General features: G+C 38.1%; 2 protein-coding genes and 1 pseudogene across 3 annotated transcripts; 1 reads left to right on the plus strand and 2 right to left on the minus strand.

Moving 5' to 3' along the window:
• Positions 1-4,904: 4,904 nt before the first annotated feature.
• LOC149817404 (transcription factor MTB1 pseudogene) lies at positions 4,905-7,979 on the plus strand (annotated as a pseudogene). The gene is made up of 2 exons (XR_016427668.1): positions 4,905-5,129; positions 5,349-7,979. The product of XR_016427668.1 is annotated as a transcription factor MTB1 pseudogene (transcript).
• Positions 7,980-13,057: 5,078 nt separating this feature from the next.
• LOC149817405 (B2 protein-like) lies at positions 13,058-15,236 on the minus strand. The gene is made up of 5 exons (XM_089987554.1): positions 14,822-15,236; positions 14,411-14,511; positions 13,619-13,702; positions 13,435-13,545; positions 13,058-13,329 (listed from the first exon to the last, which is right to left on the minus strand). The coding sequence occupies exons 1-5, from the start codon at positions 15,225-15,227 to the stop codon at positions 13,294-13,296; spliced, it is 738 nt and encodes a 245-aa protein (XP_089843680.1). The 5' UTR covers positions 15,228-15,236; the 3' UTR covers positions 13,058-13,293.
• A 2,658-nt stretch (positions 15,237-17,894) lies between these two features.
• Positions 17,895-39,453, minus strand: LOC149817406 (cullin-associated NEDD8-dissociated protein 1-like). Its single transcript, XM_089987311.1, has 29 exons — positions 39,326-39,453; positions 38,279-38,452; positions 37,896-38,065; positions 36,345-36,555; positions 34,926-35,091; positions 34,621-34,750; positions 34,142-34,256; positions 33,850-34,007; positions 33,613-33,736; positions 33,394-33,444; positions 33,224-33,306; positions 27,927-28,011; positions 27,757-27,858; positions 27,541-27,639; positions 26,694-26,804; positions 26,531-26,614; positions 26,314-26,454; positions 24,781-24,873; positions 24,566-24,687; positions 24,333-24,495; positions 24,009-24,248; positions 22,163-22,411; positions 21,892-22,077; positions 21,560-21,706; positions 21,067-21,183; positions 20,818-20,986; positions 19,246-19,323; positions 19,019-19,157; positions 17,895-18,340 (listed from the first exon to the last, which is right to left on the minus strand). Exons 2-29 carry the CDS (start codon positions 38,312-38,314, stop codon positions 18,244-18,246), a joined length of 3,666 nt encoding a protein of 1,221 aa, XP_089843437.1. The 5' UTR covers positions 38,315-38,452; positions 39,326-39,453; the 3' UTR covers positions 17,895-18,243.
• Between the last annotated feature and the right edge of the window lie 32,636 nt (positions 39,454-72,089).

Here is a 72,089-nt window from a genome sequence, read left to right on the forward strand (position 1 = left end):
CCTTCCTACGGACCTCAACTACATTATCTATAAATTGACGACTCATAACAATCCCTACTGCATTCCTATTCCTATTTATTCCTGTATACCAAATCTTATATCCCCAAGGTTCTATTCATAAATTCTACGTAAAGAGGTTTCATATTTTTTTTAACATGCATGTATGACGACATGTTTTCAGTTCATTCATGCATGCATAATTCTACACGAATCATATCAAAGAATATATCAGTTCTACGAACCGTGTGGTTGGTAGGAGCTGTCAGTTCACGTCTCTTTCTCTCTCTCTTTGTGTGGTGGGACATTGCAGGTTCAAAACGACAGTGGTACGTTGAATAATAATCGGTGGGGTCTGCCTAACCCCAGCTTGCCTGATAATATATATGATCAGTTCGCCACTCTTGTTAGTTTACCAAAATAACTAATTGCATGTTAATATTGATATTTGACTTTGTTCAACTCAAAATAAGTTTGCATATCTAACGATTACAATAGTGTTCAGAAACCTAGGAGTGCTCTTTCTTGATCCATGTAATATATAGCCTGGGTACGTTTGGTTGCTTGTGGGGTGCCCTGCAACTTTCTAAGGGTACGTTCGGCTGCTCTTTCAAAACATGTGATTCAGAGTCTCAAGCAAATTAGAAAGTGACTCTCCTTGCAAAAGGCAAATGCATGAGATTCACTTTCTCACAGCTTAATTTTTATGTTGGGCTGCTTACACAAATGAGATTCACTATTTCTTGTTCAAATGAGAAATTAAGTGAATCTCATGTAATCCAACCGAACATGCCCTAATTAAACTGACGAGATACACAAATGCGAACTCGAATCGATCTCATGAGGTCTCATGTGATGGAACCAAATGTGTGTGCATCTTTTGGATGTATGTGTATAGTACCCGAGTTAGATCCATCCATGTGCCCAGGATTTGGTTGAACATGAAAACATAAAAATGGATTAACCAATTGAAAGAATTATTCGTAAAGGTACCATTTGGATGACACTCAAAACCCAGTTTAAATTTAAAACTGAATTTTTGGTTCAAACCAGGTTTTGATTGAAAAACCAAGTTTTTGGTGTCGTTTGGGTGATATCAGAACCTGGTTGCTAACCAGTTTTTTCGTGAAAACCTGGGTAACTGGAACACCCCCTTCTCCCAAGTTTCCAACCCTGGTTTATGAGGGGAGGGTTCTCCAACCCTGCCCTTTTTAACATATGGGCAGGCCTTAGTCTGGCCATTTCTCGGCTGGAGGCCGGCCGAAAATAGCCAAAAACATGGTTTTTTTTTTAATCGATGGTAAATGCCCGGGATGGTGTCACCCTTGTCTGGCTCGGCAAACTGAAACTAAAAAATCAACGGCTGGCACAAAACGAAACAGAGTGGTGTTCTGGCATGGATGGATGAATGGCAGCCAAGACAATTTACCGTCAGAGCTGAATACTACCTGATGCGTTCTCGTTTTTTATCAAAGCAGGTTATATGTTCCCCCCCCGAACAGGGCAGTTAGCTACATCTCATGATCGGGGGTCCCAAAGAGCACCACGTATGTAAGCATGTGCGTCTCGTATCCCCATGTTTGTCAGCATTAATTAGCGTTGGAGTTTGATGCGATTGCAAAGACTTAAGTACCCTCTCCTCCATTGGTGCAAAAAAAATGACGGTTCTTGAAAAGGAGTGGTTGTAAAGACTTAAGTGCCCCGAAGATGATTATTTAAGACCCAGTCTCTGCACTGCAGGATTATCCGAGAAAGAAATCTCCCCTGGAGGAGGCCATGAACATCAACCCTCTTACTCTCTCTCTCTCCCTTCTATTTCTGCTTCTATACACATCCATTAGAAGATCATACATTGCTCCATCAAGCACCGACTGACCTGCACAGGAAGAGGGTCTGGGGGCTCCTCCCAGCGTGGGTAGCATCACCAGTGTGGGTAGCATCATTCAACTTGAAGAGTTATGGAGTCTGATTCAGAGCTTTTACCCTTACAGAAGGGGGGTCTGAGGGCTCCTCCCAGCGTGTTCATGGCCTTTTGCCCTTACAGGAGGGGGGATTTACATTTCGTAGAACACCCATCACCGGAACGAGATGAACACCCATCACCGGAACGACGGCTCCGCTGAGACCTCCTCGCTAGGGAGAGGAAGACGACGTGGTGGAGCTTCTGCTGGCCATCCTCAGCGCGACTGCACCGACTGGGTTGCCGTCGAGGAGGAGGGCGAGAACGGTGACTCTTAGCTTGGGCAATCTTTCTTTTGATGATTGTGGTTGTAATGTATCGTTGAAGTTAAAATGGGGAATGAAATGACAATAAAATTTGCTGAAAATTTACAGAAATAAACTAGACTCAATAACGAAGACCCCATTTTTTACGGATTTGGAACATGACCTCTGGTTAGGGAGATATGGCCCTGACAAGTTGGTCCTAATTCGGGTAGCGATTTACAACGATTTGCTTACTGAATAACATTACAAATCGCTATAGCGATTTGCGGAAACACTACAAATCGCTATAGCGATTTGCGAAAGAATCTACAAATCGCTATAGCGATTCACGGAAGACACTACAAATCGCTATAGCGATTTGCGAAAGAATCTACAAATCGCTATAGCGATTCACGGAAGACACTACAAATCGCTATAGCGATTTGCGATTTATAGTGTCTTCTGCAAATCACTATAGCGTTTCGTTGGAAACCCGAAAATACTACAAATTGCTGTAGGAAAGCCCGATAATACTACAAATCATTGTTGGAAGGCCCAAAAAAAAATTGGTCCGGAGGGGGAGCCCCCGGACCCCCCTCCTGTAAGGGCAAAAACTCTAAATCAAACACATAAGTAAAGAGAGAAGGGAGAGAGAGTGAGAGGGTTGGTGTTCATGGCTTTCTCCAGGAGGAACCCTTTACCTCCCTTGATTTCTTCTCTAGAGAAAGAGAGGGTTTTACAGTGTTTTACGAAGAAGGAAGAAGAAGAAGATGACGATGGAGCAATGTAGGATCGTCTGTTGGATGTGCACAGAAGTAGAGAGAGAAGGGAGAAAGAGTGAGAGGGTTGATGTTCATGGCCTTATCCAGGAAGAACTCTTTGTTTCTCTTGATTTCTTCTCTAGAGAGAGAGGGTTTTACATTGTTTTACCGAGAAAGAAGAAGACATGTTTGTCCTTTTTTTGAACAGAAAAAGAAGAAGACTTTGAAGAGTCAACATCATCCTCGACTTTCTGGATGGAGGACATGTTTGTCCTTTTTTTGAACTGTTTGTTTTTCTTTTTTGAATGAAGGGCATTTTTGTCATTTTCTCAAACCATCACTTTATGAGAAGAATAGCAAGAAAGGGTACTTAAGTCTTTGCAACAACACCAGAGTCCGATGCAAAGTTATGTCAACATACACGGGAATACGAGCCCCATGTGCTTGTATACGTGGTGCTCATTCAAAGCCCCGAACACAGACGTGGGATTCAGTGAATCATCGGGGGCGAACATACACAACCCTCTCATTTTTTATCGTAGCCAAGAGTAAAAGTGAGTGTACCACCGAGGTGGTATCCCATGTGGTAAGCGGGGTCCTGTGCCAAGATGAAAGGCTCAGGTTCTAATCCCTCTGCCACATGGGGCTTAAGAGATATCCGGTAGGGATCTGCCTAACCCAGCTTGCCTTTCAAAAAAAAAAAAAAGAAACGCATGATCAGGTTTAGACCCATTGTCGAAATAACGTGAGCGCAACATAATTTGAAAATTGATGTTATTATACATTATCATAGTCCACACTGATCAAGCCCTAATAGAGTACTAATTAAATAGATCATGTTTGATGTAAGTAATTTGCTCGAGAAGGGAGACAAAGTTGACTAATATTTGTGCTTTGAATGTAGAGCCCTCTTACAAAAATTTTCTGTTATTTATTTATTTATTTATTTATTGCACTGATAAACCCACCCCGGTAGCAGGTAGATCTTAGATCGACCCTCCAAGGGTAAAACTTTGTGGTTAGGACCCTTGCCCCCAAGGTCTATGCTGGGCTTTGGCGGGGTAGGTAGTGCCCATGAGAATCGAACTCTGACTGTCCGTCAAACAGCTGAGCCCCCCCCCCCCCTCCTCCAATTAGGCTGACCCTTTTGGGGCTCCCTATCTGATTTCATATGGAAATCATGTGTGTGAACATAGTAATGTTGATATATAGATATTGTAATTTGTAATGGTATGTTAAGAAAATAATGATTTTGCAAAATATTTAAATATTTGAGGTCTTAATTTGGAACCTGTGTTTTGAAAAAAGGGTTTTAAAGAAAAAAAGTCTTGCATGTGTCTGTCTTTCGAAAAAAGAAAAAAGCAAGTGTTCAATTAAAAAAAAAGAATTTTTTTTTTCTGGCATTACACGTATACATTTTTATTGTTGCAGGTATACATTCTTATTTTGCATAATACTAGCCACCAAATAGTAAATCTAAACAGTACAAGGACACCAAATAGTAAATCTCAACAGTACAAGTGTTCACGATTCATTCAGTAGTAGTTAGAAGGGTTTATCATGTTTAGAACATGGTAAGATCCAATTTGTGAGGCAGTGAGTGAAAATCAACTGCTCACCTTTCTTGCAAGGGAAGGTGGTTTAAAAATCGTATAAACCATCTTATCTGAGTTAGCTTTTTATCCCATGACAATAATAAATGGATGATCGATCGAATGGTTAGATTTTCGCAGGGCAAAAGCCAAAAGATGAAGGGTATCATGGTCATTTCTCAGGGGCGGGACGCGGGGTGTCCTTTTGTCATTTGGGAAGAGACGACCACGTGACTCGTGATTGATTCCACGAACTCGAGGATGCGATTAGAAGGGTCCCGACCTTGGTTACAATATCTAACCATGGTTAATGACGGCCTAAAACTAAAAGGAAAACTGAAAAGAAATTGTAGAGCACATGAAAGCCGCGTTTTTCATTCTCTCTCTCTTTCTCTCTGAGAATGGAAAGATCTCTTCTGTGAGGGACGATAAAAAGTGGAAAAGAAAAAATCCTGAAAGGAACAAAAAATGGGGAAAAAACCCTAACCCTAGCGAGGGGTTTTGATCGAGAGGGGGGAGGTGAAGACGTGAAGCCCCAATTTTGCTGCATGGTTCAACGGAGCAAAGAAGCAAGGTAGTTTCCTCATCTCTCTCTCTCTCTCTCTCTCTCTTCTGTTTTTAACTTCGTTCTTTCTCTCTTGGGTTTCGTTTTCTCCTCTGTGTGCGTTCGTTTCCGGGATTGGGTTTTTTGAAACGAGGTAGAAGAACGGACGGAGTTTCTCGGTGTTTGATTTTTCTGGCGTCGCGAGTCTTTGTTTTATCGGATCGTTAATGGTGTTCTTTTTGCTTTTAGGAGAATGGTGGGTCGATCTCTGAGGGGATTTGGGATCTGAAGGCCAGGTTTTTTTTCGCGAGGGTCGATGGGGTTTTGGAGAGCGATTCGAAGAGTGGAAGTTTGTGAATTGGGCGTCGAAGCTCGAATGTGGTGAGTAAGAGCTTTGCCCTTTGTGGGTGTTTGTTAGATCGACCGTATGTGGGGGTTTCTGCTGTAAGTTTGTGAGTAGGTGCTCTCGTAGCGTGTAGAAATTGAAGATTTGGATCTGCTGATGCGTTTGGATTCCGTCTAAAAGAGCTGTGGGGGTTGAATTTTGGAAGGCTAGGGGCTCAAGGGGCGATTGAAAGTTGGGATCTTTTCTTGTGAGGGTACGCGTTGGACGGAGCCAGGGAGGTATAAAGATGGGTTGATTCTGGAATGATGCGGTGAATGATATTTAACTCAAATTGATTGTTTCCATCTTGTTTTAGATCGTTGTTGACTACTACCGGTAGAATTTGGTAGTTTTGAAGTGCTCTTCTTCTTCTTTTTGCAAGAGAGTTTTGCTTCTACTTGGTTTTGGGTTTTATGAGTTTCCGGTTAGCTTGATTTTGATAGCTAAATGGAGACAGCGGGGAAGTTTTGGAGTGGTGAAGATAAGGCCATGTTGGAGGTTGTTTTGGGCGGCCAAGCATGCGAGTATTTGATGACCGGCAATTCGTCGTCCGAAGGATTGTCTACAGCCGTTGGGGGTGGAGCGTTGCAGTCTAAGCTATGTGAACTGGTTGAAGGGTCTGCCATGACAAACTGGACTTACGCCATCTTCTGGCAGATCTCTAGGTCGAAGTCCGGGGATCTTGTTTTGGGGTGGGGAGATGGGCATATCAGAGAACCAAAGGAAGGGGAAGTAGTCGTTTCCGAGGTCCGGCAAGGCGCCGAAACTCATGAGCAGAAGATGAGGAAGAGGGTGTTGCAGAAGCTTCATACATTCTTCGGCGGTTCTGACGAGGATAACATTGCCATAAGGTTGGACACTGTTTCCAACACTGAGATGTTTTACTTGACTTCAATGTACTATTCATTTCCTCGGGGCATTGGAGCGCCTGGTAAGAGCTTTGCTTCCGGCAAACCTGTATGGATTGTGAACCCAAACAACTCTATCGACCAGTATTACTCGAGATCACATCTCGCCAAGTCGGCTGGGTTTCGCACCTTAGTTTGCGTCCCCACTGAGACAGGAGTGCTGGAGCTTGGTTCAGTTAATTTGATACTAGAGGACCAGAATGTCCTTCAGCCTATCAAGTCTATATTTTCAATCTCCCATTCGCATGGATCTGAAACATTTTTCAAGTTGCATGAACGGCTGGAGGAATTCCCTAAAATTTTCGGCCAAGATCTTAGACTTGGTAAAACTAGTTCTCATCTTACAACTCAGCACTTAACTGCAAAGCTAGAGGATGCAAGTTCTCCTGTTTGGAGCCCGGTGCACGAGAAGCAAGATGGTGCTGCAGCCTTAGTGAGCGCGAAGAAGGAAGTAGCGGCTTTGAATTGGAGTTCCGATGCGGTGGATGCTTATAAATCACAGATTCAGCAGAAACATGGAAACAACATACTGATAACAAACTGCGAGCCTGGCATCAAGTATGGAAATTATTCTAATGGTGGCATTGAGGATAGCCGATTGAAATTGTTCCCGCCACAGAGGCAGATAGACTTCTCGGGAACATCGAGAGCCGCTTTAGTCGTTCCCACTAATTCCCGGACATCAATCAATGAAATAGAGCTCTCTGACATGGATTCTTCATGTAAAGAGGACAGGCTTCCTCAACCTGATGAGAGGAGGCCAAGGAAAAGGGGACGAAAGCCTGCCAATGGAAGGGAAGAGCCTCTGAACCATGTGGAAGCAGAGAGGCAGAGACGAGAGAAGCTCAATCAACGTTTCTATGCATTGAGGGCCGTCGTCCCAAACATCTCAAAGATGGACAAGGCCTCTTTGCTCGGAGACGCAATCACATACATCACAGAGCTTCAGAAGAAACTCAGGGAGATGGAAGCTGATAAGGAGAAACGCGGTGCTTCTGCTGCAGATGTAGCTTTTAATGCAGATGACTGTAAGAAGACATGTAATCCAGAGATTGAGATCCGAACGGCGCATGGGGATCTCGTAGTCCAGGTAAGCTGCCCACTGGATGCCCACCCAATTGCGAAAGTAGTGGGAGTTTTGCGTGAAATGCAAGTCGCGATTGAGGAGTCCAGGATCTCCACAGAAAGCGACTCGGTTCTTCATACTTTTGTGATCAGGCCCCAAAGTGGGGGCGAGCAGCTAATGAGGGACAAATTAGTCGCTGCTCTTTCAGGATGACCGCATGGTTTGCGCCAACAGCTTTTTGTTTCCTTGGTGATGGTGCTACCGAATGCAGGACCCTCCTAATGTGGATCTATTATAATCACAGCTGTTTCCTTTAGTTCACCGCTTACAGTGAAGATAAAGTATTATTATGTTAAGTTGGGACTTGTGCTTATGATTCCTAATGTGCAGAATGCTCGCAAATTTTGTAAAGGAGTCTAAAGTTTTGGTCTAAAACATGTGTGAAAGATGTAAATTTTAAAATATCTTGCTACTCTTTTTTTTTACAGAATGAAAAACTCACGGAAGGGGGAACTTAGCTACTTGGTTGCATCATCAATTCCTTTTTTCACTTCTCTCTAGGAGCTGTAGAAAGGAAATTCCTATGGCCTTTGCTGTAAATTCAAAGCTCTTATTCCAATGTTATTATTTTAATTGGTGATGAACAGTTTTAACAGATGATGCATTTTTTTCATCATCTTGTCACAAGTTGTAGGGAAAACGCTGTTAATTTCTCGATCTTTTTCTTCGTTGGCTTTCTTTGAGACCTAGAAGTGTTCACAAACTGTATCTTGTAATGGCCCAGCAATTGGGAAAAATGCTGTAGCTTGGAAACTAATGTTCGGTTGGATCACATGAAATGAGAAAGTGAATCTCATTTGTACAAACAGCCGAACATAAAAAGGTAAGCTGTGAAAAAGTGAATCTCGTTTGCCTTTGCAAACGTGAGTCACTTCCTAATTTGCTTGAGATTCAAAATCACATGAGACCCCATGTGATTCTGTGAAAGAGCAGCCCAACGTGCCCAAAGATTCTCTGAAAATATTTCATGTGTTTTGCAGATAAGAGCAAGGCATAGAACTGGCCGATCTCAATTTTGGCCTTATTCAATCATTAGTCCAGGGTGTTAAACTTCACATGTAACCATGATAAATTCATGAAATGTCTGAGCTTTCAATCATTAGTCCAGGGTTTGAGTGTGCGTTTGATGCTCCTATCGTTTTGTTAAATTACCAATCTAAATTAATCCTATGGGAGAATTCGCAACCTTGATAAATTCAATTCATGGCTGTGATGTGCCTGTCTGCCGTTGCCTTAATTCGAGTGTGTACTCAACGTTTCCACCATCTTGTAGAATCACCAATTTACCTAGCAAGTCAATCCTATTAGCGGTTGTGGGCACCTATTGGTGTCAACTGATCGGACCCCTACTAAGATGGGTGGAGTTCAAACCTGGATCGGTTTAAGTGATGCGGGTATCAGATCCAGATTCAGGTCCAACCAGGGTTTTCACAAGTAAAATCATATCCAGATCCGATAAGAATTACATGAATCAGGCCCGATCCATACCCAGTAAAATAATATTTTTTAAGTTTTCTACATTGAAAAATTGTGAATCTTTTTTTTTTTAGAAAGGCAAGCTGGGGATAGGCAGACAGTTATACAACTATATCATTGCTGCAATGTCCCAACTCACGGTGACGTGCACTAGCTACTCCTACCAAACAAGTGGAGTAATATTTGTTACTTTTTGTACATTGAAAAATTGTGAACCTTAATCGGAACTCCGGTCGAACCTAGGTTTGGTATAAATTTTCATAAACCATACTCGAATCATTTAATAATTGGACCGCATGGACCTGACCCGAATAGTTAATCGGACCCCTTCTTTGTAACCAAACCCTGACCTTATAAGGATCTGATAGAGATCAGGATCGGGCCATACCACATTGACACCCTTATAGGCATCCTGTGATCTGAGTCAATTAGTAATTTTTTTTGTTTAGCCTAAGAAAACTGCACCTGACACGAAGGTCTGGTCGGCCCGTCTGAGCCTGGCAGGCTAGGACCTCCTGCCCCAGTGCCTGTGCTTGCCAGAGGAATGACGCCCATGAGAATTGAAAGCCCCTCCCCCATTATGCCGCCCATCCTATGGATGGCTAGAGCCGTAGGTTTCATGTGTCTACTTGGACAAAAAACAACGTTCCCTTTCAAAACTCGGACAAAAAACAATGTTCCCTTGTACAGAGCATAGAGATGGTTCCTTTGGAAAACATTTCCAAACTCCAGGATCAAACCCATTTTCCAACAGCCATTTATAGGTTTTCTTCCTACCACCCCCCCCAGGAAAACCAACTACTCACGCATGAGCGCGCATCTTGTACACCATAGAGAAATAGAAGGTAATACAACAACAAACAACAATAACAACTACGCTTTCATCCCAAAACAATTGGAGTCGGTGATATGAACCAAAAAAGAAAATCATTATGGGTCTTCCACATGAATCCTTCTCCAATCATTTCTATCCAATGTCATGTCCTCGATGAGGTTCAAAGCATTCATATCCTTTCCTATCACCTTCATCCATGTCTTCCTAGGCCTACCCCGACCTCTTTTAACTAATATATTTTCCCATTTCTCCATCCTTCTAACTTGAGCATCATTAGGCCTCTGCCGAATATGTCCAAACCACCGTAAACGATTATCTCTCATCTTATTTTCAATGGGTGAAACGCCTACCTTCTTACGTATCTCCTCGTTCTGAATCTTATCTTTTATTGTATTTTCACACATCCATCTCAACATACGCATCTCAGCTACACTCATTTTTTGAATATGATGTCTCTTGGCAGCCCAACATTCCGTACCATATAGTAAAGCGGGCTTAATAGTCGTCCTATAAAACTTTCCCTTCAACCTCAATGGCATTCTATGATTGCACAACACTCCAGTTACACTCTTCCATTTCATCCACCCAACCTTTATCGTATGATTTACATCTCCATCAATTTCTCCATACTTTTGAATGATAGATCTCAAATATTTGAAACAATCATCCGCCGATATTTCTTTCTCACCAAGCTTCACTACACTCCCATCACTACTTCGTTGCTTACTAAATCGACATTCCATGTATTATGTCTTACTCTTACTCAACTTAAACCATCTTGCTTTCAATGTCTGTCTCCATAATTCTAACTTAGCATTAACCCCAGCTTTAGACTCATCAATCAAAACAATATCATCAGCAAACAACATACACCACGTCACACTTTCTTGAATTGGTCTCGTAAGTTCATCCATCACTATAGCAAATAGGAAAGGGCTTAAAACAGATCCTTGATGTAACCCAACCATTATAGAAAAATTGGTTGTCACCCCTCCACAAGTGCGGACATTGGTTACTACTCCTTCATACATATATTTAATTATACTAATGTACTTGAGAGAAACACCTTTCTTCATCATTGTCCACCAGAGAACGTCCCTAGGTACTCTATCGTATGCCTTCTGCAAATCAATAAAAACCATATGCAAATCTTTGTTCCTCTTTCTATTTCTCTCAATAAGTTGTCTAAGAAGATGCATAGATTTCATAGTTGATCTTCCAGGCATAAAACCAAATTGATTCTCCGATATCATGACAACCTTCCTCAACCTAGACTCAATCACCCTCTCCCAAAGTTACTCATGAGTTTTATACCATGATAGTTTGTGCAATCTTGTATATCACCCTTATTCTTATAGAGAGGCACCAAAGTACTCTTCCTCCACTCATTAGGCATCTTATTTGTCCGCCAAATCTTGTTAAAAAGATTTGCCAACCATACTAAATCTTTCTCACCCAAGCATTTTCAAGCCTCGATAGGTATACCATCCGGGCCAACTGCCTTTCTGGATTTCATTTTCTTCAAAGCCTCTGCAATTTCTTTCTTTTGAATCTTGCGCATGAAATCACGATTCATCTCATGAAAAGGAATGGAAAAGTCTCCAAGATCCTGGGCATGACTTCCATTAAATAGCTTATCAAAATAATATTTCCATCTCTCATTAATCTCATATTTAACTAAAACCCTTTGCATTTCATCCTTGTTACATCTAACCATACCCAGATCCCTCGATTTCATATATCTCATCTTTGCAAGCCTATAAATATCCTTTTCGTCCTCCTTGGTATCCAACTTGTCATAGACCTCCTTATATACCTTATTCCTCGCGTTTCGAACTACTTTTTTAGCTTCCTTCTTTGCTACCATATACCTCTCCAAATTCTCATTATCCTGACTCTCACTTAGATTTTTATAACACTCTCTTTTAACCTTAATAGCTAATTTGACATCCTCGTTCCACCACGATGTATCCTTACCTAGCGGTGCACCGCCTTTAGACTCATCCAATACCTCCTTAGCGACCTTTCTCATGCCACCCGCTATCTTATTCCACATTGATTCTGAATCATCCTCAAGACACGAATCAACTTCCTTAACTACCCGCTCTACAAACATTCCTTGTTTAGCTCCTTTCAATGCCCACCACTTAATTCTAGGATCTATCCCTTTTGCGGCATTGTCTAATTCTAAGATCTAAAATTAAGACTCTATGTTGTATAGCTACACTTTCTCTCGGTATAACCTTACAATCGATGCAACAACCTCTATCTCTCTTTCTAAGTTGAAAAAAATCTATCTGACTCGTATTAACTTCACTTTTAAATGTTACTAGGTGAGACTCCCTCTTCCTAAACCAAGTGTTTGCTAAAATCATATCATAGGACAAACCAAAATCTAAAATTTTTTCTCCACTTTCGTTTATTTCTCCTGTACCATAGCCTCTATAGATACTCTCAAATCCATCTCTACTAATGCCTACATGCCCATTAAGGTCACCGTCGATGAAAAGTCTTTCTCCATAAGATATCCCTTGTACTACTCCATCTAAATCTTTCCAAAATTGACGCTTAATAGAATCATCTAAACCTACTTGAGGTGCATAAACACTAATAATATTAATAATATCCTTACCTAATACTAATTTAATAAGTAAAATCCTATCACCCTTCCTACGGACCTCAACTACATTATCTATAAACTTACGACTCATAACAATCCCTACTCCATTCTTATTCCTATTTATTCCTGTATATCAAATCTTATATCCCCAAGGTTCTATCACTTTGAATTTCTCACCTACCCATTTAATCTCTTGTAGACATAAAATATCAATCTTTCTCCTACACATAACATCTACTAACTCTACCAACTTACCAGTTAAAGACCCTATGTTCCAAGTGGCTAACCTAATTTTATAGTCTTGGACTAACTTCTTTATCCCCACCCATCCAACAAAGTGAGGGAACCCTTGCCTATTTGACACCACACCCAGGCGCCGGTGTGACGCATCGCTTCCGAGCGACTACCTAGCAACCCTTTCCCATTTATCACTGCCTCCGGGCCTATAGAGTACAACGCGTCGCTTAGTAGGGAACGCCCCCAACAAAATTCTCATATTGGTTCATATTCATAGGGTATGACTAAGTTTTTATGCTGGCTGTCACACTAAATAGAAGGTAATATTGAAGGTTATTTCCTATTGTAGATCGAGCACTCAAATTCTCATATTTTTGTTAATGTTTGTAAATTTATATTATATTGCCAGTTCTACTAATCAGAACTACATAATTCCTCATTCATATTACATTTCTTTCAGTTGGAACGAACAATATTCATATAGAACTCTACCAATCATGACTCCCGCAATTTCTTTTCTAGCGATTCCCGTATGGCAGTGAAAGCTGGCTTCTTTCAATTCCGGTGTGCTGATTTCTGCTACCGATTAAGTTCTGCTTTCTATTTATTAACCCTCTGTAAACAAGTCCAACAATGCGATTGCCTGCAAGACAACAGAAAGGCCCAGCAACTGCAGCAATTAGCATGTATGGATGAAATGTGAGATCATTTCAGAGAATCAAAAAGATGAGTAGAAGAAGATGAGAACCTCTGGAACTGAAAGCTGCAACCGGAATTTTGGGCCATCGTAATGGTACAATATTGGCCTGAAAGCGTCCTCATCAAGTGGTTTGCATCGCTTCTTGATGCGAATTCTCACCTGATTACAAATGTTCGGATTCATCACAGTTATGTGATGTGGAAACTCTATATCACTTGTTCATTCGACTTACTTGGGCTGGAAATCTGGATTCTCCTTTGCATTTCTTGTCCTCCCAAGCAGTTGGGTCGATATTTGAACCACCAAAACTTGCTGCCTGGAATTTCAAAGTTCATTAGAGATGCATTGGTGACCAAAAATCAGGAACTAAGCAAACGTTCCTTTTCTCCTACTTATTTTCCTTCAAAAAGCAAAGCCAAAATTTCCTTGAAACGTTCCTTATTTCAAGAGCACATTTACTTGAGAAATCCAAGATAGTCCTAACCCAGAAATTAGGCTCCTTTCTGGAGACCGGCTTGGTAGTGTTTTGAAGGGTTGGGTGCATTGTTTGCACTTTGGTAGAAGGGTGTGGGAGGAGCACTAGGGGATTAACTTTTTATTTGCACTGAAAATGGTTCTTCCTTTTTAAAAGGATAGAGGCAATCTGGCGCTAAAGTAGCTGATTCCCAGAATCGTTTAGACTCGGTCCATGGGACAACTTTGACACAACTACCACCCTAACACCTTTGAAATATCTGAGTTGAGAGAAAAAGACGGCAGAACACCCACAGAGAATATTGCCAGAAAAATAAACTTTAATGGTCGACTGGCTGTTGGGTGTGCATGTCCCCCGAAGGCTCAAACAAGATTGCCACAAATTTATTACAGATCTGAGATCACACCTGCCCTGGTGCTGACCCCTTTATCCTGGGTTCGACTCTCACGGTCACACCGAGTATGCAGGTGGCTATAATTGGCGGGCCACCTGGTTCTTTTCAAGGGAAAAGAGAGAGAGAAAGAGAGAATTTATTACATATCAACAAACCTCATAGATGCCATGTAATTGGTGTGATGTGTAGTTGTAGAGGAAAAGGGGCAGCCCTGGAGTAATTGCCCTCACAGAATCCCTGTACCTCTGCGGCAGACCTGCACCAAAATAATACAAAACTCATGTGCCACACCCAATTTGCAGAACCCCTTGGTGAATGTCATGAATATGCATGATGCCTATTCAACTACACTCTTTAAAAGTTTTAACTCTATTTTTAAGAACATTTCCAAAAAGAAAATCTACATTTGCATAAGTTGAGATGCCAATAACATACATGTATCCAACTGCTCTGGTCAAAACCAAGTCACACCCACAAGTGAAACACAAACTAGAGAATAATTCTGATCAATTTAGGTTGAAGCTGCAGCATTGCAGCCATAAACTGAAGAGTTTTGATGAAATTACCAAAGAGTTGCCTCTTGAGGTCTTCTTGCATGGTGTCATTGTTGCAGACAAAGATATAGCCACCGAGAATTTCGTTTCTTGGCAGCACCTCTGCTGATGGCAGCGTCTTAAACCACTTCTCCGTGGCAGGAGAGGCAGGATTGTCAGAGAGGACCACCGGATTCTTGCAGAAATTCCTCCAGTCCAAGTTGTGGAGTTCGGGCGACCGGAGGATCATCTTCTCGGGGTTCAGGACCTCCGCGAACGAAGGCCGCCGATGAAGCTCATCAGCATTCTTCTCCTTCCTTCTCAATTGGTTATCGAGAGCGAGTTTAGAAGCTGCGATCCGCCAATTCAGATCATCGATCGCCTCCGCCGAGTTCTGGAATTCCGGGTCTGGTATCCACGCCGAATATGCTGTCGACATCTCCACCTCTCCCTGCAAAAGGAAAGAATTTACTCTTACCTCCTGTAGAACGATTATAAACAGTATCAATCCAAAATTTTCAGCAAGGAACTGGGTTTCTGCGGGAAACTCGTGAAACGGAAGGGGAAATTCAAAGTTGTGCAAACTCGGCGGATTTCAGCAAGTTAATGCTGAAATCTGCTGAACGACCGACCAACTATCCACTAAATTCCCAGCTAAAAGCAAACAGTGGAAATCCGGGATCCGGTGAACTGCAACGCGGATCATTCCACCAATGCCTCCGAAACCATGAGAAATGCACATGCATGCAAAATGGAAACCCGAATCCCGCATACGGAATGTGCGGCAAACAAGGTGAATGGGAATTTCCTTTTCCCACGGCAGAGAGAAAACCCTGAAGGCATGGGAAACGAACTACAAAAAATGTTCGGCATCACAAAAAGTAAAGAGTCCGTGATTTCACGAGGGAAGGGAGAGAGAAGAAGGGAAACCTGAGGAGGTGGAACTTTGCTAGTTTTCCCTCCTCCTTGAGACTTGAGAGCAGTGTTTGGGTGGTTGAGTTGAGGCCTACTCTCCTCCCCCCCTTTCTTATAGAGGGAGGAGAAAAGTCAGGAGGGGTTTCGAAATTTGTGGTCTTGGCCGTTCTTCCTCGCCTTTCACTGTACGTACAGCCGCAAGATGCGTCATCGTTTTCACAGGATTCAATTTTCCCAGGGGCTCACGTCGCGGCCTACAGATCTGGCTCTAATTACGGGAAAGCCACCACTGATGTTCTCGGGGAGAGAGGCTGGGGGGCTTATGGGAATATCCTCGTTCAACGTAAAACCCATCAATTTGAAATTCAAAATTCGAATAAGGGAGGGTTTTTGCTTTCTGTTGGGGTGGGGCCCCCCGCGTCAGTGATGACGTGCCGGGCCACCGACAACCCCGGTTTCGGATTCGGATAGAGAACCGTTTGAGGAGGATGAGACGATTCGGGTTAAGGGAGCGCAATGCAAAGGCCCAATTGGCTGAAGATTAGGGCCCGCTGAATATCCCCATACTGCCTCAGCATTGATACTTTTGAGAATAACATTGATCTTCGTCGCGGTAATTACCAAAGCTGATAAAACACCATGCACTGAGATATTGTTAAAGCGTTGTATACATTTAAAATATCATGATCTTATCACAATATGGATTTTTGTATTTTTCTTTCTATCGATGAGAAATTATCATTTTACCCTCGAGATCATATTTTCAAAAAAATTCACCTAAAAAAGAAAGGAGTCATTGAGGGTTTAACTACTAAATTAACTCTCTTTAACTCATCTTAGGTTAGTGATAACCTAGGTTAAATGGATGAAAGTTTGTTGGAAAAATTTTAGGTGCCTTTTAAAATTATCAAAAAACTTGGGTGCATTTTTTATTAATGCCTAAACATTAGGTGATTTTTTTGAGAATTTTTCTATTAATTAATAGAACCTTTTTTTTTCCTTGTGGCCCTCGTGGGCACTTAGTAGGACTTATTTTAACTAGTACAGTCCCGTCAAAATTCGGTAAAACTGCATAATTTGTGAAGTCGGCCTGAATCAGCAGAAACAGAGATGCAACCAATCACATTAGTGTAAATCTAACCAGGTCCAAGTATAGGACAGAACTGTCGTAGACTCGTAGTCAATCTACGCTGTTGGAGGTTTATCTGCATAACATTCTCAGCCCCTTGGCTCAAACAGAACCAACGTCCTTCACCATTTCAAACTCAAAAGTTGGACGTGGCCTGCCCCTAGGCTCCAACAAAATTAGCTACCAGCCGACACTTCACAGGATCCCCAACACAGTTAGGATCAGGTGCATATCACAAATGCAATGTGCCGCTGCAGCAGATCACCATATCCATCGGATATAGAGTTTGGGCCCCAATCTGACAGGCTGCACAACAGAAGAGGGTGATCAGGCGCAGCGGCACATTGTATTTGCACAATGTGACACCTGATCCTGCCTCGAGCAAACATGAGACCATGATTATAAGAAGCACCACCTCTTCACCACACTGGATCCACCTTCTTGGCTTCTAATTTGTGGATGTTAGATAACAAGTTTCTAATATTCCGATGGAAAGATTACGAGGGACATTTAAAGTTTCAAACATTATTTTTAGATACAAGGGAATGGAGAGGCAAAAACATGGAATCTACCCCCCACCACTTTTTTCATTTTCCCAGTTCTGGATTCCCTCACAAAAAGGAGGTAATTGTCAATTCCTTCAGATAAAATTTAGATTCTCCACCAAAGCTCTAAGCAGCCAATTTTAAATCTTTACATCTTTACATCACTTCATTATTCATTCTCTCACAAGTCTTCTCTAAAAGAATTTGTAAGTGAAATTTTAACACAGGAAAAGAAAAAGGGAACTTCGTCTTTACATCACCTCATTCATTTTCTCTCACAAGTCTTCTCCAAATGGATTTGTAAGCTAAATTTTTGGAACACAGTAAAAGAACAAGGGAACTCCATTCTCTCCAAATCACGTCTTCGCTGCATCCAAATCATTCCCACCAATTCCCTTTAAATGCCTCTTTTCCAAACATAATCTCTCTCTCACACACACACACACACACACACACAGATTTCAGGATCTCCACAAAGCAGCAGAAAGCAAGCAAACGATCAACAACTAAAACGGGGTGAAAACAAAAAGGCTCATTTACAAAAATACCAGCAATTTTCATGCCAACTATTTCTTTTGATCATTACCAATTGCTATCTGCAGTCACCCAAAGTTTTTATGGGACAGCAAATAAACTAAATGCCAAGAAAAATCAGAAAACAAACTCAGGTGTGCACTAACCTGCAATGAGGCGCACAAGAAAAACAAAAACAAAACCTTTGCGTTTGTGGCGGTTGCGTGGCATTGGGAACTTCATGTACCGGTTAGAATTCTCCCTTCATGACTGAAGTAATGCTTACCACAGCTCCACAAATGGTCAATTAACAACGCCACTGTCTCCAAGACGATTGCTGCATCAAGGGAGCCTCACTCATGCCGAACTGCATTATACTTCTCTGTAAGGATCGGACTTTTCGTAATTGAGATCATCAGCATTTTGAATTTCAGACTGCACTCGCCACCACTGCACAAAATCAAATTAGATTTTATTAGAAAATTGGTTGACAGACAAATAAAACAATCTTGCCAACAGTCATCTCCTGAAACCAAAACACAATCCATCAAGGAACTAAAAAAAAAGTTGTTGGCATGATGATTTAATTTTCTGACTGATTTATAGGTTGTAGAAGTAGAGATGAAGCATAACCCTAGTGTTTCCAAGGCCTTGAGCTATGATCACACACACAAGAGCAAATGTTACAGAACCCCTTTAGGCAAAAAAAGCCAGCAAAGTCTAACTTGCTCCTTGTTTGTACTCATTTTGGTGCAAAGTCTAGCCTCCAAACTCAAACATCACCAAGAGTTCAAAAGTAAAGAAGAAATTCCAGTAAATCATGGCCTTGAAATGAGATTGTTATAATAACTGGGATCACAAGATAGCAAAATGTAATAGTAACTTTATGGCGCAGTACCCTTAAGTGCCTGAATAAAAAAATGTGATAGCCACCATATCTTTCATGCAATAGAACAGGTTCTATCATAAGCAACAAAAACTGTCAAAATGTCACACTTACAAATAAAAAGATGTTAAATTTCCAACAAGCATGAAAGCTATAAATGACCAAATGATCATTACAATTAGACTGAGGGAGATAAAGTAGACGCAAAGCAGAGTATCTTAATTAAGACCATATAACATGACCTTGTGTGATTCAAAGAGGCAATAGTTCGAAGAGCACTCCTGATCATGTCCTCATTGCGATCCACTTCCTGTTTAACAGCATCTTGCTTCTGCTTGTGATTTATTGTTTTCTCTAATTGATCCACCAATGAGTCCATAACTACAAAAGCAAAGAAAACGAATCGTGAGGGGAGAGTATGCATGCATCAGACAAGAAATAGAATGACCCCGGATATAGTGCATGTTACCTGCCAAGACAGCAGATGGACATTTCTCAGCAAGCTTTGAGAGGATAAGATGGCAGGGCATTTTGACATCATAATGATCTGAAGGCAATATAAATCATGTGTCAATGGACATGGTACTTTGAAAACAACAGGCAAAATGCATAGAGATTGCACAGCATCAGCAAGTTAGTCCATAAGATGAACACAATTTATAAATTCAGGGATCGCCCTTTTCCGAAATAAAAAGAGAAGAAAATTTTCAGAGATCATGAAGCAACATGACATCAGAACAGGATATAGCACAGTAATATACTGAAAATTATAAAACATACAAACTAATCGAGACTTCTTCATGTTGAAGTGACAGAAACAATTCAGAGTAGATTGTCAGTACCGAGTCTACCAATTGGCTCATACAGTAGTTATTTGCTGTTGTCTAAGCTAAATTGTAGGTCCTGCACCACTCAGAGTTAGAGTCTGGAAGTAAATCACACAAATCCATGACACTGACAGAAAATTAGTATGTGTCACAAAACTGACACAAATATGATTACTCCAAAAGTAAAAGGACAGATGTAGACAATCATATTGTCAGAAGTTGGCATAAAACATGTTACATGTTATAAGAGCATTCATTCTTGTTCTGTTGAAAAAGAAAAATCAAATGCAGCTTGAGAATATGACAGATCATATCAACCCGTGTGAGTTTTCAGAAAAAATACATTTAACTATTTAGTGCTTTACACATGCATAGTAGATATGTTAAGACTGTCAATCAACTAACAGATGAATGACATTTGACATTTCATGAACCTAACCATGCACCACAAGAACAAAAAACTATTAGCAGAACAAGATAGCCACTGGGCTTCCTGTTCAACGTTCTTCAAGCCTTTTCACTGCCATCCAACTGACCATCAATAATCTAAGTTTTCTTTTATCTGTAAGTTGGGAAGATTTATTAATGAAAAAAACTCCCTAAATAATGAATTTCTGTTTTTCTTTTTATCTTGGAGAAAAAAGAAAGAGAACTACTCTAACGACATTTTAAGTATTGCAGTGACAAAGTTACGAATTGGATGTTGTAAAGAGGATCTTGTTTAATGAGTTCCAATTCAATTCTTCAAGGATTAATCTCTTGCCTCGTCAATCAGGAAAGGAGAATAGGCTTATGCCTGGGGTTAAAACAGGATTGTCACAATGACAATGATAACTGCAATGATAAGATGCAAAAAAATGGACGATCATGATGAACATCACTCAAGGGTAAAGCATGTATCAGCCTGTGAAAGCAACAAGGGAACAATATCATCCATCCCATAACTAATCCATCTGGGTGTATGAACATATCATATACTTGTATCTCTTTTAGAATCTGAACCCTGAACCCTACTCTTTGATTCTGAGAAGTAAATCACCATATTACCAAGACATCCATTTATACAAACCATCAAGTTCATACTGGAATAGGCAAAACTTCACACAAGTGACACCTTCAACAAAGTACAGCAAGATAAGCTAAACAGGTCAGTGTGGACAAAACAAGGATGGCACATGGACTGATAGCAAGAAGATTGAGCATCAAATACACACCGTCCAAACCGGATTTGAGGTATGGAACTATGAAAGATGATGGATTAACTTGATCAAGACAACTGTCAAGCAATGTGTCAACGCATTCAAAGGCTGCCTTTCTCAGCTCAAGACCATCATCAACAACATGCTTAAAAGGACCAAGATCGACTGTTCTGATCATTTCTTTCTGCATCAGGAAAAAGAAAAATACTAACACTTTATCGCTGAAGAAAACATGAGAAATTCAACCTTACAATATGTTCATACCTTAACCACAGTCTGATCATAAAGAAGCGGAAGTAATTCTGGAAGAAGACCCTTGATAAGGTTTGGCTTATTATGAGCTGCTGTACTCAGAGCTAAAACAGCTGCACGTCTAACATGCTGCAGAGGAATGGCAAAGAAAAGAAAAATAATGCTGTTTAATCTTTGCAAATCAAAGATCAAGCATAAAAGCCCACCAATGGTACAGTCAACTGAAACGTAACGCAGTAAGGCTGACAAATATCACAAAGGAAGATGCATAAGAATTGAAGCAACAGAAGACCAGGACACATTCGACCCAGTTGCACCAGCTTGGGACCATCCAGATCCATATCCAGATCTGCTTATGCTGGATCCAGATAATTAAGGATCTGCAAGTGCTGACCTAACAGGATCTGACTCCGGTTGGAACTATTTGTAGAATGGGGCAAGGTGTAAGATACAGTATCCAGAGAGCAATGATATATTTTTTCAAGAGAATAAATTGCATGCATACCCTGTCATCATCCTTTATAAGCATCAGAAAAGAAGAGATGGATGGGTATAGAAATTCATCAATTTTCTCTGGACGTTCAACAATAGAATATTTTACAGCAATCACAACTGTAGCTCTAGTAAAGGCGGTTGGGCTGGTTGTTCGCATCTGGACGGATAAAGAAGTATCAGAAAGATGAATATTAGCATTAAAACCTGAAAGCAATTGACAAACTCAAAACAGGGACATCTTCAAATTAAAACAATATCGCAGAAACCTGGAAACAAACAAGCTAAACAATGACAAGTATGACACACTCCCACTCAAGATTTAGACAAGCGAAGATACAGGACCTTGAGTGCAGGTATGAGCTTCTTAGGCTCGATAAGAGCAATTTTCCCAAGACATTCAGCCACAACATTGCGAACTCCTTCCTCCTCACTTTCACAGTGAGTAAAGAGCAATTTAAGAATTTTCTCAACATTTCTATCCTCCAGTTCTGCCTGGCCAGTTATATCTACTGTCTGTCTTGCAATAACCTGCAAAAGGATAATAAGATTTTCAACTTCAGACTGCCAAGTTCACTACATGCATCAAAGTTGTTCATACCACAATGACAACTACCTCTTTCAAGGAATGGAGCAAAAGGTACTGTTTCTTCTGTTGGTTATCAATTTGATCCAGAATAAATGGTAGGTACTTCGACAGATTCCCTACAGCAATGTTCCCCAATGCATAAGAAGCTGCAGATTTAATCTCTTCAAAAGGCGACTGAAATGACTCTATAACAATATTCTCAATGTTTGCATGTGAGCTAAGATCTCTCCTCCTCCCAATTTCTCCTAGACACAGTAACGAAAGGTGCTGTTTTGCCTGAAAGCCAGATAGAAAGAATATAATCCAATATATAAAGATCAGAAGTAATTTGAGAGAGGGAGAGAGATGGATGGGTTTGTGGCTCTAAATACTCTTATTTTGGTTACAAATATGAGCACCTATGAAACCACAGATGGACATAACTAAACTTCATCATATAAATTTTCTAGTCTAAATAAATGCTTTGAACTAGTAACTAAGCATTCCATAGAATGATAGAAATTAGTGAACTACAATAATATATATTTAAGCAATTAAGCATGGGATAAAATTGCTAAATAAGTCATGAAAAGAATAACTGAACTTTCAACCTGCATTTTTCAATCATAATGACAAATATTACAGATATATTGAAAATCTCATGATAATATTGCAATACGTTAAAAAAGCATACTAATCCCAATAATATTGTGAGATTTCCAAAATCTCAGATTTTTAAATATACCGTGATACTACCGCAGGTATTAAAGCGAATGGATGGAGCAAAGCTTCCTTCTTTTTAAGACTCTTTACCTAAATTGGAACGAAGCAGTTAACAATTTATTGCAACTATTAAATGTCATTAAAAATATTATAAGTAGCAGTTTCCTACCTTTGCCCCATTAAAATCCCCCCAACCAACATTAAAGAGTTAGAAAGAAATAATGATACGCAATCCTTGTGTGTTACAGGCACCTCACTCAAACACACCGATCTGGGTTGAGATAATGCAATACTGATACTCATATTGCATATGCCAGGAAACCTAAGGACATTGCCAAACATGTAAGAAACATGGTCAAAACCATGCCTATTAATTCATCCATCATTTTAAGACTTTTAAACCTTCATTATGTTGTCAATGGTTGTCTCTCTTTTTATAAGATGTCATGGGCATGACTTAATTTGTATTTCTTAATGATCCTTAACCTTGACTTAGTGGTTTATGAATGTGTGGTAGGAACTTAAGAGTCTTAGACAATTGTGGCCATATGTGAAGTGCATACGCAAACCAGCCCCTCCCCTCAGCAACCCAACCCATGCATGAGCACACATGCACACTTTTCCTATTTTTGATAAAAAATACCTTGTCCCTATCTCATGTTTATCTCGCATGCATGTCTGCATCCTGTCCATGCAACATGAGGCCAAAAACATAACAAGGGTACAGCCTTAAGAGTGGCACTCATGTTCCTCTTGAGACAATCATGCGCCTACATAGCAATGCTGATGCAAGGTAAAATTAAGCATGAGCATCAACAATGCTCACAGTTAGTTCACCCTAGCTTCTTTTTGATAGTTTGTTATACTTGACAGATACATCTTTCCACAATATCAGACACACCTTCCACATGTTAACTGTGCTGAATGCCAAATAGTATCTCTGTTGATGCTAGTTTATCTACAATTACAAATTTGTCCACATTTTTCGATTCTCAGGCAACATAATTTTCCTGTGGCAAGTCTGCCTCGAGTAACACTGGATCTAGTTCCTAGATCACTATCTAAATATTCCTAGAACCGAAATTATCAAGGTCCATGTATTAAAATCGTCATGCATGGATTTGAAGTTAGCATTTTTTGAGACAAGGGAATGGTTTTAGGGGCATCTTACTGAGTTGGTGCTGCTGTCATCCTTAAGGATGTTCATCAGCATGTCCACTGTTAAGTCACATTTTCTATCACCTGCTGCAAGACAGAGAACAGCAACACATCGAGCCACTGAACAGAGAGCCTGTTTTGCAAGACCACCAGACTGAGGAGAAGGTTTGGCACTTGAAATAAGAGAATCCAACAATGTATCAAAGTTTGTATTTGCTGAACAGACTAATGCTTCAAAAAAGTACTGCAAAGCCTGCAAAGAAAGTGGAGATGCTGTAATTCGTAGTGCAGCATGCACAAGGATTAACTACCTATTACAAGTGAAAAAGGACAGAACCTGAAGAGCTTGACCCTGCAACAAGGAACTTCTCACTAGGATGAGAGCTTGAGGAAGAACTTTTGTTCTAACAGTAAAACCCACATTTTGGTTGGATTTCCTATTAGCCATTATTGTGCAGCAAAGCTCCAAAGCTAAAGCTGTCATATGCAAGTCAGAGATGCTGCAACAGAATAAACCTAGTAAGAATAGATCCACACAATAACCAATGAATGCATACAGAAAAAACAAACCTGATCAGAGCTGAAAGTTCTACAATGATAACTTCATAAATTGAAGAACTGAGTATATCACCATAAGCAACAACTAACGAATTAAGAGTACCCAAGGATGCCTGCCTCAAAGCTCGATTAGCCTGTATTACAACGAGAAGACACCATTTTTTGCACATTTAGCTGTATGATAACTCAACAAGATTAATAAACAAAGACGGGTCAAAAACCAGTACCTTGCGAAGGAATGCAGTTAGCTCTGCAAAAACATGCTCCAAAACACATGACAGATCAATCTTAAGCGGTGAGCATGCAATAACAGCAAATGTCTGGACAAGTAAAATACAAGAATAAGAACAAGTTCACACTCTTCAAGGGATGAAAGGCAACTAGTAAAAATCAGTGGATCACAAAAAGACAACTTTCAATTTCAGAGAAAAATCCGTATGAAACAAAGCAGATGAAAAATTAACCAATGTTAGATCATAATAAAAATGTTCCATTTCTAAGACCATGTTCGAATGCATTTATGTTTTCCATTATAAACAACAAATACAAAGTGTTTATAAATATTCATAGCAATAAACAGGAGTTACAGGAAGCGCGCGCGCGTGTGTGTGTGTGTGTGTGTGTGTGTATATATATATATATATCATAGTCACCTATATCGTTAAAGGTAATTTCTCGGTGAGGGTATTTCCCGGAGAGATTTTCAAAAGTTGATAAATCTCAGGAATATATCGGAAATATCTCGGCAATATATAAAAAAATTAAATACAATTTCTAAAAAATAAGTAAAAATACAGAAAATAGAAAAATAAAAGAAAACTAACATAAAGACCTTAAAATAGACAAGATAAATTGATAAATGAGCAACTAAGTTAGCAGCTAACAACTAACAAACAATAAATTAGTAACTACATAACAAGTAACGACAAACTACATAACTAACAAGTAACAAAAAATCACAAAATGTGCAAAACTCATGAATTTGATTTGGTTTCTTAACCAAATTTTGAGGTAAAGGTCGCTTTTTTTTAAAAAAAAATTATAGTGATTTTTTAAAATGTTTATCTTTAATAAATTTTGGGTCTTTTTTAAAAAGCAAAATCTGAAAACAGACACAATTTTCTGTAGTGATATTTATCGCGATCTTATTGCGAGATATATAATTTGCCGATATATTGAAAATATTGCCATATTTTCAATTTATCGGTGATATCAATGACTCTGATATATATATATATATATATATATATATATATATATATATATATATATATATATATATATATATATATATATATATATATATATATATACATACATATATATATATAGAGAGAGAGAGAGTTTTCAAGCTTTGACATGTCCAACAACAATGCCATATAACTAAAGATTTATTGTGTTTGGGTAATCTGTGCTGCTCCTTCCCAATAAACACTTGTCAAAATGAAACTACCTCCACAATCAAGCTTAATACAACTGTATATGCCTGCTATTTTCATAAGGCACAACGATCTAAAGATCCACAAGTGCTGAAGAAAACAAAATTTACATGAGTTTTTCCTGACCAATGCCCACAAAAAACTAATTACTGACACTCCTGAAGCTCCCATATAATACCACAAGGAGAAACATAAAATCCACATTGAAAGTAAGACCTCAGGTATAATGAATCTTAAAAGGAGAGAACATTGCACTAGGATATCACAGATATAAGATAGGCTGTCTAATTGGACCAACAGGAACCTGTGAATAACAGATACCTTGACTGCTGTGAGTCGCGTTATCTCATTGCCCATACGATCTACAAGGACTGGAAGGCAAGTTGGTAGCTCTGTTTGAAGGTTATCACCAAAAGTTGAAACAACCAGACCCATGCAAGAAATAGCACATTCTTTAACCTCCTGAAAATGGATTTTTTTCATAAGAAAACAACAAAAGAAAACAAAGGACAAAACAAAAGTTGATATTTTTACAAACCTGGTCCTGGTCTTGGTTTGCCAGACGCCCTAATATGGCACCATAGATCGGATGAACATATGGCTTAAAATCAAATGCACAAACCTGTACCATACAACAGCATATATCAGAAGTGGCAAGGTAAATACTCCTACACAAACCAAAGAACAAAAAAGTTTGTTACCTCAAAATTTGGACGAATAACACGAACAAGTTCTCCACATACTCTTAGTGCCTCAGCAGTGACCTTATAGTACCGCTCACTCACAGCAGCCAATACAGGACCAGAGAGAGCCTACAACAAGAATCAAAAGGTTACAATTATCATCATGGGCTCAACCTATCATTCCAAGAGAAAATGTCAAAAGGATGGTAAGGAAAAAATATGAAAAGATAATATTAATTATAAACTGAAATAGATATGGAATTATAAGCACCACTAGCAACTATTATTCCTTTTCCTTCTTTGTCTTTTACTCCATTTTATATTTTGTATCTCTTTTCTTTCCTTTTCATTTTTTTCTTCTCCTTTTTCAATTCTGCCTCTTCCTCTTTTCTCCTTCCCTATTCCCTTTTTCCTTTTTCTTCTTCCCTCTTCCTTTTGTGTTATTGGTACAAAAAGATTATCACATCATCTGGTAAGAATTTCCCTTTGAGAATGTACCAGTGGTAGTCTTTGATGAAATTTCATACACATACACATACACATACAGACAGACGCACTGACCCAGCATGAATACAGACAAACACATGAATAAATGTGGACACGTGCATGTATGCATGCACACATACAAAACAAAGACAAACATGCAAGTTAGATAGTCAACTCTTAGGTTCCCCCATGCACCATCCAGTCATCACAAACCTAGTCCTGAATGGATAGCATTTTAATCAGATTGCTGGCTCAGCTCTGGGCAGTCTACTTAAGAGTGGAAAGATAAAGTATTTAATGAAAAACAAGTCAACCTACAAGCATCTAAAAAAGAGAATCAAATAAAAAATTTCTCAACAACCAATGCAATTGCAGTCACCTTAATGTAAGGGTGGAAAATGGAAGGTGAATGTGAAGCCATAACTAATCGAGTAAATGTCAGGGCTTCGATCTTAAGATTTGATGTAGAAGACTTATCCTGGAAAATTTAAAAAGCAGAAGTGCAGCTTGATGGAAATGAATGTGCCTTGAAAGAATAATGAGGAAAAGCCAAAATAAACATCAATTGCATTCTGTGAGAACAATATTAACTTACATTTAGTGCTTTTTCAATACCAGGGACCAATGATCCAATATGTTCATCCAAACAGTTTGGTAAGACAACCACAAGTTCTTTCAAGACTGAAAATGCACCAACCTGCAGACAGAACTTTAGGAAAATTCCAGCTATAAACCTGTAGATGACATCATGTTTATGATTTTCACCTTTGTTTTAATGGACTTCTCTCGCAGCTGCCTGTTCAGAGATCGCACAATTCTAGGTACTTCATGTTCCAACAACCATAAGGGGCTACAAATATGAAACTTGATTAATGGTTTCCACATAAATTCTTTGTTTCAGGATAGTCCAAAAAGTTAGATCACGAAAAAGCAACACAAATAGAATAATTCCTGAGAACCTGAATCTAACCTGTGTAACATAACCTATGCAGCAAATCATTTTCCATAAATTTATATAAATGAATATAAAAGAAGTTCCATCACCTAGATCAGTTTACAACTTTACATTCAACCATTAAAAAGAAACAAACTACGCAGATGCCTTAGGCCAATGAGTGGGACTGTGGGACATGTCACAATATTTGGTAAGATGTTTGGTAAGGGATTTGAAGTGTACACAAGGGGACTGACATCCATGCCACGCAAACACATATACACTAATATGTGCTCAATAAGGTGCAGATTATTTATCTATATTTATATGTGAATAGTAAAATCTTGCAACCTTAAACTAATTTATTTGCAGAAATCCAAGAATAAAATTCTTCAGATTTCATCCCATTAATCTGACTAAAAAAAGGCTGTGCCTGAGTTAGAATACCCAGAGCTACATCCCAACTGAAAGAGGAATCTTAGTTGATAGGTGGCATAATGCTGCTGCTGCCCTAAATACTTCAATTAAGAATATTGGCATTACGTCACAGTTGTAACCACAGTTACCATAAGCTTCTTATACAGGTGGAAAGCATGCTTTCCAGAAACACGCTTTAGAAGTGTGATACTCCTTTGCTTCCAAAACTGGATGGGAATCTCGATTTTCCCACATTTCTCTCATGCTTTCCCACATACTTTCTATATGTTTCTCTCATGCTTCTTCTTTTCATATTTTCCATTTGCTTTCTCTCATGCTTCCTGCTCAATTTCCATGTGCTTTCTCTAAATTGGTAACTATCAAAAATTAATTTCAGATTGACATAAATTTAATTCTTACAAAAGAAAAATGAAATTCAAGAATAGTCATTTTATTTTATTTGTTATTTGCTTCTCATTTGATTCCCATTTCATTTCTCATTTGATTCCCATATAGCTTTCTTTTTTATTCCCAGTTTGTTGTTAAATAGTTGCAACCGGAATATGAATTATGATTTTTTCTTGATGTATTATTTATTAAATACTTGCAACATGATGCATTTGTTAAAGGGTTGCAACATGAATATGAATTATGAGTTTTTCTTTATGTATTATTTATTAAATGCTTGCAACAGGATGCATTTGTTAAATGGTTGCACTTGCATATATGATTCAGTTTTGAGATTAATAGATTATCATTAATGTTATCTACTCATATTTTATTTTGTCAATGATAACATAAATCTTATATTTTGGTAAATTAGAAAAAATATAATTACATTTTCGCTTCTCTTTCGATTCCTATTTGTTTCCCTTTCGCTTCCCACTCGAATCCTAGGTTGTTTCCTTCTTTGTTTCCCTTTTGAATCCTGTTTCGCTTCCGGTTCACTTCCTAGGTCGCGTCCGGTTTGCTTCTCTTCTTGCTTCCGAGACGATTCCTGGTTTGTTTCTAAGTCGTTCTGCGCTTTACGCTTCCTAAAATTTTAGAGGTGGCTCGTTTCTCACTTCCCGCTTTCACTTCTCGCTCCCGCTTCCTCGACTGGCAACTCTGTAATGATCCCACCTACTGACAGCAAAGTAGCAAATCATGTGATGGACAATCTAGGTTCGGTCTCTTCTCTTATTGCATATAAAGATAATGGTTCCATAGTAACTGAAAATGATACCATTCATCCTATTTCTCACGTTGGTCATTTTATTTTATACTTTCCCAAATTCTTATTGTCATTAAGAATGCCTTCTTGGTACTGAGTTTCCATAGAAACCTCATAGATGATAGCGAGAAAAGAAAACTAGATCCTAAGTTTGAGCCACATATATATGCAGAGTATCTTGAAACCTATCTGCTATACTAGGGTCAAAAGAATACCAATCATGAGGCACGTTACATTTGATGAATATGAATTTTGCTTTGCATAACATATTTACTGCAGAGAAAGAGCAGATCTAAAATCATGAAGGTTCACATTAAAAAGTATATATTTTGATCTTCAGCAAGTTCATAGCAACCATGGAGAAGAGATTTAACCATTTAGTGTCTCGGTAAATTGCTCAATAAGAGAAAAATAAAATTTGTGGATATAGTACAGCTGATACCTAAAGATCAGCAAAAAATCATTTTAGTAAAAAGATCAGGTTGTTAAAGACCTCCTACAGAGAGATGAGTGTCTTATGAAACACTAAAGTATTTTGCTAAATGAACATGAGCCTGCTTCCTATAATGAAGGTTCTTATAAATGGTAGATACAAGGCTACAAGCAATGAATAAAGACGCAGGTGATGCATTATAATAAGACTTGAGAGATTGTGCCAAGGCCAAGAAGTAAAAACATAGTTGGGTATAAGTTAGTTTAGAATATTAAATAAATGTCAGTTGGAAGCAAATAGGTAGAGGGGAAGGCTGATTACTAGGGTCACAATCAACAAAGTGATTTTGATAATGAAGAAACATTCAGTTCAGTGGTCAATATTACATCGCATTATGTGATCATTAGCATTATGACATGGTTAGATTCTGCTTCAACTGAATTTAAAAGAACACATTCTTACATGGATAACTGAACAATGAAGCATATATGAAGCAGCTGGTTGGGTTCTATAAGCCAAGCCAAACAAGTGCAACACAAGTAAAGATCCATATATTGATTGAAGCAAGCATCTCGCACGTAGTTCGAAAGTTTTCATCAAGGACTAAAAGAGGGAAGGTACACAAGTGCAGTGACAGATCTATTGTATGTCACTGTAATAGAAGTAGTGATTGCATTATTGTATGTGGATGATATTGTTATAAAAGCAAGTTCTTCATCTCTTATGCATGAAATCAAAGTGTTTCTGCATAACAGGTTTCATGAAAAAATTTGGAGAACTGCGATATTAGAAAGATTGATAGAATAAAAAATGAAATTAAACTCCACAGTAGATTTATTCAAGAATTTAGTATGCAACTTGCAAGCTGATATAAACACCTTGTACAATGTACACAAAGTTGTCAGAGAGTGAGTTACTTCAAGAACCAGAAAATTATATAAGCACGGCCACCATCCTTCAATATCTCAAAATCACATAGGACATAACCAAACAAATCTTATGCAGTTGATCAGATATGCAAATTTATGCATTTCCCTAAGATAGTTCACATGAAGGCTCTCTAAGGGACATTGAAGGAATTATTGAACATGGCTTGGTTTATGCCAAAGAACAATGCAAAAGGATACACAATGGAAACCACTATTGGATATTCTACATGCAGATTGGGCTGGTGACCCTAACATGCAAAAGTCAGGCACTTTCAGATCAACTATCATTTTGTAAGAAAAGAATCATGTCGAAAGAAATGCAATTAAAGCTCAAGAAGACAAAATCAAGTACCACCCGTATTCACAGGCTTACTGGTGGTACATTGTAATACATGAATATATTTACAATGGTTTGTTGTGTGCAGTTTCCTCTTTCTTCTGTGATACCAGGCTGGATTTTCATATTCAGCATGAAACCATGTCATAGGGATTCGGCCAGACAGGTGCCGCACCCGCGTCGACGCGACGCGATGCAATGAAGGTGCGCGTGCGGGTGTGGTCAACACGACCTTGGGTGCATTGACCGCACCCAGGGTCATTTTGGTCCAATTTTTTTATTTTTTCATTTTTTTAAAAAAAATTGCCCTGTGAAATGAGTTGCGGAATTTTAAAAAAAAATCGGTTGACCGCGCAGCGGGACCCGTCCCTTGCTGGATTTTGATTTTGGCCTTGATAGCTTCGGTCTCTTTAGAGTTGCCTATTCCCTGACGAGGACTTCCAGATTCTTCACCTCTCCCCACCCCTTGCTGGATCCCTGCAGGTAGTGATGAGAGAATGAAAGGACGGAACAGCCTGCTGCTGCTCTTGTTTTATAAAGGGGGCACTTGTGTCCACAACATCTGACGAGCTTTGTTGGCATCCCATGCTATTCCTGCCTCCAAACAATGAATTCGCAGCGTTGGAAAACATACTGTTAACTTGGAAATGATGATCCATCTTCCTCAAAAATTAAAACCAAAATTCAAGAGCCTTTTGAAGTCTTTATCCTTCAACCATCCAGATCTTTCTTCGTCAAGGATTTTCTCTCTCCATAATAAATGATAATGGTGGTGGTAGCCTTGGTGGCTATTAGTATTCACTTTTCTCCTGACGAGATGGGTGCTCTAGCTGTAGCCTGGTGTAGACCTCTCTTTTCCACATGTCAAATCCAATAAATTTCTTTTAGCTTTCATCCAGAGTCCAGACTGGAGATCTGTGTGCAACTGTATATAAAATGAAATTTGAAGAACCCTAGGCAGTGGCGTGGCAGTAGCGGTGGAGCCGTAGGCCTCGTGAAGACTCTCTCTCCAACAAACCATCAAACCTTTCGCTCATATTTTTTTCGTGAAGACCAGGGAGTTTCAGACATGATTGAATCATGACAGTCAGCAGAACGCAGCAGGCTGGGTCGATCAGATTGCCAATCCTTTCGGTTCATCAATTTTGTCCCGTTGCGCCAAAGTACACAACAAGCAGAACGTGGGTAATAAGTCTTCAAACAAACACACCAGCAAAAAAAACTGGTTATAAGTCCGATATATATATATATATATATATATATATATATATATATATATATATATATATATATTGCCGCACCCCGCACCTGGGTTTTTTGGAAGTGCCGCATCCCCGCACCCATGTGACATAGGCATGAAACTACCAAGAGGAAACACAGACTGTTTGTTATCCTATTCCCACCAGTCCTATAACCTTAAATGTAAGCCCTGATGTATCTTGGCCACGTTGTCACCGGGCATGGTGTATGCGGCAACCCGGAAAAGAGAAAATGTACAAAAATTATGCTTTTACTTTCAACATCTACACTTCAATCATTAATTGAAAAATAAAAGGGAGAATAACAAATCTAGAATCACTTAACTATGCATGTAAAATTATACAAGAAGAAAAGAAGGAAAATAAACAATAGAAATGAACATCACACCAACAACATATAGCTCCTTCATAAAGAAACACTCAAGTAAACACACCATTTATGATGAAACATAATCAGGTTCAATTGCACATGCCAAGCAGACAATATGAAAAACATATATTAACTATTAAGGTGACATAACAAACAGTCCCTCCACTTGCCTGGATTCCTTTATGTCACTTTGACCCTTTGTAACATTTCCCGTTTGACGTAACAACTCAATGAATGCATTAAATACATCCATCTGCAGCACAATATAACCAAAAGAACATGTGGAAGTGACAATGATTGATAAGCTCAAAGAGTTACCCATAGTCTATGCATAGCTCACCTTAACATTTTCTTCTCGTTCCTTGAACCTTTCTATCAACTTTGGGCATGCCTGGACAACAAGAGACAAAGAAAGAAAGAAAGAAACACAGAATTTTAATGTACCACTTAGAAGATCAATTCTCAGAAAAGAGAAAAATCATAGTAGCAATTAAATGTATGAGCATATTATTGGATGTTCAACGAATAGACAGAGTTTAACACATTTGTAAATACATGCCTCTGTATACAGTTTCGACAGCATCTCTGGACGGGAAACTATTATGGCAGATAGGCACTTTGATGCTGCTCTTCTTACTTTCCAGCTGATATCTTCATCATCACTATACTCGTTTGCACTATCCCTAAGAAATAACAACAATACCACATATCAATCAGATACATAATCCACACATGTTGCATGAAGGGGGGAAAAAGGATCATGTCTCGATCTGCTTGCATAAAAAATATTACATACTCATCTTCGTCTTCCCCCTGGCATTCGTAATCAGTGTCTTCCTCCATATTGTCAGTAAAATTAGGGTCATAACTCAGATATTTGAGACTAAGATTCAGAATCACGTCACAATAAATGGTTATGTCCCTGGGACATCTTAAAATAAAGCTTTCTAAGGCCTGGGTAAACAAAGAAAACCAAGCACAGCATTAAGAGAAGAAAAGCTACATGTTTCGACGATGATAGCAAATTCAAGGACATTTGAGTTGGTATTTCTAACAGAATCTAAAAAACATGTATATGCACCACATACCTGTAGGCTGTATTCACGAAGTTCTTCATCAACTTCTGATGCATTTTTACAGTAACCAATCAGCAAGGGGACACAGTCACCAAGATGAGGCCCAAATCGATATCCAACAGCTCGACTGTAACACCATAAGATTCTCGATTGTAACATACAATTTTCACTTTCATTAGAAGATTATAAGAAAGTTCACTCCAACCAAACAAAAATAAGTATTCCATTAACCCCACAAACAGAGGTACGCCAAACAGTTGAAATCTTAATAAAAGATATTAAAAGCAACATCAACATCAGACGCAACAAAAACTCACTTAACACTAAGGCTGCAACAAGACCACATTAGGATTGAAATAAATAAATACGCCTCAAAAGCAACACTAAATGTAACAGTTTCAAAAAGGAACATACAAATCTGCAGTAAGAATGTTCACTATCAACATCAAATTATGCTAATAACATTGAACACATTATGGTCATGGAGTTACCTCAGAGCACCAATCATCTGAATGTTTGTACGGGTCATTTCAGGTTTTAGTCCCTTATTTTGCAATAGATGAACAACTTCTGCAGTAGCCTTTGCCAATAGATCATCCGACAAACTTGAACCAAGAGAGGCTGCATGGCAAAGAGAATGACCAGTGTCCTTCCATTTGTGTGGCTAGAAGTTTATTGTAGCAAATATGCAATTGAAACTTTTCATAATAGGACCAAATTTTAAAGAAAACAAAATAAAGAAAAAGAAGACCATAGAAGTTATTTGATCATTGCTGCAGTTTTAAAATTCAATTACCAAGACAGGAAACAGATTTCTTTCTGACACTGGCTTGATTAGCACCCAGCTGCGACAGTAGGGAAGTTAACAATGTCTGGTGATCTGCTGCCATCAGATTACCAAACCTATGAAGAACATCACATAATATATCGAGACACTCGCATTTAATCTCCGTGCTCATTCCCTGCCCACATTCAAGGGAAAAAGAAAAATAAATAGCCATAAAGGAGATTATATATATATATATATACATAGAATCAAAATATCCAGTCATTTTCAATTCAAGTTCTAATCTTTGTTTTCACAATTGCCGACAAGCATCTCATGCACCTCAAGTGCCATGAGAAATGCAATCCACCAAAACCTTCCGCCCCTTAATATTTGTACTTTGATTGGAAGATGAATAACATCCTAAATTTATCTGCAATACTCTTTTATTACCTTGTAGAGCCCTCCCTTCAGGGAGGAAGATGAATACAGTTCCTTCAACCTCAGTCTAGTGTACAAGCGGCTTAAACACCTTACTAAAATGCAGCTTCTAAACTAAGAGAATAGAGTAGCAATCACCTTTCAGAGCATCAAAAAATCAAAACTTTCAGGCCATATTCATTATCGAGATAAGACAAAAAAGCAACCTCTTTATCTCCTCATCAGTGTACAAGTTTCCTGACCAAGTTCTACCTTCCTTTAGAAGAGGTGAAAACAAGGAGCTTCTACAGTCCCCAAGAAGGACTGACATATTCTCATAATATGATGTAACTGCAAGGGTGGCACCTTACCTTCCTTTTAAAACACAGTTAATTATAACTTCGATGTCATCAACACAACTTGACCAAACTCCACAGAGTTCAAGCCAATAACTGAACCTACATTAAACAATTCAAGACAGCTGCATCAATTGTGGCACTAGGAAATACCTTCATTCCATATGACAAGCCAAACCTCGACTCTTTTATGGTGAGCCAAATAGTTCACTGAGATTGAAAGCTAGCTTATAACTCATCTCTCTATTGGCCAGTCTAGAATACATTTCATTGTATTCCATCTAGATGGTAAAAGTAGTGTTCAGATTGAGAAAAAAAACATAAATACATGTAGCTCCATCTATGGAGGCATCCTGAATACTTACACATTACATGCATGGAGACTCAAATACTGAGTAGTGAGTAGTACTGGCAAATATGTAGTGAATCTTTCTTTATGTTAGAATGAAAAAGTGAAAAAGAATAAACTTACAGCAAAGAAAGGGCCCCTTCAACTCAAAACAAGCATCAAGAATTCAAGATATATATTGCAGAACATAATAGACATGACATGAGTATTGAAAAAATTCAAATAAAAAGAATTCTCCAATTCTTCATATTCTCCTCCCAAAAAACAGAAAAAGGAAACTTAGCACTGCCTTTCAACGAGGATGAAGATAAAGATAAGACTTACGGGACTTGTAATTCCTTTTATTAGTTGAGGAGACAGCGTCACAATAACACGTTGGACAACACCCATATTGCTGACCTCAGCCACAATTGTTTTCAGTGCAATACTGGCAACATCACGATGCTGATCTTTCCCATGCAGCAATCGGGTACATAATTTGTCTATCATTTCCAGAACTCTCTCTTCGCTTACCTTCTTCACCAATGGTGCCAAGCTGCAAGATATGGAGGAGGGTGAGAAAGTGGAGAGAGGAGAGGAGGAGGAGGGGGGGTGTTAGGAATCACACTGCAAAAACTAGAGAACAAATTACTGTTTTTATATTCTCCAGAAAGGAGGAAAAAACTTGTCAGACCAATATTGGTAATATATAGTCGTAAAGAGCTCTTTACTAGGACATATATTCAGGGCTCTACTGCATGGAGATCACTCAACTCAAGTCAAGCCTCAAGCCAAGAGAAGACTAGCCAAGACTTAAAGAAGAATAAGATTACAAATTGATTACGACTAAAACCAAGAACTGTAACTCCTAGGCAATTCAACTGATTTCATAACACAACTCAATCTTCCCATAAATCCGACAATATGAATGGGAATGACTTTTTTTCCCTCTTTTTAGAGCAAAGAAAAGAATAGGATCTGAATTCTACACCTAGTGCTTGCAAGCCAAAGTCTTCAACTATTTATTCTACACTAGACTAGGAATGGCTCAGTTTTTCTTTTCTTTTTTTTTTAACCTTTCTTTCTTTTTGGATAGCCAAGCTAAGAACAGCCTCCAGTATGAACTTCCACCATGTTACACATGGAGCTCCTAAAAGCCACATAGGAACAGAAGTATGGTTTATGTCAATAGGAGATGTGAGAGCCTTCAAAATAAAAATTAAGTCTGTCAGAATGTCTTTTGTCCTTGTTAAGTTTTATAGGGATCATTTGAGCTCTGAAATATTCATTACCCATTCATGATATTTGACCAAGACTAACTCTGAGCCTTGGAAAATGCCTTAAGTCAGCCAGCTCTTAAGCCAAGTCAATAATCCTGGGTTACCGGAATGAGTCTTGGTACAGTTGCTTTATGTATCAAGCTGACAGGGAATACATGCTCTAGCAGCCTAGCTGCCACCATAGCATCAAGTGTTTCTATAGTTGATCATCACTCTTCTAGGGAAAAAGGCTCCAATAATTGATACTATGCACTTCCATGAAGGCTTCAACTACCAATCTAAAGTTTATCCATTACCAAACCCATCAAAGTACAGCCCCTCTGTCATGTGCTGCTTGTCATAATAATATTTCCCATTAAAATAAAAGTGAAGATATCATGTTCGATTTTGATGCAGACCTAAATCCTTCCCATCATATCCCACTCAGAACAAGGAAATAAGATTTTTTTGTGAGATTGAAAGCTATGGAGGGAGTTAATAACAGAAAGAAAAGCAATGTTGAAGGGAACCAAGAGATTATTTAAAAGAGGGTGTTGCACAAATGTAGTGAAGTAACTATGTGAAGCTGATGCAGTTTAAGATGCATTAAGAAAAAAGGGCAGCATAGGAAACAAACCATTTCACTGCTAATCCAGAAACATCACCAGCAGCATCATCAAGCTGTTGGAGCACAGTATTGGACAACTTGATCTCCATGTCACTTTCAACTTTAAAGCATTCCTTGCTTAGCTCATTTAGCAGATCAGATGTTGCCATATATCTATAATCTTTGTCCTTTCCAGTCATCTGCAAATAAACAAGAAAGCCAAATTTTGACACTGTGATGACAAATTCAGTCTGCAACAAGGACAAGGAAAATCAACACAAACATTAAGCATCTGAAAGAACCAATATACAATTTTCAAAGGTAGAATTGCAGAATATGGATTCACCCATTATAAGATAATAATATAAGACGATGTGAAAATAATCCAAGGTGCATATAAAGTTATGGAACACCTTTTCCAAAATATTTGTAATGGCCACGTTCGCCATATTAGGCTCCTTGCTGATCTGTGAAGGATCACCACGAAGGACTGTTTAATAAATCTTTTTATGGGTGCTAAAAGGGGCAAAAGAGTTCCAAGTTTACACCCTTAAAGAGAATTGTGGAAGCACGGGCTCAATCTACAACTGCAATTCAAACAGCAAACAAATTCAAAGTTAGAAGCGGTGACAAGATGCAAAATAGCAGTTATAAATATAGAGCGCATTTTAGTGCAAAAACATAAGAACCCTGCGACTAATCCCCCAACCCCACCCCAAAACTTGTCTTCCTCTCTTCCTGCTTGATTTTCATTGTCTTTCCCGATGAGCATGGACTAGGACCAGCAACCTTCTTTTCCAAATAGAGACACCACCATCCCAATCGGTGCCTGGCCTTGCTTAAACTTAGTTCCATTGCAGCAAGCTATCGATCATGGTCGTTTAATCGCCGTTTGGGCAAAAAAGGATGAAACTTGGAACTAGAAATCCAATAGCTGACAATGCATCGTAAAGCTAGTTAGGGGCTCATAGGAAACATCACGGACAACCAAGATGCTGACTGACATCCCACCTCGTGGATAAAAAGAAGAGATAGAGCCAAAAAAAAAAGAAAAGATAAAGGTTATAACTTAACGCAAGCTTCTCCGACAGATGGATTCAATCGAAACGCTCAAGAATGCCCTACGAACTAAACAAATCATCAGCACCGTAATTTCGAATAAAGGTTGGGATTTCTGCCGTGCCAATAGAAAACCTTAATACCACCACACAGATTCTAAACTTATTTTTTTATAATCAACGAAACAGATACAACAAGGTCTTCGAAAGATTCGGCAGGCAACAAATTCATCTCGATGAAACACTCAAATCAAGAAAAAGAAAAATCAATAAACCAAATGCAGAGAATCTCTCTACTGCAAAATAACCCACCATGAAAGGAAAAACGAAGCGGCTGATTCACAATGTAATTGGGGAAAAAATGGTGGGCCAAAGAACTCTGCGGCAGAAAAGGATGCTTACCTCTCAAAGCTCGTACGGTGGAAGCACGACGAAACCCTAGCTTGGAAAAAGGAGGATGGGAAGGGAGGAAGGAAAGCCAGAGAGAGAGAGAGAGTGCGTTCGTGAGGAGGATACTGCGAGCAGGCTTAAAGCCTTAAAACCCAAATGGGGGGGGTATAAATTAGGGTGTCAACGGGCCTGGTTTATCCGGACCCGACCCGAACCAAACTTTATAGAGTCCGGGTATGGTGATAAATAAGAATACCCGATTAAGACTCGGGTTCGAACAGAAGGTCCGATTAATACATGGATCAGGGTATAGTTTGTAAATTTTTAAACCAGACCTCGTCCCGACCCGAGTTCCGATTAAGACTCACAATTTTTCAATGTAAAAATAATAAAAAATATGATTTAATAGATATAATCCAAGTTTGGTTCACGTAGTTTTTATTGGGTTCGGGTATGGTTTTCTTATAATTAACCCAATTAAATCCGAGTCTAGATCTGATACCATACACAACAAAATCTGGTCCAAGTCTGATTTCACCTGAGTTCGAACTAAACCCTACCCGTTGAGACCCCTAGTATTAAATGCCCCACCCCCGAACTAGGGTGATGTACTTGGGCCAAATAGCACACGGCTTCTTCTCTTAATTACAGGAATACTGATCTGGTTCTATTTGTCGATGATCAGGTTTTAAGCCACAAACTCGGAGAGAAAATAAAATAAAAACTTGAAAGTTTGATGAATTCAGGTTTTATAAGATCTTGTTTGGTTCAAGGGGATTATTGAATCTGGCACTACGCAAGGGCTCCACTCGTGTGGTAGGAGCAGTCTCAGAACGTCATCTTGTGTTGGGGATGTTGCAAGTTCAAAACCCAATGGTAACTGGTGGGGTCTGCCTAAAACATCATCGGGTCCCTCTCAACAGAGAGGGCGGGCATCCCCTTTACGATCAAGATGAGGGCATCTTTAAGAGGTGGGTCATGGTGGGCACCAGTTCACAAAGAATCTAAGGGAGTTGGGCCCGTTTTGAGAGTCAAAGGATATTCCTTTTCCCACAAGTCACATTTGGTTGTTTGGCACAAGATCCACACTCTAGTCCTTTACTCTTACTCTTGTTTTTTTTTTTGCAAATAAAGACTTATGGATATGATTTATAGATTTTGTTAATTAAACATGCTTTAGATTTGTTAGGTTTTCAAGAGCTCAAAAAATTACAAGTCGATAATTCACCAAAGCTTCATGGTTGAAAAAATAATTTGTTAACTCGATCCAAAGTGATGAGGTTTATAATAATCAATGTCACAGCAATAGGTCCAGTAGGGGCTCCACTTGTTTGGTAGGAGAAGTGAGTGCACGTCACCTTGTGTTGAGGCTTTGCAAGTTTAAAACCCAATGGTTGGTGAGGGGTCTCACTAATCCCAGCTTGCCTATCTAAAAAAAATGTCACATCAATATGATATGCAGCATGGATTCAACTTGCAAGTTCAATTTTTTTTTAGAAAATAGGGCACGATCACGCCGATTTTTTATTAAACTTATTTTTATATTATAATGTTAAAACGCATTTTACTGAAATCAAATTTAAAAAGTATTAATGACTATTCAAAATATTAAATAGTGGTCGTACATGTAAGTGTTTGTTTCAATGTGTCCCCACCGTGTCCAGGACACTCGACCGAAATTGCATGTCCCTCTGACACAGCTAATACATGAACCTAAGTTTGGCATAGCAAACAAATAAAACTTACGCATGCTAGATAGTACGGTGCTATCAAGATTGGCCAATATTCCCCCCCCCCCCCCCCAAGATAATTAGTAGAAATTATGAGTCGAATTTGCCCCCCCACAAATTCGTTATTTGTTTCCCTCCTTCTGGATTCCCTCACGAGTAGGGATGGCAGTGGACCGGGGGACAATGGGGCTCCACCCCGCCTTGCCTTGTTTGGATCGGGGATGAAGGGCATGAAATGGGGATGAAGGTTAAAATCTATTCCCGTGCAGGGATGAAGGCGAGGATGGACTTACGCTTTTCCCCGTCCTGCCCCGTCCCAATCCCCACCTAGTTCCACCCCGCCCTGTCCCCAATCCTTTAAGGGATGACTATAAAATAAGGGAAAATGGGGCCCCGCCCTGCCTCGCCCCCGTTTGAACCGGGGATGGAGGACATAAAACGGGGATGGAGGCGGGGGTGGAGGTTAAAATCCATCCCCATGCGGGGATGGAGGTTCGGATTTTGAAATGAGGCGGGGGTGGAGACCTTGTCCCCCACCCCCGCCTCGGTCCACTGCCATCCCTACTCACGAGGATGAGATAATTTGTCAATTATTTTTTTGATTTTGACCCTCAAATTGTTCATCTCTCTCTCTCTCTCTCTGGTCCCTAAACAATATAGAGAATCCAAATGTTTTTTTTTATAGGCAAGTAGGCAAACCCCCACCAGATGTACAACTATGCATTGGGCTTTGAACTTGCAACGTCCCAACAAAAGGTGACACGCACTCGCTACTCCTACCAAACAACATAGAGAAATCAATTGCGCTTCGGAACAAGAAAAATAAATTTTTAATTTCCTCGAAAATACTTCTTTCCATTCACTCCCAAATCATTCCTCAAGATTGTTTCCATCCCCTAAACATAATCAAGAGCAAAAGGAAAGCATTAAGTAGGGATATTTTATTATAATTAAAACTCTACTCAATTTGGCTTCCTCGGATCTGCACCTCCAAGTTGATCATAGAACCCCGTTTCTGGTAGTTGGTTCTTGGCCTACCCTTTGTGAAGATCTCTAAAAACTAGCGCAAGATTTGGAAATGGTGGCTTCTCTTGGCTTGGTGGATAACTTGGGAGGAAAGAAATGCTCCCCTATTTACAGACTAAGTACTCTTCTCTTCCGCACATTCACAATGTGAAACAAAGTGATGTATTCCATTCTGCTAAATTGTCTGACCCCAACCCACATAAATTTAGATTTTTTTATTAAAAATACATGTAAAATACTCTGGTCGAGTACCTAACAAAAACATGGCCCAAACTCAGCCTAGTATCGCTTAGGTTGGGTTGGGATCAGGTCAACCCAAATATTATTTAGGTCAGCATGCAAAACTTATCTATGACATGTAAAACTTATGTATGGCATCTCCCTTTGTTGGTTTGATGCCCTTATGTTTACAAAAAGTTTACGAATGGGGAAAGAAGGGACTTACCCGGATTTGCTAAAATCTTTTTTAGAAATGTGGGGACACCATATATGAGTCTCGTTCATCCTTCGTCTGACGAAAAGGTAAGGTCCAAATAAGTTTCTCAATTTTTATAGCCCGAATTGCACCTTCGAGACACTCGAATATGCAATGAAGATCAAACATGTATAAGTATTTGTTATAAAACACTAAAAATCAAAATGAAATAATGAATCTAATTAAATGATCTAGAGAATCACTATTTCGTTCGGCTTTTAGGTTCTTCCTTGGCCCGGACAACACTCTTGCATAGGTACAAAGATGATTGTAGTGGTTCTGGCAATACCTTGGCGCAGGTGCAATACTTCGAAAGAGGCGAGTAAGAGAAGGTTGGGTCTCAAATAGAAAAATTTCAGATGATCGGATTATAGGAGTGAGCTCCTATTTACAGATTTTCAAGTGGAATAAAAATCACTGAAATTTTCATATTAGGATTCAATCCAAATGGATTTGAGTCTATCCCAAATAGGGGATAGAGCTCAATCCAGAAAAGTCCTTCCCTCCTGAAAAATGCGCAGGAGGGGAGGAGGTTGAGATAAGATCAAGTGAGGACTCGTTCATTTTATAGGACGGTTAAGTGTTTGGTCTTCCTAAAGTGAGACAGCCAAACCGAGGCATCGTTCCAAAGTGAGACAGCCAAACTGAGGGGTCATCCCAAGGTGGGATGGCCAAACAGTAAGGTCGTCCCAAAGAGGACAGAGAGGAATGAAGAGGGACCAGGTGGGACGATCAGGCCGTCCCAAGGTGGGATGGCCAAACAGTAAGGTCATCCCAAAGAGGATAGAAAGGAATGAAGAGGGACCAGGTAGGACGATCAAGCCATCCCAAGGTGGGACATCCAAGCAATGAGGACATCTTAAGGTAGAACGACAATGCAGTTGGATCATCTAAAGGGAGACTGACGTGGATGAGGCAAAACAGGTGGGATGGCCAAGCATTGCAGCCATACCAAGGTGAGACGACCCTGCAATGAGGCCATCCCAAGGTGGGATGGCCATGCACTGAGGCCGTTCCAAGTGACCTAGGTACCAAGGAGGGGGGGTTGCCTTGGAGGGACTGAGTGGACAAGGTGAGACGACACCACTTTAGTGCCATCCAGGACAAAACTACACCACTTGTAGTGTCATCCCAACCCGTGCCTAGAACAGGGGACAAGTGGGACAAGGGGGGCGGCACCATGTAGTCTTGTCCAGGACACCACTTGTGGTGTCGTCCCAACATGCGCCTAGGATAAGGGAAGGGCAGACGACACCATGTAGTGTCATCTAGGATAGGACGACACCACTTGTGGTGCCATTCCAACCTATTTCTAGGATAGGGCAAGGAAGGACAAGGGGGGACAACACCATGGTAGTGTCATCCAGGATAGGATGGCACCACTTCTAGTGTCGTCCCAACCTATGCCTAGGATGAGACAAGGGGGGCTGGACAAGACAAGGCACATGAAGCGGGTTATCCCAATATGGGACATCCTAGATAGGGGAGTCGTCTCAATATGGGATGACCTGTACAGGGAACTAGAGGGTCGTCCCATACTTGGAATGGGCCAGGATGAGATAGAACGAGGTCAGTAGGACAACACAAGTGTTTTGCTGTCTCAGCTCAAACAGAGCACGGACAAAGGCGGATTGACACAGGTTGTGTCATCCCAAGCCAAATTGGGTAGAGACAAAGGCATGTCAGGTACGTGGGATGGCAGGATGTGTTCTGTCGTTGTGTCATCCAGGTCAGAATGACATGACTGTTGTGTTGTCCTAGCCTGAAGTGAGGACAGAAGGTAGGGGAGACAGTCGTCAGCAACATATGTCATCCCTTACCTGGAACCATAAGGGTGCCCTATCCCAGGACATGATAAGGTGTCCCAGGAGACAATGACTTAGCCAAGGAGGAAGACATCTATTGCACCATCCTGGGACAAGACCTATGGTTTAGGCAGCACCTCAGGTGTCGTCCTAGGGTAAGACAAACTGACTTTCTGGGGTCTTGGGCATTTTGAAATTTTGTGTGTCTATAGATGCCCTTCTTTGTCATTAATCAATGTGATTCGATTTATGACAAAGAAATAGACACCAAAAATTTTGAAACATTGGGTTGTTGAGACCATGCTTAGTTTCGTAGAACAAGGTTTGGTCAATGTTGGAGACCATTGGGTTGTGGGGACCACTTTGGCCCGTTGAACAAGTTTGAGCCAGTGTTTTGAAAGAAAAAACTAGGTTATTGATATTGTGATTGAACTTGTCGAACGAGGCCAGGCTAGTTTTAGAAAACCACTAGGTTGTGGGGACCGTTTGAGTCCCACTGAACAAGGTCGGGCCATTGTTTTTAGAAGAAAACTTGAATGTCGAGACTGTGTTTGGTTTCGCTGAGCAAGGTTAGGCTAGTTTGAAAAACCACTAGGTTGTAAAGACCGTTTGGGTCCTGTCGAATGAGGTCGAGTCAATGTTTTTTGGTGAAAAAACAGAGTTGTTGAGATGTTGATTAATTTCACTGAATAAGGTCAAGGCAATTTGAAAACCACTAGGTTTGTTTTTAGCTTGGAGGAGCTTATTCTTCACTTTTGTCATCCTTTGACTTGAGGTCTTGTAACCATGGGTCTTATGGCTTCCCGGTTAAGAAGGAATATCGCTATCTATCTAACTTTTATCTTCAAAAGGCCATATAACTGAAACCTACTACCTTACTATAGGTCTAAAGGTAAGCATTGACTTTCTCCTAGCACCTGCTTTTGTATTCTAACCTCTACCCCTAAGACAACCTCATGATCAGAGCCTACCTCTCGTCATAGAATCAAAGTATGTGTTAGCCTAAATGCATTGTTGTTTTTTGTGTTTTATTTTTTGTGTTTTGTTTTTTTCTTTTTTGGCATTTCTCTTTTTATACTTTTCTTCTCTTTCTTTCTTTTTTATGCTTTTTCAATATTTTTCTCTACCAAGATAAAAGAAAAAAAATGCCTTAAGTGGCCAACCTATGAAGTAGATTTGCATCAGAGGTATTCAACTCTCAGCCCTTTTTTGGAGAGTTAGTTGCCTAGGTGTGTTTCTACTAGATCTACATGCATGCATTGATAATGATCTCATATCCTTATAATTCATCCTTATATGCTCATGGGCTAGAATCACATTAGCTTCATTGTGTCACTTCCTTGATGTCTTATGTGGTAGACTCTTGAGTGCAAGGACATTTGAAGAGAGAGATATCCATTGTAGGATAAGATCCTTGACCTTTAATGATTTTTTAATGATATACCTTGCATCATGATAAATATCTATCATCCTCCTATAACTGTTGGAATCAAGGTGAACCGGACTATCAAGACCATTTTGGGTATTGCCGAATGAGGTCAGACTAGTTCAAGGGCAACTGAGATGTGGAGACCGTTGTGGGTCTCACTAAATAAGGTTGTGCCAGTGTTTAGAGGTAAACTGGGCTTTCAAGACCATTTGGGTATCATCGAACGAGGTCAGGTCGATTTGGGATTTATATGCTTGGCCACTGATCATGCATAATATTCACATTTTATTAATCATTATTTATGCACGATCCATGTTAAAATCGCTCTAAAACCTCATTTTTATCGTTAGTTTTAAGAAACCACATTGAATTGAATTTTATCAAAAAATCGAGTTTTTCAAAGCTTTTCCTGCAATTTTAGTGTTTTTATTAGATTTAGATTTTCTTAATTGTAGTTCAATTAGTTTAGGCTTGTATTAGTTAAATTTTAATTAGTTTAGTATGTTTTGATTTTTAGAAAAATATGTTTTTCATAAGAGACCTTGTTTTGAAAATTAGCGAAAATCTTTGAACTCTTTTTGAAAAAACTGTTTTAACCTAATTAGATCATTATAAATACATCTTTTCCAACCATGGAGGCAATTTTTCCATAAGCCCTTTTGCTTCCCCTCCTTCTTGCCTCCCTCTTCTCTCTCTCTGTTGCTTCCCCTCTCTCTTTTGCCATTTTCTTTCTCTCTTACTCTCCTCTTCTTCTTTTTCTTTCTCTTTTTCTTCAAGCTTTGAACCCTTTTATCATCAGCAACTTCTTCTTCGTCAGGGCAGCGTGGATGCAGTTGGATTGACCATCTTGTCTTCTCAACCCTTCCATCAGAGGCGATCCGTGACAGGACTGTTCAGATCTTTGCAACGCAGTTTGATCTTCTATAAATCTTTTTGTGAAGACGATCCAAATAATCCATCCTTGATCTTCAACTTTATGTGTGTTTGGGCCTGATCGAAAATAGGGTGATCATAAATGATCTATGTGTTCAGCGTGGAACTTGAGATTGAAACCCATCATGCCATAAGCCGAGGTCGTATTCTGTGCAACATGGTAGTTTTAGTAACTTGCGTTGATTCAGCCATTCACAAAAAATAAAATTGTCTAACGCAATTAGTTGTTTTCTGACCCCGATTGCACGTAGATGAGGTTGTCATCAATCATGCTATTCACCGTTATTAACGACAACCTGTTCATAGGTTAGAAGTCCAATGGTAGTGCAGCTTGTTTGAATTTTCTTTATAAGCAGTTAACATAGTTCTGATTTTTAGTATAGTAAAATGTTATACCATAATGATTCAAATTGTTTCATGTTTAGTTATCTCCATCTGGTAGCGTAAATTAAAACTTTTGTTCTTTGGTTTCATGTCATGAATTAGGTAGATTGACTTATGTTAGTAGTTGGTTAAGATAGCATTGCATAGTTAATGATTTAGAGTAATTTTATATTTGGTTGAAATTAGTTAGTGGAATCATAGTTTGTTACAATTAGCATACAGTGTCTTTGTTTACATTTATTTTTTTTCTTGTGCTTTGTCATCATTTGAGTAATTTAGACTTACTTTAGTAGCTTAGTTTAATTGAAGACCAAGGTTAATTGGTTAGCCCAATTTTACATATGTTCATATGGTTCATTTAGTTAGGCATAAATCCATGTGTTTTTATGACATTTGTCTTAGTTTGCTGAAAAGTAATTAAAACCCAGTAGGGGTTAGCTATGATTCAACATTTTATATAAAGTAGTCAGTTTGTTTGTTTGTCTTTTAGTTAATCTGTCACTAGTTGGGTACAAATTAATTCTAGATTGTTAGTTAGGGAGTTTTGCTATGTTGTCTTTTAGTGTTAGTTCTTTCAAGTTTGTTATTAGTTTAGTTCATATTTTTTTTAATTCATGTTTTTATGATTTTTTTTGTAGATTTCTTTTTCTGTTGCTTGTTTTGTTTTTATGTTTTGTAGGAAAGCATTGGAACGTGCGGTAGATCCATTTTTGTGCCCTAAAAGAGCCCTCTAAGGTCCCCTCAAGGGACCCTCAGACCCCTCAATGAGCCCTCAGAAAAGCAAAAGTTCAAGAAAACATACATTACCTCAAGAAGGGACAAGAAGACTCGAAGCACTGAAGCCTTTTATTTTCTTTTTAGATGAAGGTTTTATTTTATTTTGTTAATTGGGTTTGTAATAAAACCATTTATTTATTTTGTTTAAGCCCTCTGCGTAGGGTTGTACTCCCTTAGTTAGTTAATTATTGAATTAATTCTTTTTAGTTTGGCAATAAAGAGTAGTTTAGCTTGTGTGTTTGAATACAAGTATTTCTCGTTCCCTGAGATCGACCCGGACACCACCACTCGTGTGAGCCGGTTTTTATTATTTAGTGTCTGGCTTTCACACTTGTTTTTATCAAAAATATCGTTTTCATAAAACTCACACCAACCACTATAGGTTTCTTCTTGCTTAAGAGATTTAGACTTTTGATGGCTTTATGATGCCTTGTTCTTGGGTTTTAGATATATTCAGACTCTTTTGACATGCCTCCATATGATCTCGACATAAAGACAATATTGAGAATGGTCTAAAAATAAAAGAAGAGTTCGACAAAAACTTTCTTAGTCTTGTCAACAGGAATAGTATGATCCTGCAATAAAGTGGATAGCTTGGACCTTAGTAGAAAGAAATATTTTTGACCTTTTTTTTTGCTTTTCCCATTTTTTGAGATTTTTGGAATATTTTGATTTTTTTGGATTTTAAAAACTTTTTCATTTTTATGAAAACAATGGTTTTTTTATATTTTGTTTATTTTCAAAAGACTATTTTACATAATCCAAGTTTTAAAAGCTTACTTAAGGTCATGGGATGATGACCCATGCAAAAGGTTTTTCCTCCTCCATACCATTGTGGTTTTGCCCTTACTTGTGGTCGTCTTGTTTTGAGCATGCTGGTTTTCTTTATAATGAGAAAAAAAAAAGCTTTGATTGTTTTCTGACCTTTGTGAGCTGAGACTGAGTTGATGCAAAGAAAGTGTCAATCATGTGTTCTTAGATGCAACTGGACTCTCCATTAAGTTGATGATAGTTGACCCCTTTCTAAAGTGACTCTTCAAGACCCATGAGAGGTTTTTTTCTTTTGCCTATTTTCTATTTAGGCCCTATGTAGCCTAGACCTTTGGTCCCTACTTTTGGCACTGTTAGGAGAGTCTCTCTTATGCCTTGTTGGCTTTTTTCCAGTATCTTAAAAGGTTGATACCCCATGTGCAAAGTAATTCTCCATTCATTGCCACATTTATACACATGTTGGTACAATGGATGACTTTGATGTGAGAGCCATTTATCCTTCCTTTGAGCCTAGAGACCTTGGGCCTTTTAGAGACATTTGTCTCTGACACTTTGCCTGAACTAGATGACGCCACACTCTTGACTAAGCTTGATGACAGGATTGTTTCTCTCTTCGACCACACAGTTGGCATGTTAGTTTGCCCTTCAAGTCAAGACAACATGGGTTACATGATTCAAATGATAGGGTTATCAACATACACCACTACAATTTGGTCTTGCCATGGTATTTGGACACATTGGTGGAGTATGAAAGACACAACTTTTAGGTCATTAATCCAAGACCTCCCAATAAGAGGTTGTATAAGGGTGGCATTCATCACATAAAAGAGCATATTCTAGACAGTAAGACATTTTCACATTCAGTATCATGGTCCCTATTATGGTTGTATCATTGTCATCGTACTTGCTGATTTAGATCACATGTTTTCCCAATTCTGCTCTTGAAATGTCCAGTCTTTTAGCAATAATGGCCGAACATATATTCATTTTGTCGCCACCGTCTACCAAACAGTTAATGATTGACATCCCCTTGATTTGCACTGTAATGTACAATACTTTGGTATGAGGTGTTGAGGGCTTTGGGACATCTTCATCCGAGAAGGTGACTAGCATGTGAGTCATGACTTCTAAGATTAGTGTTGTCAATCCTTCAGGCTGGGTGTTCGAGAGAATTTTAACCTTCTTCAAAAATTCTTTCATTTCCTCTCATCAGAAACCCTTATTAGTTCTAATATTGAGATGTTGGCAGGCGTCTTGGCCATATGGATCTCAATATTGTACTTTTCCTTTTTCGTCTCTTTTGCTTTCTCCTAGGTGTCCTTGCTGGACTTAGGGTGAGGCATCCTGGGCATTGCTCTCCTAAAGACTTCTTGTCAATAGACCTCTGGAGCATGTGATCTGACTCATCAACTGTCTCTTCTTGCAGGAGAGTGTGGGGAGACTATCTCTTTTTGTGATTGCATCCTTGTCATAAGACGTTGGGAGAGGGACCCTAGTGTAATTGTTGTTTGGTGGGTCCAAATGAATCACACTGATATGTGGGAATTCTCTTGAAACTTCTTGGCTCTTCCATGGAATGTATTTTTCTTGTATTCTCATTCCTCCTTGGTAACACATTTGTAGAGTTCTTGGTAGTTGTTGAGTTCTAACATTGCATGTTTGGGCTCGAGTTATGCATATCATTGAGTCGATAGGTTGTCCTTGCCTAATGACCTTTTTTGGAAGCCAATTCTCTTCTTTTTCATAAGCTTGGACCTCATTTTCTGTGTTGTGATTGGGGAATGGATCTTTAAAGATGTCCATATCATTGGTCTTCTGATTCTGTTGTTACTCATCAATAAACAATTGACAACTCTTGATGTTGTCTTATATGATGTGCTAAAAAAACAATGCATTTTTCAGTATCATGGCTCACTGCCTTATGACATCGAAAGTATTTAGATAGATATTTTCCCTTTATATATAGTGGGTCTGATACCTCGGGTAACTTCACCAAGCTGTCCTGCAACAAAAGATCAAGGACATGTGACCAAACTTGTTTGAACTTTGAGAACTTTTGATCCCTGGTCTATTTAGGGTTTTTGTTGTACCAGTTTCTATTTGAGCTTTGCTTATGAGGAGTATTCCTTTAGTTTCCTGCTTTCTGGTCTTAATTATCTTGCTTTTGTGGGTTCTGTCATGAGGTTCGAACGCCATTGACGTGACCTTTAAACATGTCTGATTTCTTATAAACATTATTGTATTTGTTGTTCTTCATAAACTTGTCATACACTCTCCTTTTTATGTCTACCTCAAAGGCGGTGGCCTTTTTTATGAGCTCATCATATGTCTCAACATAAGCCATGTTAATCAGGATCCTTAAAGATTGGGAGGAATTATCCATTATGATAAGGGCATGGGAGTCAAAGATTGACTTCTTTATCCTATTGGTCATGGACTACCATCTATTAATCAACTCGTGAGCACCTTCCTCTTTCTTTTACTTCAAGTCATACAACTCAAGAGGGCTTCAATAACGAATCTAAACCAATTGTTATCATTGCAAAATTTTACTTTTGCAAGTCAAACTGATCTTTTGAAAAAGATTTTGAAAATAACTCGCCTTCGTTTTAAAATGCAGGATAATTCTGAAGAATGGGACTCGCCTGTCAGTATGAGGTTCAACCGTTCCTGGCACCATAACTAGGGGTAATCAAACCAAGGATCAATCATGTGTTTTGCTTTGCTTTGCTCAACTTATCTAAATCGATGCTCTAGTCCTAAATGCACAAAGAATCAGGCATGTGCGATGAATTTCAGAAAATGCAGATTGAAAACATGATATTTGCTTCAAATATTAGAAATACTGGGAAAAGAGATGATTGAAAATCGTGAATCACATTTGAGAAGTCTTTTTGAAGAAAGGAAAATCGATTTCTGAGGAATTTTGATGTTTTGATAAAATTGATTTCTGAAGGAAACTTGGGTGATTTTTGAGAAAATTGATTTTTCTAAATTTGAATTGGAAAAAGGGATGGGCGTGTGGCCCTATGAAATGATGCACTCTAACCTAGATGATGCATGAATGCAATTTGCAAAAATATTTTTTGAAGAATTTAAGGAAAATCTTTGAAAGAGATTTTTGTGCCTTATAAAATTTAGATGAAATAAACAAAGCACATATCCCTGACTATGGTCACGAATATGCATTGAATATATCTCATTTGGTTCTAAAAAGGGAAAATACTTAAAAAATCTTTGAAAATATGTAATAGTTTCTCAAAATGCCAAAGAGTGTAGGTTGTTTGTGGCTTAGAAAAAGATGATAAATCTGGGTTTTGTTCATATTCTGACTATGGCCATAAATACGAAACCCATTGAGTTTATCAACTCCTTAAAAGCTAGTGTACGTGCCATTCATGTAGATCATTATGAATTTGAATATGCATGAATCATCATTCATCACACGAATAATATTATAAAAGAATAAACTATATGTAATGCAATATTATTCTAAGCAGGAAATTAAATTCTTATTCCAAATTTCAATTACATTTCACATCAATAATAAATTAAAATAATGAAAAAATGCAATCTTGAGTGTCTCTACAAAACTAGCAAACTTGTTAGTAAAGATATGTCAGCTTTTCGGGATTTATCCAGCAATATCTAAAACTTGCTGGATTTATTTAGATATAAGCATTTTTCCATGCTTTCTTGAGATAAACATAATAAAGGATGATGCAAAATTGAATAAATAATAAAAATAAATAACTTTGAAATTCATAATTTTGTAAAAAATAACGAAAATGGCCCTAAAAATAAGACTATGCCTTAAAATTAGAGTTTTTAGAAAAGATTTTTGTATAACTTTTGATTTAAGGATCAAATAGATTCAAATCAACACCAAATCATGTATGAAGCACCATAGCATGATTATAAACATGATAAAACCCTAAAAATATAATTTTTTCCTAAAAATTGAAATATCATGAAAATAGCAATTTTTGCTCGTGTTTTAGTTGAATCGGGACTCTACGGGTATCCTGTTTTGTGATTTAATCAAATAATGTATCAAATGAATTCTAAAATCTCTAAAAATTGACATAGATACTTTTAATAACCCTAAAATTAAATTGCAATAAAAAAATATATTTTTGACATTATTTTAATATGAATATTAAATAAAACATTAAAAATATATAATTTTGCCCGTGGGCACGTACTTGTCACAGTGTTAGACTTGAATCAGGTATCAAACCATCATAGAAATTCATAAAATTTTACAAAGAGATACTAGACACATAAAATAAAGTTTTCCTTTTTACATATCAGAAAAATCATTTTCGGTTAGAGAGATATTATTTTGGCAATATACTCTTGATTCTGGCCTATACGTAACGAATTAAAATAAACATGTCCAGTTTCGGGTGCAGAAAAATATAGCAAACTGTATTAAAAAATTCTAACATTTTTATAGATGACAGTAAACATATAAATGAAGATACTCTTTTTGATGGATCATCGATCGGATCTCCGGTTAGGGAGATATGATCTGCTTTCTGACAGAGGAAAAATAGAAATCAACCATAAAAAAAATCTGAACATTTTACAGGATATACTAGACCTCATGGCGAACACACTACAACTTACAAATCATTAATCGTATCTTCGATGAGTGAGATATCATTCTGACAAACCGGTCCTGATTCCACATAACATTTTCACAATTCAAGAAGCATGGTTCGGTTTTCAATTTTTTTAACAGGGTTACAAAACTCAAAATACTCTAAAGTTTTTTGTGAAAAATCACTAACACATGCACGATTCTACCCTAAAAAAATCACATTTTTTGATAGAAAAACCAACATGAAATAACGTCATTTTGGCATGCCCAGGATCGAGGTTTACAGATTATCGATAAAGCATGAATAAACCTAATCTAAACATGAAAAATAAATAAAAAAGGCTATAAGTAACATAATGAATTTAAATTTGAGGCTTGAATGAGTAGAAAAAATATTATCATGATGAAATACAAAAAATAGATCAGGGAAAACATGGTTAAAATTTGATTTAGCCTCTAAAAGAGGGATTCAACCATCGAATGGTTGAATCTCGATCTTTTTCGAGCATTTAGCACAATAAACTCATCAACAACGATTTCAAAGGCTCAAAAACATGTAGATGATCATGGGTGATCTGTAGATTGTTTTCTTGAATAATTTACACGGTTCTTGAATGAAAACAAGGCTTAAATCCATCATCAATGGGGCGACATTGGATAAAATAGCAAACAAAGCATTAAAAGACAATAAAAAATGAAAAAAATATAGAAGAAATCTTACCTTGGGCTGCAACTCCAATGAAGGAAGGAGTGGTTGCTGCAGGAGAAAGAGAGAGAGAGAGCAAAAAAGGAATGAGAGAGAGCATAGGTCGACCCCCTTAGAGCCACTATTTATAAAAACTTTCCAACTCTTAAAGAGTTGGATTTTATCAAAACTCTTTAATTAATTAAGATAGGGTTAATGAGGGGGGCAATTTTCCCTAATTGATTTGACTTTCAAACTTTCTTAATCAGACCTTAATTAATCTAATTGAGTCCTAGTTAACCTAAAGCCAACCCAAATGTGGCGCCACCCCTATGGGCCTGCATTTGATTTTAAAACTTTAAATAAAATAAGGTTAAAAACACTAAAATAAAAATAGATTTTTAAAATCGATTTTGACTCTTTTAACTCCTAACCTAACTAAAACACTGACTAATCCTAGGCTAACCAATTTTTTTTCAAATGTGGTGCCACCTACTGTGAGCCCCACTTATTTTTCAGAAAACGATTTTAGAACTTTGAAAACAAAGGGGTTAAAAATATATTTTTTCAGAAACTTTAAATGGACTCCTAAACTAACTAATATATTTTTTTTGTATTTTTAAAATGTGAAAGATGTAAAATGAAATGAAATTGAAAATTAGGGCTTCTTTTGCACCCCGGTATGGTGCGCCCCACTCGAAGAAAGTTGAAAACTAATTTGAAAATCAAGTTTTTGAAATAAAGGGTTTTAAGAAGAAGATTTTTTAAAAGAAAGTTTAAGAATGAAACCAAAGTTCTAAATTAACTAGAGTCCTAAATGGATTGAAACTCTTCCAGGTGTGGCACCAATTGTGTGGGCCCCACACAAGGGTTTTGAAAAAGTTGAAATAAAGACTAAAAAGAGGTTTGAAATAGAGTTGAAATCACCAAATAAGAATTAGAAGTTTTGAAAATAGAGTTCTAAACTAATTGAAACTCTGGAACAGAGTCCTGAAATTTTGAAACTTTTAAATTTTGGTTTTTGAAAGGCAAACAAAGAGATTTTGAAAGATCTTCTCAGAGATTAGTGAAAATGAACAAAATACGAGACCAGAGTCGGAGTCCTAATCAACTGAGACTCTAGGATAGAGTTTCAGAATTTTGAAACTCTTATAACTGAATCTGTTTTCGAAAAATAAGTAAAATAAAAGTAAAAAAAGATAAAGTCAGAGTAGAGTTCTGGACTAATTGAAACTCTGGGGTAGAGTCCTAAAATTTTGAAACTCTATAATAAAGTCCTGAAATTTGAAATTTGATTGTTCGAAAGATAGATAAAGAAGTTTTTAAAAGATTTTCTAAAAAAATGAAGCTAGTGTTAGAGTCCTAATTCAACTGAAACTCTTGAGCAAAGTCTTGATCTGGCTAAAACTCTAAAATTTTGACTTCTTTTGAAAGATTTTTATGAAAACAGGTAAAAATAAGAATGAAAGATAGAGTCCCGATTAGACTAGAACTCTAAAATAGAGTCTTAGTCTAACTGAAACTCTGAAATTTTGATCAAATAGAAGATTTTGACAGATTTTGTTGAAATGAGTAAAAATAGAGATGAAAGACAAAGTCCTAGTCCGACTAAAACTCTATGATAGAGTCCTAGTTCGACTGAAACTCTAAGATTTTTGTCTTTTTGATCGTCAGATGAGAAGGTTTTTAAAAACAAGTGAAAAGCATGAATAAAAGATGAAATCGGGATAGCGTCCTAATCCGACTAGAACTCTGGGACAGAGTCCTAGTTCGACTAAAACTCTGAGATTTTGGCCAAAATGAAGGAAATGGACTAGAGATAAGACTTCTTCTAGTTTAAAACCAAAATGGAATTTTTAAGAGGTTTAAAAAGGTAAAAAGATGGAGTCCTGATCCGACTATGACTCTAAAATTTGAGAAATTTGGATAAAAGAAGGGATCCAGAAGCGACACCACCTAGATGAGTCTCATCTGAGAATTGAGATCAGTTAAGATTGAGTTTAAAAATGAATCTAGATCATTTTTCTAAAGAAAATATTTTGAAATAAAGGATCTTGGGGGTTGATAAATGACAAATATCGATCTAAAAATCCAAGTGTTTGAAATTGATTTCGAAAGAAAAATTTTTAAAACTCGAATCTGGATTGAAAGATTTTGAACAACCAGAGTGTTGGATCTCAAAAATGTCATGCAATGCAATGAGATGACATAAAATGATATGAAATGATATGGAATGTTATGAAATGATTACAAAAGGCAAACCCTGGATAAGGGATTTGAAGTCTAGGACCCTTGGCAGAGATAAAGATTTGAATATTTTTGTTCGAAGGCAAAAATTGATGATTGAATATGAGCCAAAATAGAGATTGAATCTTGATTGCAAGATGAAATATTGGAATTCGATACAAAATTTGGGCTCTGAATAGCCATGGTTCAGATGACAACCAACTGGTCCTCTGAAGACTTCAGAGAGTGGGCCCTTAGTGGCAGGAGGCAGGTTTTTGTGAGTGAAGGTAAAAAATTTGGGGTGTTTATAGATGCCCCTCTTTGCTACTAAGCCGGTTGAAAGTCGAGCTTAAAGGCGAAGAAAAATACACCAAATTTGGACTATAAAAATGCCCCAGTTAGAAGAATCTGATTGGGTATGAGAGAATTAGCTTTGGTGGTGTCGGTAGATATGGGATGAAGAATGAAGAATGAAGAAAAAAATTTACCTCATCGGAATGAGGCTCAGGCTTAGCCCTTAACCTGAACGAGGAAAATAGAATGGAGAAGAAAATTCACCTCATCAGAATGAGGCTCAGGCTTAGCCTTTAACCTGGATGGGACAAAAAATACCTCATGGAAGAACGAGGTTCAAGCTTGACCCTTAACCTGAAGGAGACAAAAAATGCCTCGTGGAAGAACGAGGTTCAGGTTTGACCCTTAACCTGAAGGGGATGAAAAATGCCTCATGAAAGAATGAGGTTCAGGTTTGACCCTTAACCTGAAGGGGACGAAAAATGGAATCCTCGAAAGAAGAAACCATGATGAAACCTTCAGACTTTGCAGAATAAATTTGAGAGGGGTTTGTAAAAGAAAGAAAATGAGGGTCCGTAAAACTTGAAAAGGGGTTGATCTTGGGCGTCTCATTATTGAGACTGAGTGACTTTTAAAACTGACGACCTTTTGCAAAAACAATTCAGGTTTAACCCTTACTATAAACGGGAAACTGTCTATGGTGGGACAATAAGGAACACAGAGAAGTGTGCAGATATGAGAGCCCAGGTGCTTAAATCAAAACAAGAAGGGAATGATCTTGAAAACTCATGTTATCAAGTCCTAAAAAGAGATAGAAACAACACCAAGATATATCAAAATAGACATCAAACTCTCACTTCATGTCGAGGTAGCTAGAAAAGATTGCCAATGAGATAAAAATTGTAGTTGATTGAAATATAAGCACCTTTGTGTGAAAAATATTCTCTTCTACCTAGAGTGTTGTTACCTCCAACTGGGCTAACTCCATAGAATCCAGATTCAAAATCAAATTTATTGTTGTTGAGTTTCTTCAAGGAAGCTATCTATTTCTTTGATATGAAAAGAAAGGAATTTGTTCTCAGTATCATGAAAGCAATTGATGAAAATACATTGATAAAAAAATTTCACATAAATAAAGATAATTCTTAGCAGATTTGGCAGTTTGATATATGGGGTTTACCCATGATGATCTTTTTGCACTCTTTTGAGACATAGAGAATGAGCTTTCATGAGATTTGGCGAGAATTCCATCGCATCAACCTTCAACTCGGCTATGTTCTGATTTTTCCTTGGAAAGATACGTCACATGCTCCTTCAACTTGGAGATGTTTCGAGTCTTCTTTGGTCACAAGAATTATATTAATGATGTTGTCTCTTTAATTGAAATCTCTTGATAATCTTCTGCGCTCTTTTGAGACAAGAAAAACAAGCTCTCTTGGGATTTGGTGAGAATTTCATCGCATCAACCTTCAACTTGGCGATATTTAATTTTCTTTGGAAGGGCACGTCATATACTTTTTCAACTTGGAGATGATCCGCATCTTCTTTAGTCCCTAAGAATTGAATTGATAATATTGTCTCATTGTATTGAAAATCTTTTTATGATAACAATAATTACATATCTCTTAGGGATTGGCGGGAGGTTCATCTCATCCGCCTTCAACTTGGCTATGATTTAAACTTTTCCTGAAAAGACACATCACAAACTCCTTCAACTTGGAGATGATCTGAGTCTTCTTTTGCCTCGGGGGTCTAACTCATCCATCAGTCTTCAACTTGACAATGATTAAGAGATCCTTTTTGCAGATAGTTAATTGTAGCTTGATTGATTGGAGAGATATTGAAATTGTGTGGATTCTTTTTTATCGCTCAGGATATTTTCACTACCTCATTACCAGAAAAATGACCTTTAAAAATATGCCATAGTTATGATTAATATCAATTCACTCATGGCTTTTCAACTTTATTGAATTTTTCTTTTACTGGTCATATCGAGGTTTTTTCTTCATCCTTTTGGTTGACCAACAGACAAAGCTTGAATTTTTTTCTTTCTTCGTAAAAGTTTTGTTTTTTGGGGAGGGAAGGTAATATGAGGTAAAATTTTGTACAATAAAGATTTTTAGATCAACAACTATTTTTTATGACAAATTGACAAAATATTCCTGAAATCCTTAGTGAAAAGAAGCGTTTGACATCCGATTGACACATCCATGACTAAATTATCCTCTCCTTTTCTCAAAGGAGAGACTCAGGCTTGACCCTTACCTGAACGGGTAATAAAAAGATACTCCTATCTTCCCTGAAGAGGGGTGTTTGCAAAATGAACTTTCGAAAAGAAATTAAGTTTTCGTCAAAACTCTCTAACTTTAGGGTTCTCTTATGTAAAGGTGGCCGATTGGATAAGATCGATAAATTGTCATAGAAGAGTGAGTCCATCATGCTCTCCCTGAAAACATGGTCCTCAATGACGGGATGACCTAACAAAAAATATTGGGGGGGGGGGGGGGGGTCACAAGGAGAACGAGCTTCCATCGAAGCTCTTCTTAAAAATAGGGTTCCTTGTGTGATAATAAAAAATTGTCTTGCAAACTATTCGTGAAACACGAGTCCCTTCAAACTCTGCCTAAAAAGAGGTTCAATGAACCAACAAAGATTGCATGCGAAAAGAATGAGCTCCCTCGAACTCTTCCGAGAAAAAGGGTTCCTCTCAAGAAAAATGATTGATAATTGATTTTGAGCCAATTGGGAACGAGTTCGATACAAAGGTCGAATCTTGGATGACCATGATTGGCGGATGCAACCCGAAGGTTCGAAAATAATGATTTTGGTAGAATTGATGACCTGAAGGCTACTTGATGAAATTGGTGACCGGAAGGTCTGATTGATAAAATGGGCATTAGGCATGAAATTGAATTTGGAAGTTCAACCAGCTCGAAGGCCAAATTTGAAAATTGGCTTGAAAGCTCAATTAGTGTGGAGACTGAATTCTGGGATAGTTCGACCAGTACGAAACTGGATTTTTTGAATAGTTCAACCAGTGTGAAGCTGGATTTTGAAAGCTTGATATGTAAAAACTAGATTTAGGTGGTTCGACCAGAAAGAAATGGATTTGAAGAGTTCGACCACTAAAACTGGATTTAGAGAGTTCGACCAGTAACACTGGATTTAGGGAGTTTGACCAGTGAAACTAGATTTTGGAGAGTTTGACCAGAAAGAACTGGATTTAGGAAGTTCAACCATAAAGAACTGGGTTTAAAGAGTTTGACCAGTAAAACTGGATTTAGGGAGCTCAACCAATAAGACTGAATTTAGAAAGTTTGACCAAAAAGAACTAGATTTAGAGAGTTTGACTAATAAGAACTAAATTTAGGTGGTTCGACCAGTAAGACTGGATTTGGAGAGTTCGACCAGTAAGAACTCTAGGTGTCTCTGTTGCTCCCCAGTTTCCGATCATAGGGGGCCAGACTGCCGTGTGGATTAGGTGGTATGTCCCAAATCTCTTTAGAGTAGGAATTGATTTTGTATGTACCACTGAGAGATTCTCTTGGTTACAGATCACTCTAGTGGAAACTTTGAAAGGAGTTCACAGATTCTTCTAATCGATGAGGATAATAAAATATATGGTATAACAAACATCTCATTGGATTGGTTGAATCAGAGTTAGGGACCTAAGGGTATACCTTCAAGGCTAGAAAAGATAAACAAATCATTAAGTCTAGAATCACTGGTTTTGAGATAATTCGTGCATGAATTTTATTGGTTTACTTTGGATTTGTGCATTGTACCATAATTATTATAAAATTAACTGCAAGCATGATTGATTATGATAATGTATTTATGCATGTCCTGATATATTATGTTGTATGCCTTAATTTATATCTGCAACTGTGCCAATGCTTGTTTCTTGCTTTAAGAGATATTTTCATTTTATATAGTTGGTGCAACATGCTGGGGTTGTGGTTTGACGCCCCGACTTTAACATTTTATAGGTATCACTTAGGCTGGGGTGATAGAAGATTGCTCGGTGGCATTAGGCGGATGATCACGTTCTTCTTTCCCGGGGAATCCAACATAAATTTTTGATTGCTTTATCTTTTGTTTATAGAAATGTAAACTATAAATTATTTAAGCACGAAATGATATTAAATTTGAATGTTAATGCTTAGTTTTAGTGTACATGGAGTTGAGTTATTGTAACCTGCCCAAAGTTGTATCGGATTGAAAAGATTTTATTCTGCTATGTTATTGGAGTTTAAAAAAAATCCTAAAAAATTTGATATAATTTTGGGGCATTACAATCCTAACTTTTGATGCCAAAGCAAATATAATTGATCATCCTTTAAACTATGTTTATTCTCAATCATTGTATTCTCAATAGAGTGAGATTCTCAGATTTGGAATTTGGTTTTCAAATGATACAAAGCATCACACATATATGTAGAACCAACAAGAGTAAATTTTTTAACAATTATAAGATTGGAGTTTTCAAAATTAAAAGCAAGACCAAACTTATCAAGTTTTGAAATAAAAATGAGGTTCTGACTATAGGATGAAACATAAAATGTATCTTCCAAATTCAAAATGAATCCAAACTCCAACACAACTCTACAGGTTCTAATGTTCTTGACATGCAAACAAATTTTGTTTCTTGAGAATAAGCATATTTCATGCTCTATTGGTTCCTTTTTATTAAGAAATGTTTGTAAAGATTTGACAATGTGCACCATGATACCAGAATCATTCCGCTAACTATGCAATGGAACATGAATTAAATTGTACTCAGGAGAAATGAATAACTGATTATCTTTCTTCTCAAGTCATTTCTTATGCTTCAGGCAATCCACCTTCTGATGTCCCTTCTTTTTACAAAAAAAATACTTTATAGAACTCCATGCCTTGGATTTGGCATTCGTCTGAGAGTTAAAATTCTCTTCAGAGGTCTTGTTTTTGTTTTTTCTTCTTAAATGAACCCTTTTTTTGTCCTCGATCTATACTTTCGCTAATGAAAAGCCATATGTGCACTCTACACATTCTCACCCTTCAATCTTTCTTCCTCTCAAACACATTTAGTTAAAAGGTCATTAAAAGACCACTCATCATTATGTGTGTTGTAAGAAATCTTGAAGAGTCTGTATTCAGTAGGCAACGAGGTTAAAATCAAATGAATTAGAAAGAATTCTGAAATGTTAAACTCCATACCATTCAACTTAGATGCAATGTTTTTCATTTCGAATATGTGATGTCAGATATGACTATCACTAGAATATTTCATAGACACCAACTTGAAAATCAGGGTACTGGCCTTAGCCTTATTAGAACTGACAGACTTAGCCTCAATGGCTCCAAGAAATTTCTTCACTGTCTTACAGTGAGAAATGATGCCTCAAATATTCTTAGTCGCTCTCGATTGCAAAAGCAACAACTAAGTCTATTTGAGCGTTCTCACTTCTCATGGCCTGCCTTATGATCGGTTGTGCTTTACTCTATAAAAGCAGGAGGTTCGTCAGTTCTAAGAGCCAAATATGGGTCTATGTAACCCAACGTAAATAACATTATTCTTTCCAATGTGAAAAATTGGATCCATCTAAGATGAAGATATTACTAAAACCATCAATCATTAAAGAACCTGATACTGCAAGAACAAAAAAAAAAAAGAACATATAAATGCTCATGCAATACTTAAATAAAAAGGTACACACCAGACCATTTATTATTTACCTTTTCTAGGGCAAGCATAATAAAGTCATTATTGTTCCACTTTGGTGAAAACAATAACACTCAAAATTGCTTTGCCTCCTTAATTCTCAAAGAATTGACTCAAATTGATGAAACCAGTAATTCATGTAAGTAGAGGCAATTTGACACTGTACCTTTAAGTACAAACATGCTTCATGAGCTGATATATACACTGTATAAATTTGAAACACAATGACCTACCTTTGGGTAGAATCATTGTTTTATAAAGTCACACACAACCATAATACTGAATATCAACACGGTTCAAAAAATCCTCAATCAACATAACTCATATCACTTTGGTGATTGCATGAGTCAGTTAATCGAGATCTTTTGCTGCAAACAAATTCGTATTATAAAGCATGCTTAAGTAATCACGATAATTCATGCATATTCAAGATAAACTATGTATAATAACATCAAAAGACATAAATTTGTGTTATATCTCTTATGCATAAATGAAGTTTTGATGAAACATATCACATATATCATAAATTAAGTCATAATTTCATGCTTAAATATCATAGATAATTGAAAACAATATAAAATGTATACAAGAGTCATGCAAAAGTCATGCATCCAAGATACAAATATACATAAAGCATGAGAAAATGACAAAGTCATGTTATTACAGGTAATACATGGGGTCCTAGTATTGGAACCAACAATAAAATGCCCCGAACCGATCTAAAACAACCTCAAACTGGTTAAAAAAGACTTTGAACCGACCTCAGAACTGCCAAACTGGTCTAAAACATACACAAAAGCCAAAAAAACTCTAAAACCAGATGAGAGAACCCTTGTTCTTTCTCAGATACAAGAAAATAGAGTCTCGTCTTATATAAACCAATGAAAAACCTTTCAAAACAAGTCAGAAAAGGCATTAAACCGGTCCCAAAATCTATCGTATCGGTCACCAAACCAGTTCTTCTCCTTAAAATGGCTAAACAATGCATGGATCCTGTTTTGGACCTAATCCAACCCGATTTAGTTCCAGACCCAGTCTCAATGGATCCTTGGTTAAATCCCATGGATCCAAACCTGATTCGGATCTAGACCTGTTCTAAAATGGGTACCGGGTCAGACCCCATGATCCAGATCTGGTCCAAACCAGATACTGGGTCAGATCCCACGATTCAGACCCAAATCAAATCCAAACCAGATCTCAAGTGGGATCCCATGATCTAGACCCGGTTCAACTGAGTCCCAGGTTCTGGATCAATCCAAACAGGTCAGACACAAATCCCACCAGATCAGGACTTGACACAAACCTGGAACCCCAATCAGTTCAGTTCAGCTCCCTTGGGGTTGGGTCCGATAATCGATCCTCCAAAAAACCTTTGGGTCCGAGTTCAGATCGGGTACTAACGGAGCCGTCTATGACTCGATCCACCCAGAACCCTTTTGATGGGTCCGAATTTGGATCTGGATCCACTGTAGTTTACTATAGTGGAACCTGATGATCTAGATTCACTGAAACTGGATGTCTTCAGTTTCTTAGAGTTCAACCCCCCACCTACTTTCACCTTCGACGACCGCCACCGATGGCCGACCCAAAAAACTATCGGTGACGACCTCCCTCCAGTGTCTAGTTGCTGGCAAAAAGGCTAGTGATGGAAGGGGGGGGGGGGGGGGTTCAAACCCCAAAACTAACTAACTTTGGTTTCTCAGGGTACCGTGTTCCCCTCCCCTTCTCATCCGACCACCTCCGCCAGTGGATGCAACCAACGACCGACCATAGGGCATCATCGGAGACAACTAGCCTCCAATGGCAAGCCACCGACATTCTGAGGTGTTTGATGGTGGCTTCAGTAGTGAAAAAAAGGGTGAGAATGGGGCTGCCTCTTCCCACCTGCAACCATTAGTGGCCGCCACTGGTGGCCGACCTCCACCGCCGACGTTAAGGGCCGACCTCCGTCAGCTTGCTGCCGATGAGCACAACCACTCTAATGGCTGTCATAGCCAATAAAGTATTTGACAATGGTGATTGTGGCTTTGCACAACCATAGTCATGGCTGCCATGGACCGCATGCCCTAGGCAGCCATCGATGATGGTCGACCGTCGCTCGGCAGTGACTAGCCTGGCCTATTGAGGGTTGTTGTGAGCTCTATATAGAGGCAAGGAACTATAAAATCCCAGCCAAAAAACAAGATCCAATGTCCTTACTCACTGGCGGCAATCTGGTGAGTGTCACCCACACACGCAACAACAACATGGTTTGGGCCCATAACTCAATGTTTGCGAAAATCATGAAGAACACAACTTACCGAAACCCATTATGGTCAATCCGATCAAAGCTTGTGTAGACATGGGTGGTCGGTGTTCTCCTCAACCTATCAACGCCCTTGATGAGCCTAGGCCGTCAAGTCAAAATGTGAGAAGGACCCTTGAACCCAAAGAAAGAGAAAGATCACCTTGGTCGTTCCCATCAAGTTACCATGTATCTCCTTATATAATGGGATAAGAGTGGAGGTTACATGCATAGCATTCATGCATGTGAATTTTTTGCATTCATAAATTGAATATAAACTTTTCATATTCACATAACAACCCCTCCACTCTTATTGCAGCTCTTGGTGTGCCCTGTGTCAAACCGGGTCACATTCAGATGGATCTGCTCCAAAAAGTCCAACATCATATACATAGTGAGGGCCAAACACACAAATCTAAAAACAGATGGGCAGGGGATCGGTTCTCTAGTCAGAGAATCTCCCTCAGAATTGAAATCTGAGGGTTTCAATTGCTGCTATTGTCTTCATGCGTCTTGCTCTACTAATGGCAATACTAATTATTTATTAGAAAAAGGAACTTATTTAGAACACAGAATATGCATGGGAATACATAATTAGAATTTAATTTAACCTAATTTAAATTTGCACCTACATTTTATTGTAATTCGATATTTTTTTGTTGTTAATCAAATCTATATGTGTAGTAAGATTTTATTGGGACTAATATTTTTTCTGGATAAAAACTCTATTTTTACTCGTCCTTACATAAAGAAGAAAATTTACCACATGTGTGCACAAGAGTGTTTATCTTTCACAAATTTGAAAATTTAATTTTGGTGGTTTGATTATTATATTTATTATTATTATTATATATATACTTTAAAGGCAAGCTGGGGTTAGGCCGACCCCCACCAAGTTATTATTCAACGTACCACTGGGTTTTGAACCTGCAACGTCCCATAACATGCACTAACAGCTCCTACCAACGTTGGTATTTTTTTTAAAGGGGTTCGATTAATTCATATAACCATAAATGATACTTTCCAATTATTAAGGTGCAAAACATCCATAATACCAACACACATGCATGTACACCCACTCATACACGTGCGCACATGCACATGGGTTGTTAATTTTCACAGACTTTTATGGGCGTACCAACCAATGTGACAAAAGTTTAAAATGTCAATTTCCCGACAGTGAATTTCTTGGGCGATTTTCAACTTTTTGCATATTTCTCGAGTTTTTTGGCAAATTCTCAGGAACAAATTAAAAAATCAAATAAATTCCTAAAAAATCTAAAAAATAAAAAAACAAATAAAATAAACTAACTAAATTTTACATGAAAAAATATAAAATCTATTTTCAATCTCATTAACCATATCTAAAAACTATCAAGCATCAAATAAGTAACAAGCATGTACATCAAATGTACTTCCATTCAAATAAGTATCAAGCATCAACTAAACCATCATACATTAAGTATCAATAATCAAGTATCAAAAACAAAAACAAAATGATCATAAGTTCATGAAAAAACAAACACCATAATGATTCAAGTTTATACAAAAAAATTATTCACTTGCTACTAACTAAGAAATCAAAAGTGGAATCAAAAGTATCTTCATCAATTCCTTGGTCGTCAATGCTTTCATCCTTCTCTTCCTCATCTTCTATTTCCTCTTCTTCATTATTTTCTTCAATTGAGTCATATGCAAATGCATCAATATCGTCATATATAATGGGCCGAGAAGCTTTTGCTTCTTTTCCAATTGAAGTCTTCTGCATGTGCTTGTGCATGTTCATGTACACATAAACAAAATCAGTAAGAGTTGTTGGCTCAAAATAATTTCTCTTTTTGGTATGCTCCACTTCAAATACACTCCAATTTCTTTCACATGCAGATGCACTACATGGTTGACTAAGTATTTTAATTATTATATTCTACAAAATAAGAACATTTGCTTCACTCATTTCCCACCATATCCCTGATGAAAAAAAACAAATAATAAAAATTTGATAATATAATTTAAAATAAAAAATTTATAAAATAAAAATAAAAATTGAAACTTACGTGGATGTGCAGTAAGGAGAAGAGATATTGTAATCTCATTAAAGATCTTTGGATCTTTTGAATGATAATAAGTCAATTCTGAAGCAAGCTCATCATTTTTATCTTCCTTATCCATCATATTTTTCATTATTTTCTTCAATCTTTCCATGATTTTGTTGTTCATCTTCACAAAACCATTATAAAAAAGTTATGAATTTAAATACTCAGCAACAACATATAAGTCACTTCTCAAGTTGACCTCCCATCTATGATCAATGATGTCCCATATTCCTAAATACTTATCTACTCGACATTTATAAAAACTTTTTATTTCTTCTTTAACATGATTTATACTTTCATACAAGTAACATATGGTAGAACCATCCCCATCTACCATCCTCAAAAGTTTTATAAGTGGTTTTGTTGTTGCAATTATTTCTCTTCTATTTTCTCAAAACTCCTTTCCTTGTATAATATCACTCATATATTTGCCTTCTCCTCCTTTCTTAACCTTTTCTAAAATTCTCCATTTAGAAGAGGCAACCAAAAACCCTAACTTATCTTCCATTTTAAATTTAGATTGCAAACATAAAAAATTAGTAGCAAAATGAGTAACTCCAGGCCTTTGTATATCGCTATCATTTGTATAATTTCTCATAAGTTGCAAAATTGATTATGATTTATACATGAAGTTTGTAATCTTTTTTATATTTAATAATGTATGAGAGAAATTAGGCAATCTATCACAATCTTCAAGCATTAAATCAATACAGTGTGCAACACAAGATGATATAAAAATATGAGGGTATCTTATCTCCACTGCAACCGTTGCTTTCAAGTAATTTAAGTCATTATCTGTCACAAATTGAACTACTTTATCTGATCCAATTTCTTCAATGGTAGTTGATATATACTCCTCAATATATTCATCAATTTTTTACCCTTTAGCACATTTAGATTTAAAAAATATTGTGCCTTTAGGGCATGAAGCCAAAATATTTATCTGTGAACATTTTTTCTTATCTGTCAATATATCAGACATTAAAGTGCATCCTAATATTGACCATGACTTTTTGACCTCATCAATAAATGTTACAACTTGTCCTTTTAGGTTTTGAAACAATTTTGTTATAATTGTTTCACTATTTAGAGAGGTATAACCAAGTCCATAATTTACAATGGCATTAACCATCTTCTTAAATGCATCATCTCTAGCTAACCTAAAAGGTAAATTGTTCATGACAATATATTTTGCTACACACATATCTGCATGTTCTTTCTTTTTCTTCTTTATGAAAGCACTTGGAGTATTTCGTAGAAGTAAAAGAAATTCCTATAGAAGTATAATCTGAGCCGCTTCCAGTAGAAGACAAATAAGTTGTGATTTTTTATTTTTTTCCTGATGGCTTGGACTCTAATTCATGAATTGAAGCCAATGCTAGATGTTTCACATCTGATGTTATGTGCTCACATGCAACAACATTCTTATTTGGCATGCCTGCAAGATCATACTTAAATATTGTTATTCCCTCATTAAAATGTACCTTACAATAGTTGTAAAATAATCAACCATCTGATTGTAGTGTAACATGATTCCATAATACATCTTTAGGCCTCCTCATATTTTTTCTTACATAGAACACATCAAAATACGTCAAAACAGATCAAATATTTAGCAGAATGTATCAAAACAGAACATTTTGTATATTTTAATCAATAGAATAAGAAAAAAATCATGAATACACAAAAAGCATTTGATGATGCATGTTAATGAAGCTATGGTTAAACTAATCTAGTTTTTTTACCTGCAAAAAGGGAAATAATGCCCAATCTGCTCTGAGTGGTTGTTGCCTCTTGGACAAGATGGATCTAGCTTGTGCTTATTGTTTTGAGAGCTAAGAATGAAGTCATAAGCTTAAAGACAAAAGTGCCCCGAAGATGATTATTTAAGACCCAGTCTCTGCTCTACAAGATTATCCGAGAAAGAAATCTTCCCTGAAGGAGGTCATAAACATCAACCCTCTCACTCTCTCTTTCCCTTCTCTTTCTGCTTCTGTGCACATTCAGCAGAAGATCCTACATTGCTCCATCAAGCACCGACTGACCTGCACATTGACTGTTGTGGAGCCTGATTCAGAGTTTTTACCCTTACAGGAGGAGGGTTTGGGGGCTTCTCCCAACGTGGGTAGCATCATTCAACTAAATGAGTTGTGGATCCTGATTCAGAGTTTTTACCCTTACAGAAGAGAGGTATAGGGGCTCCTCTCAGCGTGGGTAGCATCATTCAACTTGAAGAGTTGTGGAGCTTGATTCAAAGTTTTTACCCTTACAGAAGAGGGGTCTGAGGGCTCCTCCCAACGTGGGTAGCATCATTCAACTTGATGAGTTGTGGAGCTTGATTTAGAGTTTTTGCCCTTATATGAAGAGGGTTTGGGGGCTCCTCCCAGCGTGGATAGCATCATTCAAGTTGATGAGTTGTGGAGCCTGATTCAGAGTTTTTGCTCTTATAGGAGGGGGGTTTGGGGGCTCCTCCCAGTGTGGGTAGCATCAAAATGAACCTTAATCATTTCGCCGATGGTGAGCCGGCGAAACGATGGTGAACCGACGATCCAATGGTCATCCGGCGAAACGAACTTGAGCCATCAAAAATGTCTGTTTAAGCTTTTCATCGTCTTCTTCTTCTTCTTCCTTCTCTGTAAAACATTATAAAACCCTCTCTCTTTCTCTAGAGAAGAAATCAAGGGAGGCAAAGAGTTCTTCTTGGAGAAGGCCATGAACATCAACCCTCTCACTCTCTCTCTTTTTTCTTTTTACTTATGTGCACATCCAGCGATTTGGAATATGACCTCCGGTTAGGGAGATATGGCCCTGACAAGTTGGTTCTACTTCGAGTAGCGATTTGCTTACTGAATCACACTACAAATCGCTAGAGTGATTTGCAAAAGACACTACAAATCGTTATAGTGAGAATCAACAACACTATAAATCGCTGTGGGGCTCGATGAAGACCCCAAAACACTACAAATCACTATAGTGATTTGCGGAAGACACTATAAATTGTTGTTGGAAGACCAAATAACACTATAAATCGTTGTGGAGCTTGTTGGAGACCCGAAAATACTACAAATTGCTGTAGAAAGGCCCAACAATACTATAAATCATTGTTGGAAGGTCAAATAACACTATAAATCATTATTGGGCTCGTTGGAGACCCGAAAACACTACAAATCGTTGTAGAAAGACCCGACAATACTACAAATTGTTGTTGGAAGACCGAACAACATTATAAATTGTTGTGGGGCTCGTTGGAGACCCGACAACACTAAAAATCGTTGTAGGGATTCATTGAAAAAATCATGGGAAAGAAACAGAAAAAGAAAATAGAAAAATTGTGGGAAGGGGTGTTACGAAAACCTCGATCAAGGAACAACCGAAGGAAACACGAGCCCCACGATTAAACAAAACGCTTTATTGCTCTTTTTCAATAGTTAAAAGAGGGAAAGAAAATTAAAAAATTATACAAGGCCCCTAAAAAATCGCGGGACCCGCGCCAGGGGAGAGCCCCCGGACCCCCCTCCTGTAAGGTCAAAAACTCTAAATCAGGCTCCATAACTCATCAAGTTGAATGATGCTACCCACGATGAGAGAAACCCCCAAACCCCCTCTTGTAAGGGCAAAAACTATGAATCAGGCTCCACAACTCATCAAGTTGAACGATGCTACAATCAGTGTGCAGGTCAGTTGGTGTTTGATGGAGCAATGTAGGATCGTCTGCTGGATGTGCACAGAAGTAGAAAGAGAAGGGAGAGTGAGTGAGATGGTTGATGTTCATGGCCTTCTCCAGGGGGAACTCTTTGCCTCCCTTGATTTCTTCTCTAGGGAAAGAGAGAGAGAGAGGGTTTTACAGTATTTTACGGAGAAGGAAGAAGAAGAAAATGATGATGAAAAGTTCAAACATGCATTTTTTATGGCGCAGGTTCGTTTCGCCGGATGACCATTGGATCACCGGCTTACCATCGGATCGTCGGCTCACCATCGTTTCGTCGGATCACCATCGGCGAAACGATTTAGGTTCGTTTCGCTGTGTAGACTTTTAAGAGTCAACATCATCCTCGACTTTCTGGATTGAGCACATGTTTGTCCTTTTTTTGAATCATTTGTTTTTTCTTTTTTGAATGAAGGGCATTTTTGTTATTTTCTCAAACCATCGTTTTATGAGAAGAATAGCAAGAAAGGGTACTTAAGTCTTTGCAACAACACCAAACTCCAATGCTAAGTGATGTCAACATACACGGGAATACGAGCCCCATGTGCTTGTATACGTGGTGCTCATTCAGATCCTCGAACACAGACGTGGGATTCAGTGAATCATCGGGGGAGCACATACACCACCCTCCTGACACCTATGTATTTTGAGGCCCTAAGAATTTTCACAAATCAGTAGGAATATTCAGTCATCGAATACAGCGCAATGTCCTGAAATATCTCAATTTTTTTTTAAAGGCAAGCTGGGGTTAAGCAGACCCCCACTAGTTATTATTCAATTCTACCACTGTGGTTTTGAACCTTCAACGTCCGATCACAGGGAGACGTGCAATGACAGCTCCTCCCAACCACGCGGAGCTCCCGTTAATGTCCTGCAATATCTCAAATTTACGGACAAGTAGGTGCATTCAAAATAATCGTGTGCAGTATGTGAGGGTTATTATTCTTTTTAGAGAACAGTATGTGAGGGTCATAGAACACTGGATCATAGTTTTGTTTGGATGACAAGGAATATTCATAAGTTGTCAGTCACTTAGTACTGGGCTTCTATTGTTTGCTCAACTTTCTCTTGATCAGGAACGCACGCATATGCATATGGTCTGATTTGCCAAGTGGGTGGGATCCTGTACAAGTTTGCAGTTTGCAAACTGAGTATTGATGTATACTGTATAGTCTTTGTTCATATATGAATAAAGGAAGGGGGGGGCTTCCCCCAGCTATTTCATCGATAAAAAAATTAATGGTGTGCAGGTTTTGGACTCGTTGCATACAGGCTGTACATCCCATACAACTTGGGCCATTATGTGTAAAGAAATGTATCAGACGGCCAGTTATATCGTAGCCGGATTCTTCCTTATTCGGATTTTATGTTCTTCTTGACTTTTTTAACAAACCTATCCCGTTTTTGCAAGAAACCTAGTAATAGATGTGCAACATGAAAGGGAGGCACATTCCGAGCACCATCATCCTAGCTATCCTTAAGTCAACACGGTCCAGCTACACTTTAATGACATAATCTTTACTTTCCCATCACCTTCATTCATTTTTCCAAATCCTCCATGCTTGCATGACACTCCTAATTGATGTCATGACACAACCGACCATATATATATATATATATATATATATATATATATATATATATATATATATATATATATATATATATATATATATATAGAGAGAGAGAGAGAGAGAGAGAGAGAGAGAGAGAGAGAGGGGGGGTAGGTGCTAAACCCATTTGGTGTTAAACCACACGTTAAATAGGTTTTTCGGGATTTTTTTTTTATTTTTAAATTCTGACCGTACATATGTGATCTATGTACTTGATTTTATAAGAATCAACTCT

This window comes from Nuphar pumila, chromosome 14 (assembly GCF_984573655.1).
Source record: "Nuphar pumila chromosome 14, dmNupPumi1.hap1.1, whole genome shotgun sequence".
Lineage (NCBI taxonomy): Eukaryota > Viridiplantae > Streptophyta > Magnoliopsida > Nymphaeales > Nymphaeaceae > Nuphar > Nuphar pumila.

Coding starts and splice junctions, on each gene's coding strand:
- LOC149817405 (XM_089987554.1), bottom strand. CDS start 15,227: ATGTCGACAGCATATTCGGCGTGGATACCAGACCCGGAATTCCAGAAC. Junction 13,546..13,618: donor AATCCAGATTTCCAGCCCAA/GTAAGTCGAATG, acceptor ATTTGTAATCAG/GTGAGAATTCGCATCAAGAA. Junction 13,330..13,434: donor TGCAGCTTTCAGTTCCAGAG/GTTCTCATCTTC, acceptor GTTGTCTTGCAG/GCAATCGCATTGTTGGACTT.
- LOC149817406 (XM_089987311.1), bottom strand. CDS start 38,314: ATGGCGAACGTGGCCATTACAAATATTTTGGAAAAG. Junction 34,008..34,141: donor TTCGTGAATACAGCCTACAG/GTATGTGGTGCA, acceptor TTGTTTACCCAG/GCCTTAGAAAGCTTTATTTT. Junction 26,615..26,693: donor TTATTCGTCCAAATTTTGAG/GTAACAAACTTT, acceptor TGTATGGTACAG/GTTTGTGCATTTGATTTTAA.